The 72089-nt window shown below is 43.3% G+C and overlaps 1 protein-coding gene and 1 pseudogene across 3 annotated transcripts; both read left to right on the top strand.

The window, feature by feature from the left end:
• Positions 1-6089: 6089 nt before the first annotated feature.
• Positions 6090-13061, top strand: LOC101399620 (dehydrogenase/reductase SDR family member 2, mitochondrial-like). 3 transcript variants are annotated; one of them, XM_087429095.1, is made up of 8 exons: positions 6090-6287; positions 8169-8373; positions 9262-9363; positions 10561-10631; positions 11461-11512; positions 12094-12251; positions 12602-12625; positions 12950-13061. In XM_087429095.1, exons 1-8 carry the CDS (start codon positions 6148-6150, stop codon positions 13059-13061), a joined length of 864 nt encoding a protein of 287 aa, XP_087285221.1. In that variant the 5' UTR covers positions 6090-6147. The 3 variants fall into 3 exon arrangements, with proteins under 3 accessions (XP_087285221.1, XP_004421980.2, XP_087285222.1); XM_004421923.2 differs by having other exon boundaries at positions 6145-6287; positions 12094-12228; positions 12570-12625; XM_087429096.1 differs by lacking the exon at positions 12602-12625 and having other exon boundaries at positions 6145-6287; positions 12094-12308.
• Positions 13062-40962: 27901 nt separating this feature from the next.
• On the top strand, positions 40963-48970 carry LOC147917455 (dehydrogenase/reductase SDR family member 2, mitochondrial-like; annotated as a pseudogene).
• The last annotated feature ends 23119 nt before the right edge of the window (positions 48971-72089 follow it).

The following is a 72089-nucleotide window of genomic DNA, read 5'->3' as shown; positions in this document are numbered from 1 at the left end:
CCTTTTATTGTATTAAACCAAATTTCTTCTGGCCTTCTTGTGGTTACCTTCCCAGGGGCTGATGCTTTTTCTCAGGAGGTGCTTGGCAAAACAGCAGTGATTTGGAGATGAGATCTAATGGCCTGGCTTCTCCAAATGCAAGTACCTCCATTCTGACAACAGCCCAGGCCCCTCCTACTATTTCTGTCTGCTACCTTTGAGCTTAGAGCACCTACAGCTGCTCCTGTCTTTTACTATTATCCTCCCCTGAAGGCATTTTGGACTGTCATTTTCCCTTGCAGGGTGATCTTATCTATCTTTCAAGAATTCCTAATAATTTTTATAAAGTTTTTTTTTTTTACTGTATTGCTTTGGGTTTGTTTTCTTTCTCTCTTTTTTTAAAATATCTTTTTCATCTAGTGATTTGTGGTGAAGGAGAAGGCTGAAGGACATATTTAATCTGTGACTTTTATTCCATCACAGCTTGTTTGCTTTCAAGAATTTTTCTATGTAGACATTTATGTTAACATAATTTCAGTCATTCTGTATATAAAAATTTGTTCATGATTTTTCAGTTGAGCATTTTAATTGAAGCATTTCCATATTATTATGAATTATTTATAAACACCATTTTTAATGGCTGCATATATCCCATCAAGTAGTATACTATACTCAATATCTAAGTTTTATCTTTTTTTACCTATTGCAAATAAGGTGATAAGGGTCCTTGTTCATAAATCTATTTTTATACATAAAATATTTTAGGTGGATGTCAAGATTTTTGTAGATTCCCAGCAAACAGATTGGGTCATTCCAGATCTACTAACATATTACACACAAACACATATCATATATAACACATATGTGTATATTTATGTATATATAATGTACACAGCATGCATAAAACATATACACATATTCTCAGAACATACAAGTCTCTACATGTTATCATGTTTTTTTTGGATTTTATGTCTTTGAAAACTAAGATGGTAAATCAACACCATAACAGGCATAGTCCAAGACTGGGAATGTGAAGTATCATATCACATGGATGCCTGTGGGTGCAGGCCAGCTGCTCCTTGTTGCATCATTGTCTTTGGAAGGGGGATGTTTAGCAATGGTGACCACATTTTCTGGACCAAAAATGAGGACACATATTTTGTTCTACGATCAGTCGCAGAAGTTCAGGGATGGAGTATGGAACCCTAGATACAGCTGTTTTTTACCTCCTCTTGCCGTATAACTTTGACTTTCTGATGCTATTCCATCCCATAGAAGCACAATGTATTTCACCGCATCATCAGAGGCAACTTTGCTCTCTTCAAATTTGTGAATCTGAGGCTCGTGGTTTCCTTTCTCTTCTCTATTCCTGGGGTTCGCTTTTGTTGGTCAGAAACCCTTAGTGTAGGGCCGGCCCCGTGGCTTGGTGGTTAAGTGCGCGCGCTCCGATGCTGGTGGCCCGGGTTCGGATCCCGGGCGCGCACCGAGGCACCACTTCTCCGTCCATCCTGAGGCTGAGTCCCACATACAGCAACTAGAAGGATGTGCAGCTATGACATACAACTATCTACTGGGGCTTTGGGGGGAAAAATAAATAAAATCTTTAAAAAAAAAGAAACCCTTAGTGCATCTTTTCTATTGAGAGGAAGGTTAAGGGAGATTAAAGGTAATAATGTAAGGTGATAAGGATGTATTAGTTTGCTAAGACTGCCATAACAAATACCACAGACTGGGTGGCTTAAACAACATAAATTTATTTCTCACAGGGAGGCTGAAGTCCAAGATCAAGGGGTCACAGATTTGGTTTCTCCTGAGGCCTCTCTCCTTGGCTTGTAGGTGACCATCATTCACTGTGTCCTCACATGGCCTTCTCTTTGTGCCTCTTTTGTGTGTCCAAATTTCCTCTTCTTTTAAGGACAGCAGTCAGAATGGATTAAGGCCTATCACAATGGCCTTATTTTAACTCAATCACCTCTTTAAAGGCCCCTTCTCCAAACACAGTCAAACTTTGAGGTAGTGGAGGTTAGGGCCTCAACATATGAATTTGGTGGCGCGGAGGACCCAATTCAGTCCATAACACTCCTTGAGATCAGCAGGATTGAACTTGCTTTGAAATCCAGAGATTTAGGTAGAAAGTGCATGGTTGTTTAAAGCTTTTGAGTACAGACGTGAACTTGTCTATTTTCCCTGTGATTTTATTCCCTAGGTGAGGTTAGCTTTCTGTATTAATTCTCTAACTGTGCAGGGGCTTAATAGTGGTAGAAAGACTAGGATAGACCACTCATGAAGTGGAAAAGAATTAAGACAAAAAATGAGCACTAGAAAACAATGATTAGCTATTTTAATCATTAGATTGAATGATTGACGAATAGACAAAATGATGTTTATGCCTCCCTAAGTGTGATCATTATTTATCTATGTAAAAATTATCAATTGGTAAAAACCTCCAAGAGTTTTTTTTTGTCCCTGAAAGTACAAAATTCCATGGTCTTACCACACTATCCCACCTTACCTAGGCCCTCTGCTTTATCTCTGCCAATCTTCTGTTCCACCCCAGGCCCAGTCTTCCTAGGCTCTGTGCCTGGAGCATCTCAGCCCTAGTTACCAAAACAGAGACTCTTCTAGCTTTAAGCTCCACCTCACTTCTTTCACAGGTGCTTCTCACCTCCTCTAGCCCTGGGCAATCACTATCAGTCCTTACAATGAGTTGACGTCTGATTTCCTACATCATTTCCTAGGGATGGGGCACTTGTTTTTGTTGTGATAAACGTCTCAACAACCAAGATTATGCCTTACTTCTAAGCTCCGTCAAATTGCAAATAATTGCAAATAATGATTAAGGATGTACCATACTTATTAAGAGGCAGGAGTAAATACTACAGAGTAGATGTCTGCTTTAATAAACATTTGCTTTAAAGTGATTCTAGAAATATAATATTGATAAATTTGTGTTTTATTCTTTTATAGATGTTAGTCCAATTGTGTTCTACAAGTCAAAGCTAAGTGAATTTCTTTAAAAACTTTTAGTTTGAAATAATTTTAGGTTCAGAGGAAGTACAGAGAGGTCCTGTGTACCCTTCATCTAATATTTCATATTTTCAATGTGAAAGAAGGGCACAACTTCCATAATGATAGTACAATATCAAAACCAGAAAATTGACATTGATACAATCCGCCGACCTCACTCAGATTTTATCAGTTTCATTTGTGTGTGTCTGGACACTTTGTCACATGTACATTTGTGTAGCCACCACCACAACTGACATACAGAATTCTCCCATCGCCACAAAGATCTCTCATGCTACCCCTTTATAGTCACACCCATCCCTAACCCTTGGCAACCACAAATCTCTTCTCTGTATGTATGATTTTGTCATTTTGAAAATGCTAAATTAATGGAATCATACTGTATGTAGCCATTTGGAATTGCCTTTTTTCACTCAGCATAATTCCCTTGAAATCCATCCAAATTGTTGCCCATATCAGTAGTTTGTTCCTTTTTATTTCTCTGGAGTGTTTTCTCGCACCAACCAATTCTCCAACATTAGCTGGGTGTCTAACAATTCAGTTCAGTTGTGACATTAACTAGTTAGTGTCAGACACCACAGGTTTAAGGGTTCAGTCCTATAAGACTGCCCCCACTTCAGACACCAGTTTTAAGTCCCAGGCCACTCATGTTTCTGACGAACTGGCTATAAATTGCATATTCCCACAACCTCTTCCTCAGGTTTGATAATTTGCTAGAATGACTCACAGAATTCAAGAAAATACTTGACTTACATTTACTGGTTTATTATAAAGGACACAACTCAGGAACAGCCAAATGGAACTGATGTATAGGGCAGGGTATCAGGATGTGTGTGTGTGTGTGTGTGTGTGTGTGTGTGTGTGTGTGGAGTTTCCATGCCCCTTTGGAGTCTGAAAGCTCTCTGAACCTCATTATTCAAGAGCTTTTATGGAGCTCAGTCTCCAGCCCCCCTCTCCCCCTCCTGAGGTTGGTGGGTGGAGCTGAAAGTTCCCACTCTCTAATCACTTGGTCTCTCTGGTGACCAGCCCCATCTTGAGGCTTTCTAGGATCCCCACCTTAAGTCACCTCATTAGCATAAACTCAGGTGTGATTGAAAGGGGCTCATTATAAACAATAAAAGACATTCCTATCACTCAGGACATTCCTATCACTCTGGGCCAGTTACCTAGGACAAAGATCAAATATATTTTTGTATTATACTACAGGATGGATGTACCACAGTTTGCTTAACCACTCACCCATTGAAGGGCATTGGAGTCATTTCCAGTTTTGGCTAATACAACCAAAGCTCCTATAAACGTTCATGTACATGATTTTGTGAGGACGAATGTTTTCATTTCTCTGGGATAAACACCCAGTAGCACAATTACTGGGTTATATGGTGAGTGTATGTTTATTTTTAAAGTTTGAGGCTTGCTAAGACAAATATATAAGTTCTGCGGCCTCAGAGCAAGTAGCCTCTCCCTAAGGAGTCAGAGAAGCCAGTATAATTTAGATACTAAAATTGCAGACCTTATATTCAGTAGACTTGAGTTTGAACCTGAGCTTCTCTTTTACTGGTTGTGAGAGATTAAACAATTTATCTCTCTGTGCTTCTGTTTACAGTTCTGCAAAATGTGGGTAGTAATTGTCACTACCTCAAAAGGCTATAATTACTATTAAATGAAAAAAAATCATGAAAGTGCATAACACTATGCTTAGGACATAATGATCCATAAAGGTGAACTACGTAACAGATGCTATTGGTCCTGCCTATGTCCCCTCAGCACTCACCTTTCTGTACATATCAGCCCAACTTCCAACAGCAATCATCTATGACTTTTCCTGAAGGCTTCTTTGGCTCCTGGAGCCTGCTTTGTGCATAGGTGGGGCGGCCTGGAAGTGCTAAGGAATTAATGCCACACAGGAGCAGTCCTTAACCAATGATTGACAGGAGTTGGAAATAGACCCTGTTAGAGTAACCAACTGTTCTGCTTTGCCCAGGACTGAGCGGTTTACTGGAATGTGGGTCTTTCACTGCTAAAACCTGCAGTCCTGGGAAACTGGGATGAGGGGTCGCCCTAAGTCCCCAGTGCCCTTGCCCTTTGAGTGGGATAACTCTGAAACTCAAAACTATTGCTCAGTGTTCCTTAGCAGGATTGATCTAAGGATCTAAGGATCAGGATTATCAGTTCCCATAGAGGTAACTCACTTGATAATGCACCTTCTACAGACTATCTTCCCTTCTGTCTCACTCCCTCCACTCCCCTAATGTTACTTCCCAGGGCCATCTCCAAAACAACTACTTGCTAACCGAAGACAATTATTGATCCTTATCTCCCCATAAAAAGGTGAGGAGGTTTGAGATGAAAGATGTAGGTTGAGAAAAAGTTGTTGCAGATATGAGGTGTTGCTGATGCAGTTACAGCTACACAAGGTGCCACAGGATCTTTGGGCAGGTAGGCTGGACAGTAGAGCCTGGGGGTCAGGAGGGGTGAGGGTAGAGGCCCTATGAAAATGTTTGGAACCAGAGAGGAGTGGCTAGACTTCTTTCTACAGTTGGACGAGAGTCATTTGTGATGAGGCAAAGCAACTTGTTTGCCAGAAATGGGGACAAGTTTAGTATCTCTAATGAGGGGACAATTGGTATCACTTCAGGTGGGGAGCTGAGGGAAAAGGAGGTTGCAGCAGATTGGGGGGGCCACAAGGGCTTGGAGCAGGGTGGTTGCAGCAGACTGGGAAAGTTGAGAAGAAAGTTCAATACTATTTCTTTGTGGAAGAGTGGATGTGTGGAGGGAAATGCGAAGGTGATTCTAAGAGGAATGCAGTGATATTTCTTGTTTGGAGTGTGGAGGTGAGTTAGGAAGTATCACTCAGGCATCTACCAGGGGCCCAGCACCATGGCTGGCCACGGCTGCTGGGATGGTGTGGTTCACTACGATGGGGAAGCCCATCTTGGGAATGGGTTGTGGAAAGGACATGAGCAGCTTTGTATTTTCCTGATAAGTTTGAAGGATAGTGGGACATCCATCAGAGACTTCAGACCCTTCTATGGAGGATGCATGGAGACGCAGAGCCTAACATAGCTCATGATGTGATTATCTTCCCAGGTTCTTCTCTAGCTTCCAGTCCAGGAGGAGGGAGGCCAGACAGTGACTGCCATGCTCAGGGCTGCGTCATGGACCTTTAGGGGTCTTCACTGCACCTCAGTCCCTTTCTCAGGAAGAATAAACAGCAAAAGGGCAGATAGGAGCTGTCCCCTGGCTGAGAAGGTGGCTGTGATCACTGGGTCCACAAAAGGGTGAGTGAATGAGAGTCCCTGACTGGCGTGTGTCCAGGAGATGGTAGTGTTCCCATCTCAGAGCAGGCTCTGCAGTCAATGCCCTTATCGCACATCCCTACCTGAGGACCCCCACCTCACTACACAGCTCTGGCACTAACAATTAAGTCCAAATCTCGGCATCTCTCCCTAAACCATCTGGCTTCTAAGTTCCAAGAAAGATGTAGTTGGAAATCCAGCTGCTTCTGAGTCAATCAGAGAGGAGTGTTTGAATCTAGTCTCTGCCACTTACTGGCTGGGTAACTCTAAGATATTTAACTTATTGTCATCAGAACTGCTCTCTCTCCCCATCCTTCACAGGCCATGGTCTTTTAGGATCCTAGTCTAACAGGGAGAAGCAGGAGACCTATTTGTCTCCCAGACTCAGGGATTTCGTTGACTGCAGAATGTCCACCAGCATTAGGGCAATGGTTAGGGCGACATCTTAAGACCAGCTCAGAGAGTCTTTATAGATGAACCTCTCCTCACTGTCACATTTCTTCCGACATACTTCCAATTCCACTCATTCTCTAACTGCCATAATGAACCCTGATCTGTAATGAGTCATTACCGCAGCAGGAGGAGAGGAGTTTTCTGGTACCGAGTGCTTCAGGGGCACCATCTTCCCTTTCACCTGTTGTGGTCTATAACATCACCAGTTTAGGCCATTATATTGAGAACTGTTTAATTGTTCTAGACTTCCCAGATCCCCAAGATGTTTTAAATCTTTCTGTGTGTTCCCAAGTCTTCATAACAAATGAATACATTCTGTGGGAGATCAAGATTTGGCCACCCTGAAATATGTCTCTTTACCTTGATTGTTTTTTCTGAGGGACATTTGACCTCCCCCACTAACTGCCTAAAGAATTTGACATGGTGGCTCCTTCCTGGAACAGATCTTCTATCATGATGGCTGTAATGATAATGTAAAATAGATGTTACAATGGGAGGGGCACCAAGCCCCTTTTATCAAAAAACTCTATCTCTCCCTGACCACATTATCTATAGATGACCCTGAAAAGAATTGTCTTCTTGCCCTCTGATGTCCCAGACCACTACCCACCCCCAACACCTTCCTCGCCTTTAGCTACAATACTTAAGTGAGCAGCTTAGACAGAGGGACGAGTTGCTCATTTCTGAGTTTCTCCCACGTATACATGTTATTAAACTTGGTATTATTTTCTCCTGCTAACGTGTCTTGTTAATTATTTGGCCAGCCATAAGAACCGTAAGGGAAAGGGCAGAGGGGGATTGTCCCTCTTCCCCCATAATTTAAAACTCCAAGCTGCCCAGATAGTTTATACAAAATAGGGGAAATACGCCTTCTGCCCTTCCTTTATCACAGGGGTTCAACCAGCCCCAATCAAGAGTGCTTCAGACCTCCTTAAAGTCAGGAGATGAAGAGGGGGGCAGGGCATGGTCTTCAGCATTAAAGGTTTTAAAGTGTACAGCAGAGGAGAGCTATTAGGCTTAGAGATAGTGCAATTTATAGCAGAGGCCTCTGGCTATAATGAAGAGAGAAAAGGCTGGGGAGGTCAAGATTCTCTACAATTTAGGTTGAGTGCCCAGCAAATTTACAACTGTGCTGGTGGAACATTACTTTTTAAAAACACCCTTTAACAAAATTGGTATGAAAATTTTCTCACCTATAAAATATGATTATTATACATATAGTTGTAAGAATTAAATGGGGTAGCCTTGGTGAAGGCCAGATAGTAAGATTCAATTGTTCCTCTTCCCTGCTTGGAAGGATTTGGAGGCAGCCCTTGGGCCACACTATGGAATTCAATTTGTGTCTCATAATCAGGCTGGCAGGAGGAGGGTGGGGAAGGCTGAAGCCATCACAATCATCTCTGCTCACAGGATCGGTTTTGCCAACGCGCAGCGTCTGGCCCAGGATGGGTCCCACGTGGTGGTCAGCAGCTGGAAGCAGCAGAACATGGACCGAGCGGTGGCAGTGCTGCAGGGGGAGGGGCTGAGTGTGACGGGCACCGTGTGCCATGTGGGGAAGGCCGAGGACCAGGAGTGGCTGTTGGCCACGATGAGGGAACAGGGAGGGTGGGAAGAGGTACAGATGGGGACATGCAGATTAAGCCCTGGCAGGAGGAGGTTGGGGTCTCTAGCATTGGTATCTAGGCCAACCACACATGTAGCCCAGGATAGGGCCCTGCTCAGGGGATAAAACAAATGGACAGCCAGATGTGGCTGGGAAGAGATGTTCCGGGCAGGAGGGAACTCACATGGTCTAGACCAGAGCCTTGCTAATCTAAGGGTGGTCTGATGACCAGCAGCTGGGGGTGATCTGGGAGCTTGCTGGAGACCCAGAATCTCAGATCTCACCAGAGCTGCTGAATGGGAATCTGCATTTAACAAGATCCCAAGTGTCTTGTGTACCTGTTAAAGTGGGAGCAGCACAGCTCTAGTGCACCCCAGCTGTTGGGTTGGGGAGCCCACTAGAGTTGCGGTCTGGATTAAGAGCTGTTTACCCGTGACAATCCTGGAAGGAGTGAGCTGTGAGGCAAAATCTGAAGGTGCATGAAATGGGCAGATGCTTGTTGTAGAGAATGGCCCTTGGTATGTGACACCAAAGGAGGGAGGTTTCCAGAGTCAAGGGAGAACTGGGAAGGCATTATTCAGAAATGCAAGAGGTGAAAGAAGGGTCAGAGCAGAAGCAGTGACATCTAGTGAGTGAAGATCTGGACTGGTGGGCTCCCAGCTGCCAACCAGGCATCTTGAAGGAGCAGAAACTAGATGTTTCCAAGGAGATGAGAAACAAATATTTCACTCAACCTCAGCAGTCTGACTGCTCCAGGATGGCCTGCACAGGAATGGGTTAGTTACTTTGCTCTGGATCCTCAGCCCCCAATGTTCCCAGCCTGGCTGGGGGGGGATGGAGGTTTCTGGGCACCCTTTACTCCATTCCTTCACCCCATATGCTCTGCCATTGTCTCCGCAGGCCCTGGAGCACTATGGAGGCGTCGACTTCCTGGTGTGTGTGGCAGGGGTCAACCCCTTGGTGGGGAGCACTCTGGGGGCCAGTGAGCAGGTGTGGGACAAGGTGAGGCCCGGGGTAGGATCTTACACACCCTGTGTGGCTCTCTGTCTACCATTTTTACAAGCATGCGTGTGCACACACACACAGTACCTAAGCTCCCACGTCCCCCTGTTACTGCTGACTCTGATGGGTGGGAGTTGGAGCTCATCTGGGTCAAACTGCCCATCAGTAAGCTCAAGAGGCACTGGCCACGCCCAGCGTATGCCAGGTGCCAGCATCCTCCTCTATGTTGACTCTCCTTGTGCTGGTCGCGGCTACAAAGTCCTGAGATGCCAGAAAAGATTTCCTGGTCTGTCCATGGCAAAAGGTTCTAAATATGTCATAGTCTGGGCTCACTTGTACCCACTCTGATCCCTTCAGTCTGGCTCTGGCTGTCCCACGGAGCCCCCTCTGGGCTGTCATGGGGACACCTCACCTGACCACAGACACAGCTGAGAGAAGGGACCTCCAGCCAGTCTCGCCATCCCAGGCAGAATCCATCAAGCATCACAGGGGCTTCTGCTGCCTCTGCAGAACCCCTGCCCTTGCTGTCCTGTGGGCCCCCCTGAGAGCGGTCGGCACAGTCCTGTGGCCTCCTGCACCCTGTCAGCAGAGATGGGTCCTGTGGTCAGGGTGAGCCAGCCATTCCCTCCTCATGGAGTTTTCTTCCACTGACCACCCCTCCCTTCTCTCTTTACAGACCCTGCCCCATGTCCTTTTCCTAGTTCCCAGATTCCATGGTTTTCCTGACCCAATTCCCAATTCCCCCTCCTCACCCCTCAGCCACACTCAGGGTTTTCTTGGAAAAAAAAATCCTGGTTGTGAACATTTCCCTGACGTGGACTAAGCGGTCAGCGTGGATTCCCTTTCCCTTACCCGCACCTCCCTTAAGGCAGTCACTACCAAACAAGTCATCCTGACTTCCTGCCCTGCTCTGTTTCCCCGACCTCCTCCCTGGAGGGCCATGTTGGCTAGGCACTGACGGTGGGAGGGTCTCCTAAACCACAGCTTATTGGTGGTTCCCCCATGACCTGGGCAGCACAGGGACCTTAGAATCCTACACATGTTCCTCACACATAGAAAAGGAGCACAGTGTCCCAGCCACTGGCCACAGTCACAGGGCTGGGCTCCTGCTCTGGCCACAGGTCTCCAAGTGACCAGTGAGAGTGGGCGTTGGACAGGCTGCATCTCTCCCCGCCTCTATGTTTGCTCTGATTTCAGATCCTGAACGTGAATGTGAAGGCCCCAGCCCTGCTGCTGAGCCAGCTGCTGCCCTACATGGAGAAGAGTGGGTGAGGGCATGAGGGGTGCTTGTGGCCATTGGGGTTTCCATGCCCTGGTCTTTTCTGCCCCTCAGGACACTTGGACAGGCACCCAGGAAGTGGAGTATGGCGGGAGAGATGGGAGGTGTGTCCTATGGAAAATGTTCTCCATTTCTATACTTACCATTGTCCCCAGTGGGTGTGACAATTGTATGAAGAGAAACATTTGCCAAGGGCAAGAAGGACCTGCCTTCCAGGTCCTCGAAGGACCTTTCACTGGCCCTCGTTTCTTCAACATCAGAGGATGCAGGGACTTTGCCCCTGGAGTGGCGGCTGCTGGGAAATAGGTTCCAGAATATAGTCACCTGGAGCCCGCTCCGGCCCCTTAATTCTCGCCCTCGTCTCTGGGCCATCTCACCTTTCCGTTCTGGTCAGAGGCTCTGTGACATTTGCTCTTTCTCACCTTCCCCTGCAGAGCCTGGCTCCTCTGTGCCTGGGGCCACCAAGGGGCAGGCCAGGCTGGGCCTGCTGGGCAGAGCGCCGACCTCACAGGGGTCTCTATGACACACAAGCATTACTTGGGTCCTGCTCTCCTGGAGCGCTGCCTCTCAGCCTGGTGTCCCTGCCCAGGGAATCCCACTCTGGCTGTGTTTATAGAGTGGCATTGACCCTGTCAGTGACCTTAGTGTCTATTAATTTGCAGGTCCAGTTTCTCCCCAGTGTTCCAGATATTCCCCAACCTTATCATCATGTATCTTGAGCTGTTTTCCTCTTAGCTTGAAAGTACAATTTCCCTGCTCATCTGGACCCTTAGTTCAACTGGCCTTTCATCTCATCCCATCTGCCTTTCTCCTTGCAGGGGAAGCTCTGTGGTTCTGGTCTCATCTATGGTGGCATATGTGCCAGTACCAGTGATTGTAAAATCCTCTGGATGGGGGCTGGGTGAGGGGCAGCTGAGTCTGGTTTCTTGTGGGTCCCTACTGTGGGGTGTGGGAGAACAGGCTGTTGATCACAGCTATGGAATTAAGGTGTGTAACGCCAGCACAGCACCCTGACCGCTACAGATCTGGCATTATAAGCTCACTTTGCCGTAACATCTCTGAAACTCGAGGATGTTAAGCCGTTTGCCCAGGGTAAGCACAGTCAGTTTGTGGGAGAGCAAGATCCGAGTCCTGGATTTTCCTAAATCTGGTTTCCTGACTGAATGTTTAAAAGCACAGTGCAGCTTTCTCTGTGTCAAGCTTGGATGCACATGGCGGTGACTTCTCAACATTTCTCTAAGCTTAGAGGAGGCCCTCCATCTCAGAACTTCACTCCTTGAAAATTATTGTGGGGTGGGGAGAGTGGTGGGGTGGGGTAAGGAATTTTAGTTTGGGGCTAAAGTCAGGCATAGTTTCTTAGTCTGAGACCCAGAGTCACAGCTCTGGCTGTTTGGGTAACGTTCCCTCCTCCCAATTCCAGTCCATTTTGTCTACTTCTTTCTCCTTTTCAGAAGCTGGGAGTCTACAATACCAGCAAAACAGCGCTGTTGGGCCTCTGTAAGTCTCTGGCTGTGGAGTTGGCCCCAAAAGGCATCCGAGTGAACTGCCTGGTGCCAGGAATAATCAAGACTGACTTTATCCAAGTGGTAAGGATCACAGACAGCTCCTGCTCCCCATCCTCTGCCCCGTGGTCCCCACTGGTGCCTTCCCTGGTCAGACTCCCAAGGCCCACAGAGACAGCACACTCAAGTTGGAGACCCAGCCCAGGCCCATCATTCAGAGGCTCTGCCCTGCAGCCTTTGGGACCAGCAGCCTCTCACTTCCCTGCAGAAGAATGGAGTCTCTTCTGCCCCACCTCTCTCTCCTGAACAGGGTCATCCTCCCACAGAGGCATCCGTCTGCCATGATGCTCTTCCCATCCACCCTTCTTCCCCTACCCCCACCAACAGACCTTCTGCCTAACATTGACTCTGAAATCTTTTCTCAGGAGAAAACTTTGCCATACTTGCTACCTGACTTGAATGAAATCTATGGATTGCAGCGGTAGGTGGGGTTTGGAGTTTTAATGGTTTCTACTTTGAAGGAAAGTTCAATTTCAAGAAGAGACAGAGCCCTAATCTTTTCCCAGTCTACTGGCTGTTCCCTTGCTGAAATCTGAGGACAGCACAGTCCTGGGCCTGGGGGCTAGAGGGTGGGAGTGGTCCTGCTGAGCCCACAGTGGCCCTCCCTGGAGCCTGATTTGACTGGAATCCTGTGAGGTATTGAACTATGGAGGTCATGCTCCACCCACCTCTGGGCCAGCAGAACCTGAGGTTGGAGCTCGGCACTGCGTGGGCTGCGACCTCAGCTCTGCTCTCTTCCCTTCAGGTTTGGGGAGCCTGAAGAATGTGCGGGGATTGTGTCCTTCCTCTGCTCTTCAGATGCCAGCTGCATCACAGGGGAGAACATTGTGGTGGCCGGCTACTCCCCTAAGCTGTGAAGCAGACTGGTTAAAACAGTGGGGCCATGGTCCTTGGTGGAAAACTGGGGAGTGGGGTGGGGAATATGGGGGGGGGGAGCCTTAGGGTGTCTTTACAGTCCTGGGCCATATAGGGAAACTTACTCAGAAAATGAGAAGGAAGGCAAGATGGTTGAAACTTTTCATTTGGAAATAAACACATGGAAACTTTTAATCTGGGCTCACCCCTGTTTGGCTAGTGATGTCTGAGCAGTTCCCTTGAGCTAGAAGCCTCATCCCTGGATTAGTCCCTTCGCTTATCACAGTCTCTCATCCCTAAGACTTTCACCTCTCCCTCCTTCCTTCAGTCTTTTCCCATGAAATTGGAAATTGATGCTGGATGCTTTCCATCTGCCTGTCCAGATCCACTATCCATAATTCTCTATTCTTCTCTGTATTCTGGGAGGCAGAGCTGTTGGGACTGCTTTGATAGGCTCCCTTGACATCTGGCTTCCAGTTGGGCTTGGTCAACAGGAGGCACTAGCAGGAGACTGGAGGGTGGGACGAGTATAATGTCAGGGAATTTATTTCTCAGGCTCCCTTCTCATCTGGTCGCCACATTGGGCTGTTCTCTCCACCAAAGGCTGTAGCCCTTGCCAGGCAACAGCCTGACAAGCAGCTTGGTTTCCATAAGTACTCTCTCCTCTTGTCCCTTCAGGCCTATGAGTGGTAATGGTTCCCTGCTGCTGCTGGCTCTGGTGTACTACACTATACCTTGTTGGATGTTCCGAACCCTGTCCATTCTTTTATAAATACTTTTTTATTAAAATCTCCTCAATTATCCAGTTTGAGAATATCAACATTATCATCATATCTTTTCTTTAAAAAAATCTATTTAGCTTATTATTTATTGTTATTTAGCTTATATACAATAAAACAGACCCATTTCAAGTAAACTTTTCATTGTGTTAATAAATTTTTACATACATGTAAATTAAATTTTTTTAAATCATAACAATTAAAATATTGAACATTTCTATTGCCCCCCAAAGTTTTCTTGTACCCCAGCCCATCTGACACCCCTACCCCCAGCCCAAGGCAACCATTGATTAGTTTTTTTCCTAGAGTTTTATATAAATAGAATCATATGCATATACACTTTATGTCTGGCTTCTTTTGCTCAGTATAATGATTTGAGATTCATCTTTGTTGTTGGATATATCAGTAGTTCATTCCATTATATTGCTAAGTGGTATTTCATTGTATGAATATAGCACAATGGAATAATAGTCTATTGACTGATGGTACTACAGTTTATTTATCCATTCACCTACTGGAGGACATCTTGCTTGCTTGCAAGTTTTGGCAATTATGGTAAAGCTGCTGTAAACATCTGTGTTCTCTCCTCTCGTTATGGGAGATACTCCAATTACATGTGTGTTATACCATGTCATGTTATCCCACAGGTTACTGAAGCTCTGTTAACTTTTTCCAGCCTTTTTTCTCTCTGCTTCATTTTGGGTGGATTCTGTTGCTATGCCTTCAATTTCACTGATCTTTTCTTCTTTGGTGCCTAATTTGCTATAAATATTTACATTTAAGATACTATATTTTTCATCTGTGGAAATTTCAAGCTATATTTAACTTTAAGGAGGGCTGGGAAATATGTGCTATCTGTGTGCCCAGGAAGAAAAGGAAAACAGATTTTAGTGAAGCTACAAATTCTTTCATCTCTCAAGTCTTAGATAGTCTTGTCTCTGCTTTCCTTTCTGATTTCGTCTCCCACCACACTCCCTCTCAGTCACCGTGCTCCAGTCACATTGACCTTCTTATAGTTCCTCAAACAACATCTTTTCACATGCCTTTCCCTTTGCCTGGAACACTCCTTTGCCATATCTGTTTGAGGGTTGTTTTGTTTTTATCTTTCAGGTCTCAGATCAAATAGCTCCTCCTCCAAAATACTTTCCTTTGACCATCTTATGTAACGTTGCTCTCACCCCAGTCACTTTCTATGACATCATCCTGTTTTGTTTTCTTTACAACACCTTTACTCTTTGAACTTATCATTTTTATTTGAGTGTTTGCTTGTTTATTATACTTCTTATTCACTCAAATGTAGGTTCCTTAAGACCAGACACCTTGTCAGTCTTGTTCATAGCCATGAATATTTTGCATATAAGAGGTGCTCAATAAATATGAATTAACCGCCATCTTTCATTCTGGCTCAGTGATTCTTCTGCTCACATTTCAGACTGAGGAAATCTTGTTCTAGGCTCATTAACCTAATAGAGGTCATTTTAGGGAGTATCACAAATAGATGAAACACTTTCAGTTCTGGATTGGAGGTGATTTTTCTTTCTCTGATGCCCCACCTTCCCCTTGACTTCATTTACTCATTCATCCATCATTTAACAAATATTCTGCACTCCTATTATGTGTCTGGCATTTTCTATGTAGAACTGAGAATAGAGTGGTGAATGAGAAAGATATTATCTCTAGGTGCCATGATGGGGCTTATATCCTCGTGGATTCAGGAGCACCATGTTCTCCTAGTTCCCCAATGCCACGTCCAATCCAGTCTTCCTTTGCTGTGATTTATAAATGTCTGCTCATAGGTTCGTGCTTTCATCCTTCAACCCCTCCTTGTTAGCGTGCTCCATTTCCTCACCAGAGTGTGAGTACCTCCACTGGAAGGCCACCAGGATCACAAGGATCATTTATCTTAATTTTTGCTCTATCCCTGGAATCCAGATCATGGTAAGTGCTCCATTAACACTTGCTAAATGACCAGCCTGCTTCCGTTCCCCTCATTCCTGGAAAACCGGCTCACAAGATTCCTTTTTGCTCCAAGTCCCACCCTCAATCTGGGTGACTTCATTGTTCACCTAATTCAATATCTACCCTTTCAATTCTTTGACATCCTCGGTTCCAGTGACCTTCAGCCCAACTTCACCTCAGACACTCTTAAATATAGTGGTAACTTAGACTGGTTATCACCCAGGTTTCTTCCATCTTGATATATTAAATGTGCACATCCTACTCTCTAGCCATAAATTCCTGTTCTTCCACCGCTTTTTGCTCTATTTCCTCTTACATCAGCTTGTCAATGTTATGGAGAATTCCTGTTCTCTGACCCCTCCATTTTGTTCTAATATGTCACTCCCCTCCCTCTTTATTTCCTTTTTTGTATAGTCTAGATTGCACAATATCTCACTTCCATCACTGTCTTGTAAGTGCCCTCAGTTATTTTTCTCACTGCTTTTCCACTGTATCCCTTTGGGAGAACACTTGTGCTTGATCAATCCAAATGTCTTTTCTTCTACAGCTAGGTTATCGTGGAAAACTGGAGAAATACACTAAAAATCATGGTTTCCTATATAATTTTGACTTTTAATATCAACTGGCAATCTTTCTACATGGTCTTACTCACTACAGTCTCCTTTTCCCCTCAACATGTATTTAAACCTCCGCCAATTGTATTAGTGTGCTGGGGCTACTATGACAAAGTACCACAGAGTGGGTGGCTTAAACAACAGATATTTGTTTCCTTACAGTTCCAGAGGTTAAAAGTCTGAGGCTTGTAGCTGGCTGCCACATAGTCTTTCCTCTGTGCACGTCTGTGTCCTAATCTCCTTTCTTTATAAGGACGCCAATCTTATCGGATCAGGGCCCACCTCAATGACCTCATTTAACCTTAATTACCTCTTTAAAGACCATCTCTTCAAATATAGTCACATTCTGAGGTACTAGGGGTTAGAACTTTATTGTATGAATTTGGCAGATGGGACACAGTTCAGCCCATAACATCAATCTTCTCAAGCCCACTTCCTCACCACCTCACCCTCCATTTTCATAGAGGAGGCAGGAACAATGACCTGGGAATCCTAACTTGTCCCTCCCACTACCTTGTGAATCTGTCTGTGAGAGGTTCTCTCCTTTCCTCACTCCCTACCATCAGTGAAGGGTGTCCTCCTCCATTCCACCATAATCCAAGGCAGCTCCCACCTCTGCTCTAGCTGAACTTCCCTTCCCACCTCCTTGGAGTCCTTGAGCTGTCAGTTATTCTCTTATTTGTTTCTTCAATTCTTCCAGTAGCAAAATGAAGCTAGAGCAAGTGGTCTACCACATCTGGCCCCATAGATCTCAGAGAGCCTGTGAAGCCATGGGAGGTCTTTTTCATGCATTTTGTGTTTGGGACTCTGCTATTGGCTGTGGGCTCTTTGCCTGGAGCAGGTGTTCCGTGCAATTATTTCCTCCAGTGTCAGGGAGAAGGAAGCTCACCTGATGGCTTCTTCCTCTTTGTGCCTTTATTACTCTGCTTCCTTTGGGGACAGGGACTGGCAGAAAGGCCAAGTGGGGCAGTTCAGTAGGTACTAGCTCACTCCTGGTTTGGGAGGCTGTTGACAGAGTCATTCCTCTTCCTGAATCAGGAGGAATAGTTTGTGGGTTCCCAGAGCCCTTTTCTGACTTTTTGGCTTCCTCATTTCCAGGGCCACTGTAACTCCTCTATCCCTTACAAAACTGCTTTCACTCTATGTCAGAAGACTCATTTGAAACTTGGAAAGAGGCAGAAGAACTGGCAGAATATTTTCAACGCATTGTTGGTCTTGACATTTTATCATCTCTGAGCAAAGGTTAATGTGTATATTACTGTCTGTTAGAGATGCAAATACTTTCTATCTATTAGAACAGATGATCCCAAAGGTTATTGTTTATTGTCTTGTTGGACATTAATCAGTTTTGTATCTAACCCCCAAATCTTATGCTAACATTTCCTATAAATACCTAGCTTCTCAAATGTTCCTTGAATTGGTCATAACATTTTATTGATTCTATCATTAATTAATGAGTTGAATAAAATTTTGACATTCGTTCATTTTGTATTTGTATGAGAGTCATGATATTATTTTTTTTTGAAAATTATACTTTACCTCTGATTTATTGCATGCAGGGGTAAACGAAAAGGAGAGGCTGTTAGACTTTGCAGTAGAACCCTTTTTATTAATTATGCTGCAGAACTTCTCCCTTTCTATGATTTGTTTACCTTTCTTTTTTTTTTTTTAATTTTATTTATTTATTTTATTTTTTCCCCCCAAAGCCCCAGTAGATAGTTGTGTGTCATAGCTGCACATCCTTTTAGTTGCTGTATGTGGGACACCGCCTCAGCATGGCCAGAGAAGCGGTGCGTTGGTGCGCGCCCGGGATCCGAACCCCGGGCTGCCAGCAGCGGAGCTCGCGCACTTAACTGCTAAGCCACGGGGCCGGCCCTGTTTACCTTTCACATGAAAAAAAAAGGCTTAAATTCTCTGTCACTTATAGAGAAAGCTTTTCAGTAATCCTTTGCATTCTGTAGCTGCCATATAATACATTCTTTTTCTTTGACAAAGTGGTTTTAAAAAGTTGTCCACGTTGTCTCAGACTAAATGTCTAAGGCGATACATGAAAAATATCATTGCATATGTAAAGTTAATTTAGATGGGTGTGAAAAGTTTCATGCCTATACCAGGCAATTACAATGACAAGAAAGGAGTTCTTCATGCTTTCCTACTGACCCTTAACTTTGCTGCAAAATTTTGGCCTCTGTGGGGCACGTTCAGGGTCTCCACTGACCCTTTACTTCAATCAGCTTTAACTGGCTCTCAAAGCAAGTGAAGGCTTCCAGTCGCAACACCTCTGCACAGGCTCGCTCTTACGTCACCATAGAAACAAGACCCTCACTGTGGAAAAAAAATCACGTTATAACGAGATAGACTGCTGTAAAACATCGATTAATGATTTGAACAGCCAACAGAGTGGAACCTGTATAGGAAGGAGCTGAGTTACAGCAAGTGAGTTGGAGGAAGGAGACAGGATGTTTTGCTGGCCTCAGGAGGGAAAGACAAAACGTAGCGGCTAGTTCTTGTTCTACGAGCCTGAATTCTTACACACCACAGTGCCTGGCTGGAGGCTCCCACTACGGTGATGGAGCAGGGATGACAAGCAGAATATTCATGATCTTGACTTGCTTCTGTGTATTATTTTGGGAGATCCAGCAAAAACAACACATGAGATTTCATAAGTGTTATGGACTGAATGTTTGTGTTCCCCCAAAATTCATATGTTGAAATCTAATCCCCAATATGATGGTGTTTGGAGGTAGAGCTTTGGGAGATAATTAGGTCATGAGGATAGAGCCCCCATGATGGGATTGGTGTGCTATAGGAAGAGGCCAGAAAGCTAGCTTGCTCTCTTTCTGCCCTGTGAGGATACAACGAGCAGTCAGCAGTCTGTAACCCTGAAGAAAGTTCTCACCCAAACCTGACCATGCTGGCACCCTGATCTCAGATTTGCAGCTTCTGGAACCATGAGAAATAAATTTCTATTGCTTATAAGCCACCCAGTCTATGGTACTTTGTTATGGCAGCCCAAAGTGACTAAGACCATAGGCTTACCAAAGAGATTGTTGGAATTGATAAGAAAAATACTAATGCCGAAGTAGATAAATGTGTAAAATTTATGAAAAACAGTGCATAACAAGGATTCTAGCTGGTCAATAAACATATGAAAAAGTTCAACTTAATTAGTAATCAAGGAACTATAAATGAAAACTACAATGCATTACCATTTTTGCCCATCGAAGACAAAGGTTTAATTTAACCTCTTAATCTCAGGTTCATGTGCCTGATGCCCAGCAAGCCAAACACTGAGTCATCGGTGCTTGGACATGGGGAAAGATTTATTCGAATTGGCCAAAATGAGTAGGTGGGAGCCTGGGTTCACTCATATCCAGCTCACCAAGGACAGAAAGCAGGGGGTTTTTATGGAGCTAAGGGGCTTGGCAGGAGGAGCTTCAGGGAAACAAAGAGGTCATTCTTGATAAGCCACTGGGCAATCTGACTTCTGGGCTTCAGTGGCTGCTGAGGGCCGGCCATTTTGTGATGGCAACCTCCCCAAAGGCTTTCTCTTTCTTCTGCAAAACAAGCTCACAAATCCTTGAGACCTCTGAGTCACCCCTCAAGTTAAAGAGGAAAAACAGCAAATTGGTTTAATATCTACAATACCCCTCAGGTACCCAGCTTCACAATGAAGGATGAGATGAGTACATTCACACATTTTTGGTAGAAGTGGAAACTCTACAATTTTTCAGGAAACCAATTTGGCATTATGGGAATCAAGAACTTCAATCCATTTAATCCCGGATTACCAATTATAGGAGTCTATACTAAAGAAATAATTTACGAAATGTTGAGTGCAAAATCATTTATAAAATCAAAATATTGGAAATAGCCTGAATGCCCCCAAATAAGGAAATTGTTAAGTAAATTATGTGTATCCTGCCAGTCTCCACTTACTCGCTTAGCTTCAATCATGTTGTCCTTTTTGCTGCTCCTCAAGCAGCCCAGGCTTGCTCCAGCATGAGGACAATTGCACTTGGCTCTTCTCTCTCCTGGGAATATTCTTCCCCCAGATACCTGTGTGGTTTGCAACCTTACCTCATCCAGGTCTTTATTCAAATGTCACCTTCATAGTGACACCCTTTTTAAGACTTCACCCCTCTACCGTACTCCTCTTCCTGGCTTCATTTTTCTTCCCAGCCCTTATCGCCATCCTACATTCTCTGTAGGACCTTGATTACAAGTCAATCTGTCTGCGAAGTTCATCACTGTCTAGTAGCCTTGAAAAAGGTTTTAAATTTTAAAGCCCAATTAAATTCTACATTTCATTGCACTGCAAATTATTGCATGTTTCTAAAAATAAGAGAGAAAGAAGGACTTTTGAGTCAAATCAAGATTTAAAAGGGTAGACACTCCAAAATGTGAAATTGGCTGAGTGAGAAGCCCTCTTTCCTTGTTATGTGATAGTGACATAGCTGGTTAAACTCTCTTACTGCAGCTTAGCTGTCTCAGACCAAATGTCTGTTGAAGCTGGAGCTTTAGGAAATGTGGTAGAAAAATATCAGGATGCTGGAAAATATTGGCTGTTTCTTGCAGCTTTTAATAAGGTCTTACAAAACAGAGACAAGCTTTGATCTGAGCTGACCTGGCTGAAAGGAGAAAGGGGACAATATACAACTTTGTTAATAGAGACCCCTCTGCCTGTGGCAAGATTGCTGAGGCTCAGTTAGTCATGCTTCTTGCAGAATTGCAAAACCCAGAATGTCCACCCTGTTCTAACATTAGCATGAAAAGCAAGGAGATGGGAAACACAACAGTGAATAAAACTAGGACACCTGAGAGTCCAGAGAAACAAAGGACGCCAGATTCACTGGTTCCTTCCCACATACCTCCTTCTTTGAACTCTCTGATTTAGGTAATCTTTCTTCTATTGTCAGGGCCAGCCAACGGCTGCAGCCTACGAGGCAGATTATTCTGCCTTATCAATTGTCTCACAAAGCCAAGAGGGAAACGATCGGATTTAGGCCTGGGACTAAGGGCAAAGTTCCAAGGTTTATAGTTAAGAGATAGAACAGCCAGGATGGGGTCCAGACCTGTGAACCATAAGGTCCTCATGCCTGTAGATTTTGCGGGGAGTTGATTATCAGGGAAACCTCAGGCCTGGAGAAAATGCGAGCCTATGTTTCCTCAGCCTCAAAGGTGACCTGAGGCCGCCACCTCTCACAGACTAGGCCAGCAGGAAGTGGGCTACTAAAGAAGTTCAGTCTTTAATAGGGATTCCTATTTTATGACTGTCTTCTATACCTGTCTCAGGCATGGCTGTGGAGGACAGTGGACAAAAGATTTCTCCAAGTGAGCAGGACTGTGGGCAGCCATATCGGCTGACTAATAAACTCCCTCCTCTGCCAAGACAAGAAGTTCATCCTATCCCTGACCAGAAATATATACGTTGCATTGGTGACTGCTGTTTGTTTCCCTTTCTTTTCCAGATAATAGCTTTTTTTAAACTAAATTTTTTTTATTTCCCTCTTATTTTCTATGTGTCAGGAATGGTTAAATCTATCAGTTAGTCATAGGTTGCATAGTCATAGGAGTCAGATTCGAAGCTAAGAGGAATGCACATATTTCAAGGATGTGGACTTGGAGTGGATGTAATAACTGGGCCCAATGATTGGTTGTTTCTCTTTAAGAATTGGTGCATTTTCATTTGTAAAGGGGATAGTTGCATCATATCAAGTGGGGACATTGTAGATACTGTACATATGGGAAGATGTAATGCTAAACGGCTAAGGTGTAGAATATAGTAAACATATATTGTTTCTCTATCCAGAATCCCTTCTTTTGGGGGAAACATCAGTCTCCTGTATATAGGCTATGCTATTAGAATACTCTACTTAGCTGGCCACAGGGTTTGGTTCAGAGATGGGCATAAGACTTAAGATGGACCAAACAGATTTCTTGCAGGACTTGTGCTAGAACTAAGATTTTCTCATTCTGATTTCATGATTCTGAGAGTATTTGAAACTGGGTAGCTATCTACAGTGCCTCTTGGAAGAAGTCCATCTGAAGAAGGAGCTAATGAGGCCAACACACAGATTTAAACAGAGCTGAGAGATGGAGAGAAGAGGAAGAAAAAGGAGATATAGAGATAGATAGAGATCTTGACCATCTTCGAAAGAAATTTCTGAGTCCCTGGAACTATTAATAACTGTGATAGAAGCCAACTTTACCCTGTATTTTTCCATTTACGTGATACAACAAATCCATTTCTTGTTAAGTGAGTTTGAGTTGGATTTCCGACGCTTGAACCAGAAAGAGCCCTGACTCATATAGGAGCTAACTGTTCAGTCTTCCACATAGGGCAACCTGGCTGCGTTCCATGACTCCTCTGTAACTGCTCTTGTCATTCACCATTGACTTTCTGGTTTCTAAATCTGATGAACCCTTTTCAATCTTTACCTTCCTGGATCTCTTTAACGAATTTTATGCTGTTTATAATGTTCTTTTCTTGAAATTCTCCTCCATTGACTTTTAAGAGACACTATTCTTTTTGTTTTTGTTCTTCCTACTTTTTTTGTTTTTCAATTTATTTTCCAGACTAGTGCTTATCTCTAAAATGACCTGCTGCTCAGTGTTATGCTCTCTACCCTCTTATTGTCTCATTATACAATTTCTCCCTGGGTGATCCATTCACTTCTAGAGCTTCTGTTACTAGTTACACACTGATTACTTCAAGATTTTTATCTTTAGACTAGAGTCTCTAGATCTCCAGACTCATATCGTCCGTGGCGTATGGGATATCTTCTCTCAGATGTGCTTCAGACACCTCAAAAGCAACATCTCTCAAATCTAATCTCATTGTTTGTCTACCCAAACATGCCCTTCTTTTAGTGTTCCAATCACAGTGACTGGTACCACATCTAAGCATTTGCCTTTGTTAGAAGTCTGAGTATCATTGCCGACTCTTCCTCTTCTTTATCCTCTCATTAAATTCTGTCAATCATGTTTCACGAATATTTCTCAAATCTGTAGCTGCATATCTTACTGCTCTTGCCTTAGTTTGGTCCAGGACTCTGTAGGTTGTCCATTGCATGACTCCAGGAGCCTCAATCCCTGGACCTCACTGTGAATGGAGTCATGGTGGTACTGGCCTCAATTTAGGCCCACATAATTTCTCACTGAGGTTACCGCTGCAACTTTCTAATATTCTCCTCACCTCTAGATTAATTTCTCTTCAGTCCTTTCTCCAAATGTGGCAAAAGACTTCTTCTAAATACAAATGGGAGTATATCACTTTTCTGCTACAAATCTCATTGCTTGCCCTTCTTTTCCACCTTAATTTTTTACCACTTCAGCTTTCTTTCTATGCTTTTGCATAACTAAATATTTGAACTTCCCCAAATGTGCCATGCTTTCTCCTCCCCCATGAATTTTCATATATGCCCCTGTACTTTTTTTTTTAATTTTATTTATTTATTTTTTTCCCCCAAAGCCCCAGTAGATAGTTGTATGTCATAGCTGCATTTCCTTCCAGGTGCTGTATGTGGGACACGACATCAGCATGGCCGGAGAAGCAATGTGTCAGTGCGCACCCGGGATCCAAACCTGGGCCGCCAGCAGCGGAGCGCATGCACTTAACTGCTAAGCCACAGGGCCGGCCCAGTGCCCCTGTACTTTTAAAATGCCTCCTTCTTTATCTTGCTAACTTATTTATCCTTCCAGATGCAGTATAGGATTAGTCTTTCAGACCACCCAGTTTGGGTTGGCAACCTTGCCAATGTCTTATAATCACACCTTACATTTATGTCTATCACAGTGCATACCACACTGTGCTGAAATATGTATTTACTTATCAGTCATGCCCTTAGATGTGAATTCCTCGAGGGAAGAGACCTTGAGTTATTTATCTGTGTATTCTCAGGGCTTGGCATGTCACTTGGTGCATATTAAATGCTCAATAATTTTAAGAAAATGGTAACGAGAAAAACAACTTTTGGCATCTGTCAACTGCCTACCAGCCACTCAGTCACATCTGTCAGGAAGATGGAAGTGAAGGGAAAATATTACTTATTGATTGCCATTCACTCACTCAACATTTGTCAAGCATCTTTTATTGTCAGTCACTATCTAGGCACTTTCACATGATTAGATCACTTAGTCAATTCAGTCACACTGTCAGGAAAGCATTATTTTTATTTTAGACATAGAGAAATTTTATACAGAAGTATGGCTTTTGAAGTTAGGCTACCTGCATTTTAAGCTCAACAACCTGGCTATTCAGCAAATGGTGAATTAAAACTCCAGTGACCTAATTTCAAAAACCATGGTACTGTCAATGCTTCATGGTTTCCCAACTCTGCTTTAAAGACCTTTCTAAAAAATGAAGCTTTCTGTTCAAGATGGCAGACTAAGTACACATTGTCTCCACTAACTCTTGAGACATCTCTGAAATAATATTATATAAGTACCAAAAACATCCACATAACAGTGAATTGAATAGAATGAGATGGAGGTCATTAGCTGATTGTGTCAGTTATAACTCTATTGCCTTTCTGCTCCAAATCTACACATTGTTGCCCCACTCATGGTACTGAATCATTGCCCCCTTGTCAGCTGGAATGATGTTAAGCTTCATCAGTATAGGGCACTGGAGTGACACTGGAGGAGCAGGCGTATTTCTTCCTGTTCCAGCAGACTCTAGCAGCACAGCACCTCCCTCCACACAGCTTCTCCTGGCACTCCAAAAAACAGTTTCCCAGTGAGTTCCAACAGCATGGCACCTCCGTGTGTTTGGCTTCCACCAGCACCTCCTCCCTGGCTTTGCAGTGAGTTCTGAGACACAGAACCTTCCTGAGATGGCTCCCCCTGGCACCCGAGGAGGGGACTTTCCAGTAATTCTTCCTGACATGGTACCTCAGCAAACTTCTCCACCATGCAGTGAGCCATAGCCATGCTCTCTCCAACCATATCTGGATCAAAGTCCTGGGAGGAAGGGACCCTCTTTCAGATTTCTTCCTTCCTTGGGGGCTCTGTTTCAGCCCTCGGGTAGTGACTGGTCCCTATGTCTTCTGTTCCTGTATAACCTCCAAGGACAAGGTAAGTGTATCCATCATGAAGAGCAATAGGGACATACCAGTAATCAGAATGTCTTGGTTCTCAGAGATCTTTGGCAGGAGCTAATCGATCACAATGTTCATAGAAACAAAAGAGATGGACATCCTATTTTTTTGTTTGTTTCTTCTACATAATTGGAAAAACTCTAGGTTTAGTAGTCAAAAGCCTGACTTGAGTTACCACAGTGGAAAGTCACGACCTCTTACCCAGTTTCCAGATCTAAGTCGATTCATAGATACAGAGCTTCTTGATTGAAGGGGAGGCTGGATCCCCTTGAAGAATAGCTCTGCATAGTTTCCACAAGTGTGTACCATAAATTCTCTTCCTCCAAAGTACTTGTGATCATTTTTTAGGTGAATGTTGGTTAGAGAAGGAAACATTTTAGGAATTACTAGACACTAGCTCTGAATTGATGCTAATTCCTAGGGACCTAAAACACCACTGTGCCTCCTAGGTAAAGTAGGGGCTTATGATGGTCAGGTGATCAATAAGGTCTGAGCTCAAATGTGACTCACAGTGGGTCTAGTTGGTCCATAGACTCACTCTGTTGTTATTTCTCCAGTTCCTAAATGCATAATTGCAATAGATATAATCAGCAACTTGCAGAATCTTCACAGTGGCTCTCTGACCCATATGTTGAGGGCCATTAGAATACATATACGTGATAAGACCCATAAAATTTAAAGATTTAAAGACAAAATTAAAATTTAGAATAATATTTAGGTGTAACCTTAAAGTCGATGAGATATTCTTATATATGGCATGAAACCCAGAGCTCATAAATGAGAAAGATAAATGAAAAAAATAATATATTTAGCTATACAACAATTTAACATTTTTGCACGGCAGAAGACACCATAAACAAAGTCAAAGATAAATGATGGACTTGGAGCAAATACATGAAACATATATAACTGACAATATACAAAGAGCTCCTATAAATTGGTTCCCAAAAAACCCCAAACAGCCTAATAGAATAATGGGAAAAATATGAATAGAAGATTTATAGAAGAATATAATCAAATGATCAATAAACATGAAAAGATAGCTAACCTCTAGTAGTAAAGAAAATTCAAATTTAAACAAACATGGAATAACATTATTAATGTACCCCACAATCTTTACCTTCTCTCCTAAATAAAAAGGAATCTAAAACTGATAGCTTGGTTTCAACATTTTTGCTCCTTTTTCTATGCTCAAAAATATATGTAAAATATGATTACAGATATATACAGTTTTGTTGTTGATGTTTGTTTTTATAAAAATGGTATACATTTTTCTGCAACTTGGTTGACTCACTTGATAATATATAAGGAACATCCATTCAGGTAAATAATATATACATGATTTATTCTTTTGAAAAGCTGCATAGTAATCTATTGAATGGATATGCTGTAATTTATCCAACTTTTCATCCATTTATTGCACAGAGAGAAAAGTAGGTAATATAAAAAAGAATAAGAAATAGATAGGCATCAGTTTTCTTGTCAGCAATAACGGACGCTAGAAGACAATGAGTTTAAAGAGGGATGTTTAAAGAGGGATGATAAAATTTTACAATTCCTGAAGAAGATACAGCAGTCATGAACTTTTATGCCCCAAACACAATGGCAGACTGATGACTTTTGCCAGGCCACATAACCCAGACGTGGCCTTACTGGGCTTGCATACTCTCTTTGAATTTCTATACACATCAATACCCAAATAAGCAAAACTTAAATAGCCAGTGATACCAATAGTGAAGGATATGGGCCTTTACATGCTGTTATTAGGAGCGTAAAATGGTACAGACTTTCCGAAAAGCAGTTTGACAGCTGCATTAAGACTTTAAAATATTCATACCTGTCTCCCAACAATTCTACTTATCTGCCTTTAGCTAAAGATTTAATCAGGTGGGGAAGCAAAACTTGTCAATAAGGACGAACAGAGCATTGTATATAATAAGGAAAAACTGAAAATCACATAAATAATTCAACAACACAGAAATTGTTAAATTAATTGTAGACCATTTATGAGGTGGCATATATATCTTTTAAAAATCATATTTTTAAAGACTGTATAGTGCCATGAAGACTGCTCAGGATGTAATAGTAGGGATAAAAACGAAACAAAATAAAAAACATGGGTTTCAAAACACTTCAAGTGCTACATGGTAAAATACTTTGTAGCCTGGAAGTTTGTTACTGTAATATCTACTTCGACTTTCAGTTATAAAACTAAACAAACCATCACAGAGCATTAGGATCAACCGCAAAATTGTAAAAACTAGATATTCAAGGAGAAAGTGTTGTAAAATTCTTTGCGTATGAAGGGACATTGGTGCTTCTGCGGAGAACAAGAATTCTTTCACTGAATGTACAATTTGTTCTGTTAGTCTGTCAGTCAGCTAGAATTGCATAACAATATTCTGGGTGTGGTGGTATACCACTCAGAATATACAGTCACCACCCTGAAGGAATTTAATGTGCAATGTCAGAAATGCAGCTAAGTATGTTACTAAGTGAAACAGGTAAATACAGTCATTACAAAAGTGCATTGAGTGAAATGGAGAATCATGATTGTGTTGGTGGCTTCAACATCAAACGACGCTCCTGATGTGGGACACACACAACTCCTAAAATCTTCTCATGGATGACCCATTATCCTCCCCTATCTTTGCACCCATTCCCACTGAGGGCTTTCCACAATGATATGGCCTAGTACACCACCACCCCCTGTTTCAGCTTCTCTTCCTATTTCTACCCCAAGACAAGGGTTCTGTGCATGATGGAGCCAGTTGTAGACAGGTCGGAGGGTTGGCCTTTACTGGGGTCTGGGATATGTCCATGTGTGTGCACTTGTGCAAACCCAAGGTCTGTTCTGACGCTCTAATGACCTGACAAGAAGGCTAGGAGGTAGCGTAGGGAGGGGAGGCTGAGCTCAAGGGGAGTATTCTGGAGGAGGAGGAAGAGGGAGGAGAGAAGAAGGGATGGGGGTTGAACCTAACTTTTAAATGTCTGAGCCCATGGGAGACAGTGTCTTAGAATCTACAGAGAGGAGCTGCTGCTGTTGCAAAGCCCCCCTTCCATAAATCAGAAAAAAGTCGTTAGGACCCACATCTCAGAGAAGGTTCTGTGCTCTCCAGAAAGGCATCTTATCTCCTAGGAAATCTGGGTGGGATCCCCCCAGGTCTGGGACTCTGTAGACAGGAATTTTCCTCTGCCTAGCTTGCTCCCTGCCCTGCAAGATGCCAGGATTGGGGTGGCAGAACCTGCTTATCTACATTTCTGACTTGCACTGATCAACACCATGAGCACCAGAGTGTTGCCGGGGAGGGGATCCTCATAGCCCAGCCCAGGCTGCAGTAGGTGCGTGTATGTGTATGTGCACGTGCTTGCACTTTCTAAGGACTCAGTTCTGACCCTGCCTGGATACCCTTTGGGTACTAAGTCCTTATTGAAGGGAATGCTAACTTCCTCCTCCTCCTTTTTTTTTTTTTTTTAAATCCCTGAGAATAAAAGGTCAAATCTCCAGTCCAGGCTGCTGAAGCCAGTGGCCACTGCCTGAGGCACTACTGGGCCAGTGTCTCTGCATTTTCAGAGCCCCAGGCCTTCCTCTCCTCAGAACACAAGGTCAGGCTGGGCCAGGGCTCCATAGGATTCTTCTGTGAGGAAGAGAAAGCCTGAGCTTACCTCTTAAATGCCTCCTTCTAAAGTTCTCCTACTGATCCTTATGTCTAGGAAGTGATACCAACCCTAGAGTCTTAGGCTGTCTGTGTAACAGAAATTGACAAGTTGCCAAACCAAAGTCTCAGACAAGGTTTTATTGGGGCTTATGCTCGAGCACAAGGGAGACAGCACAGGAGAAGAGGCTCTCTGGCTAGCTCTCCGAAGGGAGCCATCCTGAGTATTTTATGGGGTGAGGGGAGGGGACTGGTGTCACGATTCTCCGCCTCCAGAGGTATTCTACTTCCTCTTCCTGGTGGTGTGGCTGCACGTGCCCCCTTGGGGTTGTGGTCCCTGCGCCTGCCCAATGGGTCCAACATGGTGGTGTTGCTCGCTACTGCTGGCCAGGAAGGTCGTATAGTGGTCACCTCCAGGCTTTGTGCACACGTGGGAATGGGGGTCCACTGCTTGAGTGGCAGTTTGCTGTTGGAAGGTTGCTTATGTTTGATACTGGTGTTGGGGGAAGAGGGAGAATCTCTGTCTGCCCTTTTCCTTAAGGTTCTTATGGCTCGCCAAATAATTAACAAGACAAGTTAACAGGAGAAAATAATACCAAGTTTAATAACATGTATACATGGGAGAAAGCAGGGACACTGCGTTTCTCAACACGATAGCAGAAATTCTCATCTTAAATACCATGTCCAACCAAAGACAAGGAGGATGTTGGGGGTGGGGGTGTCAGTTACAGGAGATTATCACTAAAGCACTGTAAACAAGAGTAAGGTTTATTATGCAGTTTTAAGGCCTCACCTTCCACATTGATAAGTCTCTAGAAATGAGGTCATCCCCCCTCTTCCCAATACAGAGAGGGAGATACCTTTACAAATGGAGACTTCCCTTGTAAATGATTGTCTGGTAACTCCTCGCAGGGCCATCCAGAGCGTGTGGCCAGAGAGACAGAACTTCCGATAACATGGGCTTGTTGGTGCCTTTTCTATTGTAACCTCTATCCTACATTATCTTTATAGCAGTCATGATAATAACTCCTTCCTGAAACAGACCTTTTGTTTTAAATTCTTTAGGCAGTATGGGAGGGGAAACTCAAATATTCTTCCTGAGTTCTCTGAGTCCTTATTGTCTTCAGCTCGAACTAATCTGCATACCAGAGTGGTGCTTCCTGGAGTAGCTTGCCCTGAGCACCATCACTGGCCTGAAGCAAGGCTGACATGAGGGAAGCCATGTTGTAACTTAGAATAACCTCTGACTAGCTCACCCAAGCTGTATGTGTTTACCTTGCATGTAGCCTAGAAGACAAATAGCTACCCTCTGGGAAATAATCCTGGCTGACACATATACCTCCCAACAGTGATAGATGATAACTTTGTTGAGTTCCTTAGGAACATGGCAACCTCCTCAGAGAAGAACATCTAGGCTGGCATCCATCATCATGACAACTGAAAAACCTGGTGTGGCACCTCCGGTCACCAAGGCCAGACCATCAACATTCCTGAGCCCCTCCTTCATAGCCCACTAGTCCCTATATAACTGCCTCAAGACTATGTGTGTGTTTAAGATGGTCTTTGGGACGTGAGTCCTCTATCTTCCGATTTTGCTGGCTAGTTGAATAAATCCCTTTCTCAACTACCGACACATTTGCAATTGATTTGCTTCAGTGTTGCCAAGAGCAGAACGAGCCCTTGCTCTGTTACATCTTGACTTCAAAAATAGCTGGGCTGGGATTTGCCAGACCGATGGTTAAGGGTGAGGGGCAGAGTCCAGTCCCTATTCTGTCTCAGAAGTGTGACTGGAGGCTCCACAGCTGGTTAGGACCATAATAATCTTTCAACAAATCTAAGAACAGGCCAGTTTTCATACAATTTGCCCAGTGTCTTTGTGTGCAACTTATCCAAAGTCATCAAATTTTAGAAGCAGATTTTACAGTTGGAACTTCAATGTGTTGCCATTTGTAGATAGTCTTTCAAAATCCTCTGTGGTTAAATGTTACAGGACTTTTTTTAAAAAAAGAGGATTTTTTTAATTATATAAGCAATACTATTCTTAGAAAACTTAGTAAGGGAAGTAAAATAGAAAGTCAAGGGAAAACAAACACCTGAAGCTCCATCACCCAAAGAAAATTACTTTTAATGTTTTGGTAAATTTCATTTCAACCCTACTGTTGATTTGCTTTCTAATTTCAATAAGTTCTGCCTTTGTCTTTTTTATGTCCTTCTTTCTACTTTGAATTTATTTGCTGTTCTTTTAGTAGTTTCTTGTATTGAAAATATGCTTTTATAATTTTCAATCTTTCTTAAATGACTTCTAATTACTGCATCTAAAATTATATATCTATGCGTTTTTTCTGAGTATTGTTTTGACCATATCCAACACACTTAAAAAAAATTGGCATGTTCTCATTGTTCATTTCTAAATATTTATAATTTATGTTTTAATTTCCTCTTTGAAATGTTGAGACACAATAACCGATAACCACTCTATAGATAAGAGAAATAGGGTGAGTTTACTTGAGCCAGAGTGAGGATTATAACCCAGGAAGGCCTTAGAAAGCATTCTGGAGAAGCCTGGTTTTCAGTACAGTCTTATCTTTTTAGAACAAAGAATGTACATTAAACACACCCAGGATACGTTTTCATCAAAATTTCAAAGATGTATTCAGTTGCAAATTAGCAGGTCAACGTGACCCTGATGTCAGGAAAGGGACTAATCTGGGCATTACCAATAGGGCGTAGGAGGGGAAGCATGCATTCTTATATTAAGAGAGTACATTCTTTAATGGTTAAAGCAGATGTACAATGTATGTTTGATAAGCCATAAGTCAGGCTTTTTAGTTCAAGCCAAATCAGTTTTGACCCCGAATAGTTATCCCATATACCTCAAGATGTGAAAATCTCTTGAAGAATTTTTAATAAGGGCAGTTTGACAAAAATTGTGTGATTTAATTATGTATAGTTTTGTTGTCTAATACAGTAGCCACTAGCCACATGTAGCTAATGAGCACTTGAAATATGGTTAGTCCAAACTGAGATAGACTTTAAGTGTAAAATATACACTAGTTTTGAAGACTTACGATGAAAAATTAATTATTTTTACATTGATTTCATATTCAAATGGTAACATTTTGGATAAATTTGGTTATATAAAATATATTATTAAAAGTAATTTCACCTATTTCTTTTGTTTTTTTAATGTAGCTACCTGAAAAATTCAAATTACATATAAGGCTTGCATTTGTGGCCTACATTATATTTCTATTCAATTGCATTCATCTGTAGCCTTATTTTTTTTTTTAATTTGAACTGTTAATTTCAGAGACAGGTGAGTTAAATTCATCTACTAAGATTGAGATTTGACAATTTTTAAGTTACATCATCAGGTGCCAAAAGATTCAAAACATACTATCTTGGTGGAGTGTACCATTTATCAATATAAAAAACTGTATCCTTATTTGCCTTTTTTGGCCCTTTTTGCTTTGAATTCTGTCATTTTCTGATTCTAAAATCTCCACATTTGCTTTCTTTTGGTTAGCATTTTACATGGTATCTTTCTCTATTCCTTTATTTCCAAATGCCCTGCATCACTTTGTTTTACGTGTATCTTTTGTAAACTGTATACAACTATTTTTTAAAATACAATTTGAAAGACTTATTTTTAATATATTAATTCAGTTCATTCACTTTTATTATGATTACTAATATATTACAACTAGTTCCTGAAAATTCTTTTGTGTTTCTAACTATGGAGGCATTGTTATCTCTTCCCCGACTTCTGATGTATTGGCTCAGTGGCCTTCTGCTCTCATCCTTACATTGGGGGTTGACGCCTTTGCTCATGGCTGCCTGGCAGAAGGGTAGAGACTGGGGAAGAGACATCCTTTCAGTGCATCATTGGCAAAGTGTCACCCCGCTCACTGTCCCCTCCTGCTGCCTCCTTGTGTCTGCTGCCTCCTGGCTCAGAGCACCATATCCATTCCCACCTTTTGACAGTCCTCTCTTCCAAGATTTCAGGTTTTGGTTTCATCTTTCAAGATGACTTCATTCCTCATACATTCTAGTCCATTAAGAACACCACTTCATATTTCCAGGCACTGCTATTGACTTTTTTTCTTTTCCTTTTTTTTCTTCTCCTAACCTTTTTCACAATATCTAATGATATAGTGTGGAGAGAAAGGCAGAAGTATGGCTTAAAGTATTATCTTTATTTCATTATGGTATATCTACTTTCTGCCTTTTTTCTCTATGTATTTTTATTTATTTAAATTAATTAATTCATTTTCTTGTGTGTGAGGAAGATCAGCTCTGTGTTAACATCTGCCAATCCTCTTCTGTGTTTTGCTGAGGAAGACGGGCCCTGGGATAACATCCGTGCCCACTTTATGTGGGATGCTGCCACAGTATGGCTTGCCAAGCGGTGCGGTAGTGCACGCCCAGGATCCGAACAAGCAAACCCCGGGCCACTGCAGTGGAGCACACGCACTTAACCGCTTGTGCCACTGGGCCAGCCCCTGTATTTTTTATTTTAATATAATTTTTTTTTGAGGAAGATTGGCCCTGAGCTAACATCTGTTGCCAATCTCCCCCCTCCCCTTTTTTTCCCTTTTTTTCTCCCCTAAGCCCCAGAACATAGTTGTATATCTTAGTTGTACGTCCTTCTAGTTCTTCTGTATGGGATGCCACCTCAGCATGGCTTGATAAGCAGTGCATATGTCCGTGCCCAGTATCTGAACTGGCGATCCCCAGGCTGCCAAAGCAGACCGTGTGAACTTAACGGCTATGCCACCAGGCTGGCCCCTATTTTAATAGAATTTTGGTCCAAATTTGGTCCAATAGTTGCCTACACAATTTTGTGCCTTGATTTTCCACTTAGCATTTTCACTTAAGCATTTCCCCCACACTGTTATAAACTACTTTAAAACTTCATTTTCAATGTCTATGTAATATCACATTAAGGAAAAATGTCTATTTCCCTGTTATTAGGAACTTAGGTTATTTCCATTTTTATCTATTATAAAAAGATGATAAAGTTACTTGTACACATAGCTATGTTTTATATTTTGAATTGGAGTCTTGGGAGGGGTGCTGATGTTCTTACAGATTGCTAGCAAAGAGCCTGTCATTCCAGATTTACTCTAATTTTAGTAAAACAATATATGTGCTTAGAACATACACGTTTCTTTGTGCTACTGTAGTTCTTTTAGATCATATGTCATTGGAAACCAGGAGACTAGGACAACTCTTCAATGGGCATAGATCTGGATTTAGGATATAGTATTCTAGCTATGCGGATGCCCATGGATGCCAGTAGAATGCTCTTTGTTGCCATCACTCTCAGAAGGATGAGTTATAGCAAAATCGACCACATTTTCTGGACCACAATGGAAACACATTCATATATTGTCCAGATCTGACAAGTGTTCTATGTCTGTACTGTTCAATACGATAGTCGTTAACCACATGTGGCTACTGAGCACTTGAAATGTAGCTGGTCTGAATTGAGAACTACTGTAAGTATAAAATACACATTGAATTTCAAAGATGTGGTATGAAAAAAAGTAAAATATATCATTAATAACTTTTTACACTGATTACATGTTGAAATGATAATATATGGCTCACATTATATTTCTATTGGACAGCACTGTTCTATTTCATGCCATCTTAGAAGATCAGGGATGTATGAGACCATGGATATAGCTGTTTCTTACCTCTTCTTGCTATAACACTTTATTATTAATTTCCTGAGACTCGCAGTCCACGCTGCAAAGGCACAATCTATTTCACCTGCCAGCAGCAGCTCCTTTGCTATCCTTTAATTTGAGCGTTTGAGAATTTGAGAATCTAAGGGTCGTGATTTCCCTCCTACTCTCTACTTCCTAGTGCTCCTGCTTGCTGAAGGTCAGTGCAGGAGATTAGCGGGTACCGTTAGGTGCTGAAGAACATTCTTAAGTCTTTCTCCAGGGAGGTAAACAAGTTTGAAATAACTTTGAAATGGAGAGCTTTAGATTAAAAGTGCACAGTTGCATAAAGTTCTTACAGAGGAACATATAGATTTGTCCAGTTATTCGTTCATTCAACAAATATTTATTGAGTGCTTACCATGTGTCGGTCACTGTTGTAGGCACTTGAGATACATCCGTGAACAAAACAGAGATCAGTGTTCTCCTGGAGCTTATGTTCTAGCAGGGGGTATGGACAAGAAACAAGAGACACTATAAATAGGTAAATTACAGAGTATGTTGGAAGGTGATAAGTATGGTGGGAAAGAAAAAGGAAAGCAGTTTAAGAGGGATCCAGCGTGCTGGAGGGAGAGGGAGAGGAGAGTGGCCGGGTTGGGCTTCATTGAGAAGTGACATTTAAGCAAAGACTTGAAGAAGGGGAAGGCGATGGATGTGCTGATATCTGAGGGAAAAGCATTTCAGCAGAGGGAACAGCCAGCACAGAAGCCTTAAGACACAGTGTGCTCGGCATGTTTGAGGAGCATAAGGAGGCCAGTGTGGCTGGGAGGAGAGTAGTAGTGAGGTCAGAGATGTAAGGGGGCAGCACCGACCATTTAGAGCCTCATAGGACGTGGTAAGGATTTGGGCTTTGCTATGGTCTGAATGTTTGTGTCCTCCCAATTTATACGTTGAAATCCCCAAGTTGATTATATTAGGAGGTGGGGCCTTTGGGGGATGCTTGGTGGAGCATGATGGTGGAGCCTTCATGAATGGGATTAGTGCCCTTATGAAAGAGACCCCAGAGACATCCCTTACCCTTTCCACCATCTGAGGATATAGCATGAAGGAGCTGTCTCTGAACCAGAAAGTGGACCCTCAACAGACACCAAATTTACCAGTGCCTTGATCTTGGACTTCCCAGTGTTCAGAACTGTGAGAAATAAATTTCTGTTGTCTATAAGCCACTAATCGATGGTATTTTTGTTATAGCAGCCTGATCAGACTAAGATAGGCTTTGATTCTGAAGGCTATGGGGAGCCACCGCAAGTTTTTAAGTAAAGGAGTCACCTGTTCTGGCCCACATGTTTAAAGGATCACTCAGACTCCTGTGCTGAGGTGAGGCTTCAGGCAGGCAAGGATGGAAGCAGGGCAAGAGATGGTTATGCTCCCATTAGAATGTAGCAGTACAGGTGGTGACAATGTTACATTTTGATATATAGTGAGATAGAATCAGCAGGATTTTCTGACAGGTTGGATGTGAGGTGTGAGACAAAGAGAAGAACCAAGGATGACTCTAAAGTCTTAAGCCTGGGCAATTAGAAGGATGGAGTTGCCATCATCTGAGATTGGGAAGCCTCCAGAGAGAGCAGGTTTGGGGGAAATATGAGGAGTTCAGTTTGGATATTATATTAGTTATCTAATGTTACATAACAAAATACCCCAATATTTAGAGGCTTAAGACAACCATTATCTCTCAGTTTATGTGGGTCAGGCATTCAGGAGTGGCTTAGCTGGGTGGTTCTGGCTCAGGATTTCTCATAAGGTTCCAGTCAGAATGTCAACAGGGACCTTAGGCCTCTGAGGACTCAACTGAGGCTGGAAGATCCACTTCCAGATGGCTCACTCACGTGGCTGTTGGTGGGCGGCCTCAGTTCCTCGCTACATGGGTCTCTGCATAGGCTGCCTGAGTGTCCTCATAACTTGCTACCTTGCTTTCCCCAGAGCAAGGGATCCAAGAAAGAGAGAGAGAGTAACCCAGATGGAAGCCACAGTGCCTTTTTATAACCTAGTCTGCAGAACTGCACACCATCACTTTCCCTTTATTCTACTAATTAGACAGGAGTCGCTAAGACCAGACTACACTGAAGGGCAGAGGAGTCAGGCTCCACTTCTTGAAGGAAAGAGTATCAGAGTTTGTGGACATGTTTTAAAATGATCACAGGTATATTAAGTTTGAGATATCTACTAGAGATCTCAGTGGAGATGTCAAGTAGGCATTTAAATATGCTACCCTGGGGTTCAAGAGAGGGGTCTGAGCTGGAGACACAAATGTGCAAGTCCTGGGCATACAGATGGCATACATATTGGGATCACCAGGGGAATGTATATAGGTAGAGAAGAGAATCCAGAGAACTTGTGGATTCGATTCCCTGGAAAGCTTATGAATCCTTTACGGTCATGGAAGGTAAGTTCCTACGTGGTCACCATATCACAGTGAAGAGGTTCAGAAACAGGCTTTATTGGGGGAAGCTTTCAAAATTGAGTCAGTAAGAAAAGTGGCACACCATCTTCTCAGCATCTCATGGAGAAGTGAGCCTGAGCGATCTACTGTTGTTAAGTAGGTTTGGTTTCCAGTGGAGGGTCTTCTCCCCGTCTTGCTCTGCTTCTCATAGTGCAGCTTGAGGAAGTTGCCTGTCAGCCAGTCAGACTACTGGGGCCTAGGCAGACAGAGCTTAGGTACCAGGTGTTTACAGGCACTGCCTGGGGAAGCCAGTTCCCCTGCTCCTGGGGCCCTTGGGGCCCATGGGAGGTTGCAGAAAGCCATTGGCCCTGCAGGAAGCTGAGCTTGGGTGCAGCCCCTCTGTGGTATAATAAAAAAGATTCATTTGATCTTTGTCCCTGGTTCGTGGCACAGAGTTCCTAAAACCCTTGTAATTTCCCTGAGTGATAGCAGCATCTTTTGTTATTCATAATGAACTCCTTTCAACCATTCCTGAGTTTATGGTAATGAGGTGACTGTTAGTGGGCTCTTAGAAAGCTTCAGGACAGAGGCTGGTTGACAGAGGAACTAACCATGTGATTAGAAGGTTGAAAATTTCAGCCCACCTTCTGACCTTTGGGGAGAGTGAGAGGGGCTGGAGATTGAGTTTAATTACCAAGGGCCAATGATGTAGTCTGTCATGCCTGCATAACGAAACTGCATAAAAACTCTTAAACAATGGTTTTCAGGGAGCTTCCTGTTGGTGAACACATGGATGGGCTGGGAGGGTGGCACACCTAGAAAGGGCAAGGAAGCTCTGCACCCCCACCTCCACCCTATACTTAGCCCTCTGTATCTCTTCCATTTGGCTCTTCCTGAGTTGCATCCTTTATAATAAATCTATAATAGTAAGTATAGTACTTTTCTGAGTTCTGTGAGTCATTCTAGCAAATTATGGAACCTTAGGGGCAGGTCGTGGGAACCCCTAAATTTGTAATTGGCATAGCAGAAGTGTGGGTAGCCTGGGCACCCCACTTGCAGCTGTTATGCGAAGTGGGAGTAATCTCGTGGGGCTGAGGCCTTAACCTGTGGGGTCTGTCCTAACTCCAGATAGTTAGTGTCAAAACTGGATTGAATTGTAGGGTGCCCAGTTGGTGTCAGAGAGCTGGAGGGTTGGTGTGGAAAAATGACAAGTATTTGGTGTTGGAAAAAAACACATTTGGTGTCAGAAGTGATGCCAGAAAACACCACACACCTCCCACTTGGAGGAGAGGGAGTCCCTGGTCCCAGCTGGCTCTTTATCCCGGCAACCAAGAGTGAAGCCCAGGATAATTTTCAGACAATACACTGGTAACACCACAAGTATAACTGCCTACTTGGGCAGGGTTCTCAAGCGTGTTTAAACCCACTGATACAGACCACTCAGAAAGTGGAAGGAAATTAAACTACATAAAAGATGGACAAGAGAAGAAGAATGATTAGCTACTTCTGTTCATTAGAACCTAGAATAAAGTTTGATTGTGATAATTTGTCACTTATCACACAGAAGATTTGTGCCTCTCTGAGAAGGATCATGTCTGAGTCTGTTTGGACTGCTATAACAAAATACTGGGTGGCTTATAAACAACAAGAATTTATTTCTCATAGTTCTGGGGCTAGAAGTCCAAGATCAGGCTGCCAGTATGGTTGGGTTCTGGTGAGGGCTCACTTCTGAGTTGCAGACTTGTATCCTCACACGGCAGACAGCAGAGAGGGGAGGCAAGCTCTCTTGTGACTTTTATAAGGGCACTGATTCCATTCATGAGGGGATCTAATCTGATGATTATGACTTCATCTAATCCTAATTACCTCCAAAAGCCCTACCTGCCGATACCAACACATTGGGGGTAGAGTTTCAACATGAATTTTAGGGGGTCACTAACATTCAGTCCATAGCACCCATCCCTCTGTTCTAGCTGGTGAACATTCCTCACCTCATCCTTCCATGGGTGAACAGTCTCTGGCGTGTCCACAGGCCTCTCCACCAAAACATATCCTCCTCTTGTCTCAAGACCATGCCACCTCCTGCACAGGGCTTTCCAGCCCGTCCATCATTGGGGGATCGACTTCAGTCCTTACATTAGACATTTGGACTCCTGACTACGTATGGTCACGTTGTCATTAATCACTTCCAGTGGGATCATTTTCCAAAATGAGACCATACATGTCACAGGGCAGAGAGGAGCCTTATATATCCTCTGTCCCCAGGCATTACCTGTTCAATTGCACAGACTGAAGGCTGCACACAAGCCTGGCTTAGGCAAGAGTAAAAGATAGAAAAGAGTACATGCTCCTTCAAACAAACAAATGGTTTAAATAGATTTTAGAAATATCAATCAACCTGTTAATAAATTTTTATAATTGTTTTATTTCATAGATTTTTACCCACAAGTGCTCTACAGGTTAAAAGCAAGTGACTTCTCAGGGTAACAAGTAGAGAAAGATCATTTGCAGGGCTTCAGAAAGGTCGACCCAAGGATTCCATGTCAGGAGTGAGAGGAAGGCTGAGATGAAGAGGACAGATGCTGGACTCTGATTAGTCTCTGTTCAGGCCAGTGCTCCTCCCCTTATGAATCGTGAGACCTTGAGCCTCAGCATCCTCATCTTTAAAATGAGCATGATAATGATAGTATCTACCTCACAGGGTTAAGGAGAAGATAACAGAAGAAAATGCATGTGGAGTGCTTAGCATGGCTCCTACTCCAGAAATGCTCAATAGAAGGGAACTATTAGTATCATTATTACTATTCTTCAGTCTTCTGAAAGAGGCAGGGGATGCTGGAACAGAAGGAGGTAGAGCCAGGCTGTGTTAGGAGGGAGAGTTGTTTTGAGATGATGCTGATGGGAAACGCAACAAATTGCCAGTGGGATCTTTGAGCAGGAGGACCTAAGATGAACCAACAGCATGGCCTGGGGTCAGGAGGAGGAGAGGGCTGAGGGCTGCCCAGAGCACCTCGGTGAAAGTCTTCAAAGCCAGAGGGGAGTGGCTGGGCTTTGTCTATGGTTGGATGAGAACTATCCAAGAGGAGGGGATAACACGGTCAGTCAGACCCATAGAGAAGACACGTCTGGGGTCTGGGGTGAGGAAGGAGCTGGGGGAAGAGGAGGTTGCTATAAACTAAGCAGAAAATGAAGACTGGGGCTAAGGTGGTGGCTGTGAAATATCCAGGGAAGGACAGAAACTACAGATATTAGGTAGAAACAAGTGGCATGATCAGGCAATGGATGAAGGAGGGAAGGAGTGAATGAGTCTAAGAAGACAGTGAGTTCTGCTCCTTGCATGGGATTTTGTGGTCCCCCGGGCAAGAACCACTTAGGTGTGTGCCGTGTGCCTGGCCATGTTTACTCTGATGATGGAGTGGCCATTGTGACGGGGTGGCTGGTCTGCGGAATGGGTTGAGAAAAGCTCTGTATATTCCCCATGAGGTTGAAGTGATGTTAGGACACCCACCAGAGATGTCATAGAGACACCACCGTGAAGGAACCGTGGAGATGCACCTTTCACTTCTTCTCGGGGTTGGGTCCAGCAGGAGGGAGGCTTGACAATTGGCCACCATGCTTGGGGGCTGTGTCTTGGACTTGTGCGGTTCTTCTTCGCTCCTTGGCCCCTCTCTCACTGAGAATGCACAGCAGTAGGGCAGACAAGAGCTGTGCACTGGACAATACAGTGGCTGTGATCACTGGCTCCACAGACAGGTGAGTAAATGGGAGTCGCGGATGGTGTGGGCCCTTGCAAGGGGTGTAGTGTCCCCATCGCAAGTGGGATCTGCTGTCAATTCCCTTCTCTCACATCCCTGCCCATTACCCAGCTCTGGAAATTGTCATCTTTCTAAGGGCAAGCTTCTGTCATTAAACTCACCTGTTTCCCGAGAAGCACAGTGGGAAGGTGGAAAGAGCAAGTGCTTTGGATTCAGACCTGGATTTGAATCCAGGCTCCAAGGTTAATACCTGAGCAGTTTGTGACTTTACTTAACCACCTCTGTAAAACATAACTGGATAACAGTGCCTTGATGACAGAGTGGATGATAGGATAATGCAAATGCCTGCTACATAGGAGGTGCTCAGTAAAAGTTAGTTCCTCATTTCTGGTCAGAAGATTTGGGGGCTGGGACACTGTGGTATTTTATGTCTTAAGATCAGGCTCCCAGGAGGAGGGTGGGGAGGGGCTGAAGCCATCTCAGCCATCTCTGCCTGCAGGATTGGCTCTGCCATCGCCCGGCGTCTGGCCCAGGACGGGGCCCACATGGTGGTCAGCAGCCAGAAGCCGCAGAATGTGGACCGGGCAGTGGCAGTGCTGCAGGGGGAGGGGCTGAGTGTGACAGGCACCGTGTGCCATGTGGGGAAGGCCAAGGACCGGGAGGCGCTGGTGGCCACGGTGAGGGGGCGGAGGTGAGAACATACACCCAGTCCAGGGCAGGAAGGGCTCTAAGTCAAGATGCTCCTTCCCTTAACATATTCTTGGATATTCACTGTGTGTCAGACACACACTAACACCCCATCACATTAGTATGTGAGGTGCTAGATGTTGTTATAACAGCTTTACTGTGGGAAACAGACCTAGCAAGGTTAAGTGGCAGGGATGATTTTGAACTGAGGTCTGCCTGACTCCAAAACCCACATTCCTTTTTTTTTTTTTTTTTTTTGCTGAGGAAGATTGCCCTGAGCTAACATCTGTGCCAATCTTCCTCTATTTTGTATGTGGGTTGTCACCACAGCATGGCTGCCGACGGGTGGTGTAGGTCCACACCCAGGAACAAACCCATGAACTCGGGTCACCGAAGTGGAACATGCCAAACTTAACCACTAGGCCACAGGGCTGACCCCCAAAACCCACATTGTTAACCTTAATTCTGTGCCTGGCAGGACCTTGCAGGGAACACAGGGAACAAATGGCTGAAGCCCTGTGAAGCTGGGACGATGCCCACCGCAGGGGCAGCTCTGTGGACTGGAGCAGGGGAGATGCCAGGCTGGAGAGCCCATCACAGTCACCATGGGAGTGGGCCCTGTTCAGGGGGCTCGCCGGGAAAAGGTCATTTTTGAAAGAGAGTCTTGAAGGGGAGTGGGAATGGACCAGATATGTTTTCCAGAGAAGAGACTCCAGGTATACGAGACTTCAAGAGTGAAGATTCCCAGAAATGAGGGAGTGCTAAGGAATTACAAAGAGGGGAAGGAGAGAGCCCAGCAGGGCTCAGATGAAGCGCAGGTGACTTAGGCACTGTCCAGTGTTCTCCCAGAGTGAGTCTGAGGGTGAAAAATCCAGGAGAAGGCCCCACTGAGGCCGGCTGGAAATGTGGCTCAGGCTTCTAGGACCCACCGCAGGGCTTTCTGATTGGCCAGGCCCTCCCAGATGACTGTGGAGGCAGGGAGGAGGCTTCTGGTCCACAATTTCATCTCTTCCTCACCCTCTGTGCTGCCTCCGTTTCCCCCCAGGCCCTAGAACTGTAGGGGCATCAACTTCCTGGTGGGGAGCACCCTGGGGACCGGTGAGCAGGTGTGGGACAAGGTGAGGCCGGGGGAGCACGGAGCTGCGAGATTCTCTAGGTCTCCCATCGCTACTCACACACCTTTGTGTGTTCCCAGATGCCACCCGTTTACCTTCCAGCCACAGCCCCGGTTCCATTGGGTAGAGCACACCTGAGTCGTCTGCCAGGTGGCCAATGATACTGCAGACCTTCTCTACTTCAGCCCTCCTCCGAGGCCCAGATGTGAGGGGACATGCCCAGCTCTGGGCCAGATCCTGTCTCCTGGCTCAGAAACCTGAGGCTGTCACCCTCTGGACTCACTGGCACCCACTCTGATCCCTTCAGTCTGGCTGTCCCAGAGCCCCCCCTTGGGACACTTCACTTGTCCACAGACACAGCTGAGAGAAGGGACCACCATCCCTGCCAGACTCCACCGAGCATCACAGGGGCTCCTGCTGCCCTGCCCCTGCCCCTGCTGTCCTGAGGGGCCCCTGAGAGGGGCTGGCACAGTCCTGACCCTCCCCCTCCATGTGTCTGCAGAGAGGGGTCCTGTGAGCAGGGTTAGCCATTCCTTCCTCGTGGAGTGTTCCTCTGCTGACCCCTCTCTTCTCTCCTTCCAGACCCTGCCCCACTTTCTCTCTTGGTTCTCACGTTCCTGGTCTTCTTGGCCCTGCTCTGCCCCGTCCCTCCCCAGCCCAGCCTCCAGCTTTTACGGGAAACTCAAATTTCAGCACCTGCCCCTGAGCAGGGCCCCACACAGAGCTGGTGTTTGCAGCCTGCCGGCTGGCGTGTGACTTCTCCCCTCTGCTCATTAAAGCAAACACTGATACACCAGCTTTCCTGACGTCCTTCCCCGTACTGTTTTCACTGGTCTGCTTCTCTGGAGGGGGATGTGCCTGCAGAGTCTGCGTAGCGAGTGACAGTGAAGAGGTTCTTAAGCCGAGTTTTCCTGGTGGGCAGGCAGACCCCTCAGACTCCTCCTTCTCCTCAACTCTGGGACCACAAGGAGAAGAGCAGCGCTGACCCCCAGCTCCTCCCCGCGGGACCCCAGACAATCAGAGGGGCCCAACCTTACAGCTCCCCTTTAGCCCCCTGCTTGGATTTCAGGTCTGGGATGTGAATGTGAAGGCCCTGTCCCTGCTGCTGAGCCAGCTGTTGCCCCACATGGAGAAGAGGGGGTGAGGGCAGGGGGGCCATGATGTTGGGGCGACTCTCCCCTGCTTTCCTCTGTGCTAGGGGACACTTGGGGGAGATGGCCCGAAGTGGGGCATCCCAAGGAAAGCAGGTAGAAGGACTGTCCTCTAGATGCGGGATCTGTCTCCCGTCACCTCCAAAACCACATCTTCAGGCCACTTGGTCCCCAGAGGGGTGCGGCCGAACTGTGAAAGGAACATTTGGAGGGAACGTGGTCGACAGATTCCAAACCCACAGAGGAGCCTGGACTGCTTCTGACATGCTCTGTCCTCGAGAATGGCGGGGCAGCTGCAAGGGACAGGGGCCTTGGGGTGTAACCCAGAGCACCTAACCCCTCCAAAGAGGCCAGAGGAAGCCCCCTCAGAGCACCCCTGTTTGCCTCTGGGGTCTCTCGGGCCGAGATTCTCCTCCCTTTGGCTCCTCATCTCTTCTTGTCTGAGTCAGCACCCAGTTCCTGCTCCTGCTCCAGAGTTAGATTTGGAACTTAGGTGACTCTAAATGCATTTCCCTCCTAGGGGAGTGGCCCTCCCTGGAGCTGGGGACCACTGCTCTGACCTCACACTGATGGCTCCATGCTCCCCGGTCTGTTCTCTAGAGACCCAGCTGCTGGTTGATCCCTGCCTGTGTCACTGGAGTCCTGGGGTTTCCCGGTGGGGGAGGCTGTGTCAGCACCCTCTGGGTCCAACCTCCTCAAAGCGTTCACTTCTTCCCAGACTCCCTGGCACGGTCCCCACTTCCCTTCTTCTCCTTGTACCTTGGTTCTGTCTCCTCTTCACTTGGAAGCCCATTTTCTGGAAGCATCTGGCTTCTCAGTTGTGCTCACCTTCTATCCTGTCACACCTGTCTGTCTCCTCACAGAGGAGGCTCTGTGGTGCTGATTGCCACTGCTGCTGTCTGTGCACCTCAAAGAGTGAGTGGGGAGCTTTGGAATGGGGCAGTGGAGTGGATGCTAGGGTCAGGAGGGAGTGAATATTGATCACGTGTGATGATAAAATCCAAACGCACAACATTGTACACTTGTCCTATCCACACTTAAAATCACACTCACTGCTATTATCTCATTCAGTCCCCACAACCCCAAGGCTGCCATGTATGGTTGTACAGGTTGTTCACTGCACAAGGGCACCCAGTCCAGGGACAAGTGGGAGCTGAAATCCACTCCACGCTCTGCTTGCCAAGCCATGCACCCTAGCTATATTCTCCTGAAAGAAGGGGGTGGCATTAACATTTGCATTTACCAAGTCAGGCATCAGTGGGGCTGTATCAGCTCAGAGGAGAGTTCTTTTTAAAATTCACACCAGGGGGCAGTACAGGCTATCAATGTCCCTACATGATGTTCCTGTGACTATCACCAGGCAGAGCTTATAAACTCCATCGGGTGAAATTGAGACCAAGAGATCTTACACGACTTGCCCAAGGTTGACCAGTTCGTGGTAGAGCAGGGATCTGGCCTCCATCTCTTCTGTCCAGTTCCCTGACTTTGCATGCAAGCTCTTCCCTCTGGGTTGAGCATAGGCGAACATAGCCTCTGCCTTCCTGACTTTTCCTTAAGCCCAGGCTTCTTTCTGTTCCTGCCCAGATTTTGTTCCTTGGTAATTCCCAGGGGTGAGTGGGAGAAATGTCTGAGTTGGGCCTAAGAGCATATCCATCCCTAGAGGTCCAGCAAGAGTCCGTCCTCTCACCTGCAGGGAACTTTGTTTCTTTTCCCTTCTTAGATGTTGGGGACCTACACTACCAGCAAAACTTCCCTGTGGGACTTACCCAGGCCTTGGCTGTTGAGCTGGCACCAAAGGGCATCCAGCCGAACTGCCTGTCACCAGGATTCGTCAAGACTGACTTCAGCCCGGTGGTGAGGATACAGCTGCTCCCACACCAACCACCCTGGGCTTTCCCCAGCCCACCAAGCCCCTCTGAGACCTACACACTCATGCCCCTCACTCTGTGGCCCTGGCCTGCAGCCTCTGAGACCAGCAGCCTCTCACTCCTCTGTAGCAGAATCAGGCCTGCCTCTTCTGTGGGAACAGTCCAGAGGAACCCCCAGCCCCAGCTCCAAGCAGGGTCATCTTCCCACAAAGGCACTTGTCTGCCAAGGGCAGCCTCTCTTTGCCCCTTCACAGTTGTATCTAGCACTGACCATCTGAATTTTTTCAGGTTGAAAATAATCTGGCTCTGCAAAATTCTTTTAAAAATCTCTGTGGATGGCAGCAGTAGAGTGTCTCCCAGAGGAGACAGGACTTTCTAACTGCGTCTTCACAAATCGGCCCTTCCTCTCATCAAGTCTGGGTTGCACAGCCTGGGAGCTGGGATCTGGAGGGCAGGTGGGGCCCCACCATATCCCTTGGGGAGCCTGGGTGGTGGGATCCAGAGGTGGAGCTATGCTGGGCCCTCTGACTAGGTCAGTAGGGCCAGAGGTCAGAGTTCATTAGTGCATGGGCTGAGACCTCAGTTCTGTCCTCCTTCCATGCAGAGCAGGGCAGCCAGAGGACTATGAGGGACTCACGTCCTTCCTGTGCTCTCCAGAAGCCAGTTACATCACTTGGAGAATGTTGTGATGGCTGGCTTCTCCTTGAGGCTCTTATGTCCACCACTAGGACTGGAGGCTGTCACTCTGAGTGTAGACACTGCATTTTACCCTGGGAACCAGATGGTGATTGGATAGGAGAACGAAGGCCAGGGCCCGAGGAGGTGTCATAGGGAATTCCTTTTTTTTTTTTTTTTTGCATTTTTATTTTTTATTTTTTCTTATTTTTATTTATTTATTTAATTTTTTGTTTATTGCAGTAACATTGGTTTATAACATTGTATAAATTTCAGGTGTACATCATTATACTTCTATTTCTGCATAGATTACATCATGTTCACCACCCAAATACTAATTACAACCCATCACCACACACATGTGCTGAATTATCTCTTTCGCCCTCCTCCCTCCCCCCTTCCCCTCTGGTAACCACCAATCCAATCTCTGTCTCTATGTGTTTGTTTATTGTTGTTATTATCTACTACTTAATGAAGGAAATCATACGGTATTTGACCTTCTCCCTCTGACTTATTTCACTTTGCATAATACCCTCAGTGTCCATCCATGTTGTCACAAATGGCTGGATTTCATCATTTCTTATGGCTGAGTAGTATTCCATTGTGTATATATACCACATCTTCTTTATCCATTCGTCCCTTGATGGGCACTTAGGTTGCTTCCAAGTCTTGGCTATTGTGAATAACGCTGCAATGAACACAGGGGTGCATGTATCTTTATGCATTGATGTTTTCAAGTTCTTTGGATAAATACCCAGCAGTGGAACAGCTGGATCATATGGTAGTTCTATCCTTGATTTTTTGAGGAATCTCCACACTGTTTTCCATAGTGGCTGCACCAGTTTGCACTCCCACCAGCAGTGTATGAGAGTTCCCTTCTCTCCACATCCTCTCCAACACATGTTGTTTCCTGTCTTGTTAATTATAGCCATTCTGACGGGCGTGAGGTGATATCTCATTGTAGTTTTGATTTGCATTTCCCTGATAGTTAATGATTTTGAACATCTTTTCATGTGCCTGTTGGCCATCTGTATATCTTCTTTGGAGAAATGTCTGTTTAGGTCTTTTGCCCATTTTTTAATTGGGTTGTTAGTTTTTTTGTTGTTGAGATGCATCAGTTCTTTATATATTTTGGAGATTAAGCCCTTATCAGACGTATGGTTTGCAAATATCTTCTCCCAATTGTTAGGTTGTCTTTTCGTTTTGTTGATGGTTTCCTTTGCTGTGCAGAAGCTTTTCAGTTTGATGTAGTCCCATTTGTTTATTTTTTCTATTGTTTCCCTTGCCCGGTCAGACATGGTGCTTGAAAATATGTTGCTAAGACCGATGTCGAAGAGCGTACTGCCTATGTTTTCTTCTAGAAGTTTCATAGTTTCAGGTCTTACATTCAAGTCTTTAATCCATTTGGAGTTAATTTTTGTGTATGGTGTAAGGTAAGGGTCTACTTTCATTTTTTTGCATGTGGCTGTCCAGTTTTCCCAACACCATTTGTTGAAGAGACTTTCTTTTCTCCATTGTATGTTCTTGGCTCCTTTGTCAAAGATTAGCTGTCCATAGATGTGTGGGTTTATTTCTGGGCTTTCGATTCTATTCCATTGATCTGTGTGTCTGTTTTTGTGCCAGTACCATGCTGTTTTGGTTACTATAGCTTTGTAGTATATTTTGAAATCAGGGAGTGTGATACCTCCAGCTTAGTTCTTTTTTCTCAGGATTCCTTTACTTATTTGGGGTCTTTTGTTGTTCCATCATAGGGAATTCTAAGACAGATCTAGTGTAGGGCCTCACAGGTGATGGGTCAGAGTTGCTGCTGAGCAGCTACTGAACCAAAATCTGTGTTTGATCTTTTTTTACTGGCAATAAACTTGTTTTGAAACTCCTAACCTCGGCTTCCTTGCGAGGCTGGCAAATATGAGCAGCTGCTTTGCCTACAAACGCCACCCCTGCATCAGCGGTCCATTTCCTCACCACTGACCCCATCCTCAGGAGAGCTTTCCTCCGTGTTGGTCACCAGCACTTGAGCATCCTGGGGCCCCAAGAAAAAAAGAGAGTCTTTGCCTGGGGAGTTAGGGAGGTGGTAATTAAATGTCATACCAAATCACCCAGGGGCACGGACAAGAGCCTGTCCCTCGGACGGCCAGTGGCTCTAAGAGGAGATTCGTCCAGTTGTCTTCCTCCCCACTCCTCACCTGGGAACCGTGGGAATAACCTGGACTAGGAATGGACGATCTCCTAAGTCTCTCCTCTGCCGCTGTCCTTACCTTTCCGGACCTCAGTTTCCTTAGCTATTAATTAAGCGATTGGATTAATAATCCCCCCGCCCCCCACCTGCTTTCTGCCAGACTCACTCAGTGTTTCCTTACCCTTAACCTCCAGATCACAATGGTCTCCCTGGTTCCAGCTCCCCTTGGCATGTGCCCTGTCACCATCGCAAGGTGATGGCCTGTCTCTTAACCATGTTCCTCTCAGGGAGTAAAGAGAGCTGGTGAGATCTGGGGCCCTCGAGGAGCGGCGGCTCAGACCCTCAGCTCCAGCCCACATAGGATATGCCCTTTAGTCTAGCCACTGTTACACTCCAGTTCCCCCACCTCCTCCTCTGAGCTCGCATCACCAGCTCCGCCATCTTCATTGATGCCACCGTGACTCTTCCCTCACACCCCTCCCTTGGCCGACCCAGTCCCCCGGGTCCCTCATCGCCTTTCTCTAATGGCTTTTTAAAACTACCACCACTCTTCCCCCACAGTTTCACTTCTGTTCACTCTAAGCAGTGACCTTGCGGCGTGCTTCACAGAGGGACCAATGGCGATGAGATGGTACTTGTCAGCTTTCCCCATGCTGTGTAAAACTTGCTTCATCTGCTTCTCTTCCTACCTGAAAGCTCATGCATCAGAGAAAGAGGTGTGCCTTCCCTCTCCAGGGAAACTCTTCCACGACCACTTGGGATCTTATCCTCTCCCACCCCTCAGGGCACCTCAGTCCATGAACCATCTTCTCTCTTATTTGCAGCTCCAACCTCTCAGAGCTCTTTAAAGACAAAACGAAACCACGCAACAAGCAAAACTCAAGCTCTCATCTCTCCGGTTATCCTAGAGCTGTCATATTATTTCACTCCTTCCATAATAGTTCCTCTCTCCTGTGCCCTCTGCACGTTTTTTCATTATCAATGCACTTGCTGAAGTTTTATTTTCCTGCCTTTTGGGCTGTTTAGGAATTTAACATGCAGATCCCTGCTGCTCTCCCCAGACTCAAATACTCAGTAGGGTCAAGGATTCTTCCCAAGACACAGAGGTAAGCCCCTGAGCCTGTGGCTATCTTATTGTTTGGTTTTTTTTTTTTCCCATTCCAGAAATTGGCCGTTTCTGCACTATGTCAACAATGTGGCTGCTATTGTGGGCTTCACTGTCTGCCCAGTCACCTATTCTATTACTTCAATCCTGCTCCAGGGAAATTTTTCCTAGGTCCCTGGGGAGTGGGGGAAGGCATATCTGTCATGGATTTCCTTTCCAATTCTGGAAACAAGTTAGTGTCTATAAGTATCACCTTCCAGACGAGCTTCCAGGACACATTTCTGACCTTTCTCAAAAGAGTTTAAAGTGTGCTACCCCTTGGAGAGCTCACAGTAGGACTGGGTAGGCTTTCTCTGCCTCATTTTTTGGGGCCTCAGTGATCCATCCCAGGGATCCAGCCAGGCAAGGTGGTTTCCCCAACTCTCCCCTGGTTGGTATCTCAAGGCTCATGAAGGGGCAATCTGTATCCCACGGCCCCAGCCATGAAGCATTCGGCCGTGTGGTAAGGAGTCATGCCTGGATCTGAGAAGTGGGAAAGTCTCACAGCCACCCAGGGAGCATGGGAATAGACAATATTGGGATCCCATCAGTAGGGCTTCCAAAATATGGATTGTGATTTCCAAGCTATCTGTATGTCTACATGTAGAAGAAGAGTCATAACTAGAGTCACAAATCATTATTTCTGTGGTTCCACCCCATCTACTCCTTAGGAGCTCCATGCGCTTCACAGACTTTTGCAGGAAGGACCTTTCTCATCCTCTCTACACATTCCTCCTTCTGCTCATAAAAGAGGGCACTTTGTACAATAGCTCAGTCCTTTCAGAAGTACTGGTGATGAAACTTCCATCTATTCCTTCACTCCGTTGCCTTATTTACTTCTTGTAGTCTGAGGAGTAGATAAACTGATTGATCCACATTACCAATGGTGGCTTACAAAAGCAAGACCATGTCCCCTGTCTCTTCCCCTTGGACCACCTGCACTTAGGCCTGACAGGCTTAAGTCACATTTCTAGTTTCTGGCAAGCCAAACTTGCTTCTGCTTTACCCAGCCAGGTCTCTGCTTTGGGTTAAAGGCATGTTACCTGAAACTTGCCGGGTACCTCATGTCAGCTCTACTCTGCCAATTACCTTCAGTTTAGAGAGGAGGTGGTGGAAAGCCTCGTTCTCCAATTCAGCCCTAACAGTATGAAGGCGAGCTTGGCTTTGATTCCGTCTGTCTCCTTCCATATAATTCTCAACTGCTTAGAAGCCACTAGGGAAGGAGATGAGTGATTAGCTCCATCCATGACTATCCCGTGGTAGGAAACATTTCCTTCCTCTCTGCCCCAGTTTGGCATGGTGAGCACTCCTGGCTCTGCCAAGGCTGTCCAAAGGATGAAACTCCCACTGGTGCCACCATTGCTTGTGACCACAGATGTTGGCACAGATGTGGGTATGCATGTCTGTGCTCAGTGTGCTGCATCTCGTTTGCTGCCAAAACCTCTCATGCCTCCCCTTATTTCTGCGAAAGCCAAAGGCCTTGATTTCCATTGCCATGGGAACAGCAGATATTAGTTCTTGAGCAGGCTTACGTTCTCAAAGACACAGCGCTTCAATTTATTTATTTGTTTCTTTATTTATCATCACATTACTTAAAAATTTTTATAACTTTTCTAATCCCCTCTTAAGTTCTTAGGAGTCCTTGGGGTTGGACAGGAGGAAAGCTGACAGTGCCATGCAGGATCACTGGGAAGTCAAGATTCTTCTAAGACTGCTTGTTCACTTGGGCATAATCATTGCTTTTTAGACAATAATGGGTAAGTCTACCCCTTTCAGGCTAGCCTCCTTGCTTTTCCAGAATTATTCAGAAATTTCTGAATGTATCACTGTGTTAAAAACAATAAGATATCCCAGCTCCATCTTGATTTTTATGCCCTTATAAGGCAGCACTTAGAGATGCTGTGGTTCCTGTGGTAAAATACAGTGAAATGCAAAGAGCCATAGAGATGTACGCACAACTACACATAATACATGGTGCTGAGTAAAGTAAGAAGCCGAGTGAAATCTACCTTTCAATACCACTTATGTAAATAAAAAAGCATGCACACAATATGACAATGCATATATATTTTGTGTGTGTGTGTGTGTGTGAGGAAGATCAGCCCTGAGCTAACATCCATGCCAATCCTCCTCTTTCTGCTGAGGAAGACTGGCCCTGGGCTAACATCTGTGCCCATCTTCCTCCACTTTATATGGGAGGCTGCCACAGCATGGCCTGACAAGCAGTGCATCAGTGCGCACCCAGGATCCGAATGCAGGCCGCCAGCGGCAGAGCACGCGCACTTAACCACTAAGACACAGGGCTGGCCCCATGAATTTACCCTTCTATTCCCATGATTTAAAATGTCTAGAGTGATAGAATGAACCTTGGGTCCTGGGGTTGGATGTTATAGCCAAGTCAGTTCCCAAACGGAGGAACTTATAACTTGTAGAACTTATAACTCTTTCCCTCCCTCTCTCAAGAGACAAGGATCTTATTGCTTGGCTATGGGGACACTGCTGTACCGTGAGCGTAAAGTGTGGAGATGTAGAACTGATGAAGCAAGAGAAGGAGACAGATGCTCCACATGAGGGAGCGGGAGCTGCTGGAGGAATGAAAGCAAATACCTTGGAGTCAGGAAAAGTCGCCATAGATTGTGTGTGTGTGAGAAAGTGCTGATATGTGGAACTTGGAGCCTAGGAGCATTCTGAGAAGAGAGCAATAAGACCCGCATCCCTTCTTGATGGATTTAAAATCAAGGTTACCTGGGGCAACTTGACCAAGGCCCAATAAACTTCTAGCATATAATATAGGCAAATATGTTCATGATCTCCTGGTAGGGAAAGATTTCTTTAACAGGATGCAAGAATACCAGCCATAAAGAAAAGATTAATACATTTGACTACGTTAAAATTAAGGACTTCTTTTTATCAAAAGACACTATTGAGACAAAATACAACCGACAAACAACTCAAAAGAAAATGGGCAGGAGACTCGAACACTTTACAAAACAAGATTTCCATAAACAAATGAAAAGGTGCTGAGTCCCTTTAGTAATCAGGGAAATGCAAATAAAAAACACAATTAGATGCACCAGAAAGTTAGAAAAAACCTGACACTATCAAGTGTTGGTGAAGATGTGGAGCAACAGGAGTGCAAATACACTTCCGGGGAAGTTTAAATTGCTGCCACCACTGTGGAAAACAGTACAGCATTGTCCACTAAAACTGAACGTACTTTATGCAACAGCAATTCTACTTCTCGGTATATAAAAAACAGAAATGTGTGCACTTGTGTAGCTTCACTGGTAATAGACCTAAACTGAAACAACCCAATGTCCATCAACACTCGAATGCATAAATAAATTGTGGTCTTGTCACATAACGGCATACTCTACAGATACAAAAAGGAATGAACTGAAAATATGTACAATAATATGCACTATATATATACTCAAATGTAATATTGGGTGAAATTAGCCAGTCACAAAAGAGCACATGTTGTATGATTCCATTTATGTGACATTAAAGGAAAAGACACAAAACTAAACCATACACATAGGGATACACTGAGTGCTTAGGTGGTAGAAATATAAGAAGCAACAAGGCAGTGATTGCCATAACAGTCGGGATATTGAGGGAGGGGCAGTGGAGAGAAGGGGTGCACAGTGATGGGCGGAGAATGAAAGGGCTTTGGGGTGCTGGCAATGTCTGCTTATTGGCCTGGGTGGTGGTAATATGGGTATTTATCTTGAAATGATCATTGTACTTGATCTACAGTTTTGTTTTGGGTGCTCCTTTGTATGTGTGCTCTAGTTCACAATTTAAAAGTTAAAAAAAATGACTTCACTTTCAAAACAAAGGAAAAACAGATGTTTGGAGTGGACCTGCTTTCAAGTCCAGTGGTACAGTCATGCATTGCTTAATGACGGGGACATGTTCTAAGAAATGCATCATTAGGTGATTTAGTCATTATTTGAACATCACAGAGTGTACTTACACAAATCTAGATGGTATAGCCTACTACACACATAGGCTGTATGGTACCAATCTTATGGGACCACTGTCATATGTGCCGTCCATCATTAACCGAAAAGTCATCATGCGGTGCGTGACTGTAGTTGTAGGGTTTTTTTTTCCCTTGTGGATTGGTGGGAGAAAGTGATGGCACTTTATTCTCTGATATTGCAGCTGGAGCCATTTTTCCCTCCTTTGTTTTTCTGTTGAGACTTTTTAGCACCCATTTGGCAGCTGATGCTGGGAAATCTGGCTCTGAGAGAGAATTCAAGGACCTGGTTATCCATCTAAGAAAAATCATCAAGTCTAATCAAGTTCAGAGTATGCATCAAAGATTCAAGGTCTCTAGATGGGGCATTATCACCTATAAAGCTGCTCCAAAGAGTCTGTAAAGAAACCAGAGCTTCCTCCCAGGGCCCAAGATCAGCAGCGTGCGGACGTGGAAGTTTGTTGTAATATAGCGTGGCTGCAAATGTTGATTCACTTGGTATAGACTGGATCTCAGGTCCAGTGCTCTGAGACACTCGACTTTGGAATCAAAACTGCTAAAGATGAAGATAGTAAACCATTTTTAAAGGTTGTGTGGTCTAGGATTCTTGGAAGTATGGGCTATCTTTCATGTTTTTCCTGCGTGATAAATTGTAGAAACTAGATATGGAAAGAGAGTGAATTGATTGGGCATAATACTTACCATACATCATCAGGAACCACTGACCACAAAGAAATTCCTTTGTGTTTTTATTCCGGTCATATTACGTTTATATAGTGTTTAGGGGAAACTCTTTAAGGGAGGATTGTGATCGATTGTTTATACATTTTAACTAATGGTCCAGGATACACATAGTTCAGTTTGGGAGAAAGTGATAAATAAAAACTGTGAGTCCACAGGGGCAGATTAGCTCGAGCAAGTTTATAAACCATAGTTTATGAGCTATTTTACAAAACCCTAAGATGTACTTATGGATTATTTTAAAGCAAAATATCCCATTTGTACCTAAGAGGTATATACAATTTTGTACAGTTCAATTTCTGACAGTTCCGTTCTGTCAGGAACTTCACTATGAATGTTGAAGTGAAAGCAGGTTAGGAATGGGGCTTTTGGCATGGGTTGGCTGTCACCAGTGCTGTTATTGCTCCCATGGATTTCTGCTCATCTGGTTCCTTTGTCCTTGACGTCCCTCAGACCATTCTTTCCTACTAGAAAGAGGCACACATGTGTCTCAAACAGCTGATGTATTGTTAAAATAAAAATTGTAATTGATCTGTACATACCTAACTCGCCCTCTCTATCTGTTTTTATAGCTACCTAGCCGTACATATTTTTATCCATCAATCATATCTATCTTTCTATCTATCTATCTAGATAACTGGCAGTTTCATATGGTTCAACTAAATCTCTATCCCTTCACCTATCTTGCTATCTGTTCAGAGAAGGACCTGTTCTCCTTAGGACCCATGTGTTCCAGTTATCTCAAGCCCTCCTAAAGGGGTTGTAGAGAGTGGATGGTGATGGCCCGTCTGAGCTGGAGCTCCAGGGCTGCTCCACCTGCCCGTCTTACACCTCACCCTGCCAAATGTGTGTTTGGCACTGAGTGACAAGTCCTCTACCAGGAGTGCCCAGAACAAGCAGGGAGGGGTTCACAGGCTGGATGGCTCTGGGAAGAGGAAGAGAGGGTGTGTATGAAAGGAAAAAGGGTGGGTGGAAGTGTCTCCAAACTTCAATTCTGTCCCTGAATGGCTTATCCTCTGGGCTCTAGGCCCTTGTCAGAGGCTCCTTTTCCTTCCTTCTTCTCTGCTGTTGGCTCTTCCTGCGGGCAAGCAGTCACATCCCCCACAGCAGCCAGCTAAACAAACAGGAGCCACTGTCTCTTCTTCCCAGAATAGCCCTGGTCTTCCTACCTCCTGGAGACAAGTCAGGCTGACCTGGGACTCCCACCAGATTAGTGCTGGAAATGCTGCAGTTACGTTTGGGGGTGGGGGTACCTCAGTCTTCAGGCTTCCTCCCATTCCTTGCTAAAAGTGAGGTCAAAGTTTCCATTATGATTTTGGGTCAGAGCCAAAAAAGGCAATTTGACCCAACTGGTGCCAAATTGGCCAAAATGTGTAGCTGGTTCAAAAGCCCCAAATTTAAGGAATGTGTTTTACTCATCTTTACCAGTGTAACTTTTAACAATTAGCCAAATCTTATATGCAGTCAAATGGAGATATAGACTAAAAAATTTTAGGTGCTGTGACACTTCTAAATTTTTTCAATAGGGGTAAATTTTAAAAATATTTTTAGATCAGATGCTTGGTTAAATATGAAGCTGGTTACCACGAACTCAACACACCATTTAGGGCTGGAATTGGACATTTAACAACAATCAAATTTTCTTAAACAAAGTAGAGACATGTGGTTCGAAAATGTATGCTTATTTGTTGGGGAAATGGAACAAACACTTGAAAGTGGGACTTTCCTGGAAAATCTGGGTCATATAGTTGTGTATTTTTTAGAGGATACATGTGCCATCAGCAGAACCCAAATTGTTTAAGAATTGAGGCTTCTCACTTTGCTATAAGTGCCTCTACTGCTCTGGGATCAGGTGGAACTGAGGGTAGTTTGGCTTCAGAGGCAAAAGGAAGGGACCAGCTACTGAAATGTAAATTCAATATAAGTTATTATGTTATACATGATATATCATTTTTAGTTTAGTGTTTTTGAATCAAATATCTGTAAATGCCAAGAGTAAAAAATCTCTTCAACATACATAGTTGTTGCTGTATTTACTAGGGCTGGGATTCATATTAATTCACTAATTCGTTCACCAGGTTCTGTTGAGAACCAAATGAGTGCCAAGTACTGCCACAGGGCTTGGGGATGTGGAAAACAGGCTGGTCCCTGACCTTAGTGTGCACCCAATGTAGTAGGTAAGCAGATATATTGACACATCAGAGCATCATAAGTGCTGTAACTGAGGAATGAGCTGGGTTTGTGGCCATGTGGAGGATAAGTACATAGGAGGAGTACCATCTCCTACTCCGGATGGGACTACAAGAGTTGGAAGCTAAGATGCACAGGAGTTAAGGCAGGAGAACAAGAAGGAGAATGGCATTCCTGATGGAGGAAACAGCATGTGTGAAATTGTGAAGCATTTAGGGAACCTGGTTTGGTATATCTGGCTCAGACACAAAGAAGAAAGAGCAGTGGAAAATGAGAATAGAGATATGAGCAGAAGCCATGGCAAGAAATCTCTTAATGTTAAGTCAAGGATGTTGGCCCCAGTCTTGAGGACACGGAGAGTCAACAGAGGGAGTTTTTCTTATCCTTGTTTTATGAATGAGATGACACTTTGTGCCTCCCAGCTTTAGGCAAGAAGCTCAGATTGAGTTCCTGAGTTCCATGTTCAGGCTGGAGGCATGATCTTCTGTCCCATACTGTTGTTAAAACTTCAGCCTTTATATTTCAAGGCTCTCTATTCATTCATCACTGAAAATCTACTCTGTGCTTGCCATCACACTGGGTAATGTTGATACAAGATTGAACAAGAAAGGTGAATTGATTAGTGTAGTATTCTGCCATAACAGATAAAATCCAAAATTGTGGTTTAATACAGAGGTCAGAAAACTACCACTCACTGGCCAAAGTCAGCCAGCTGCCTGTTTTTGTAAATAAAGTTTTATTGGAACATAGCCATACTCATTCATTTATGTATTGTCTATGGCTGCTGTCACACTACAATGGCAGAGGAGTAGTTGTGACAAAGACCATATAACCTGCAAAACCAAAATATTTTCTATCTGGCCCTTTACAGAAAAAGTTTGCTGACCCTTGACTTAATATGATAGAAGTTTATTTCTCTTCTCTATAAAGTCCAATTGGAGGCAGAGAGTTCTGCTTCACAGAATCACTCAGAAACTCAGGCTAATGGAGGCTCTGCCATCTTTAACATGTGACTTCCGAGCTAACCCTGACACCAACATCTGGGAAGCCAAGAGGGGAGAGAGGACATGGAGGATGATGTGAGAAGGTTTTAGGCACCAAACCTGGAAGTGTCGAACGACACTTCTATTTATACTTCATTGGCCAGAACTCAGTCATATGGTCCCATCTAGACACAGGGAGTGTAAGAAATGTTGATCCTGGCTGGACAGCAGCCCTCCAGTGATAACTCTACACTACAGAAGGGGAATCTGAGTCTTTGGTGAAAAGCCACCCACAGCACACTCCCTACTTAGGAAGCTTGTACTTCCAGTAGGATGGCCACGTGTGCACAAATAATCAAAGCGAGGTCTTTTAAGAGACTTACACCTTGATGACTTCATCAGTAGCCCAGAAGTTACTGAGCTCGACAGGGTACATCATAATAAAATATGTGACAATAGTACAAAGACGAGGTATAGTCCCTGTTTTCATTACTGTCTAACAGAGAGGAAGCATCAAATCTACACCTAATGAAAATAAGTACAAATATTTATTGAGTGTCTGCCGTATGTTGTACTAAACATGTGCCATGGCCAGAGGAAACCAACATCAGATTCATCTGTGCTGGCCACATGTCTTCCCACCGCTGCCTCTCCTCCCTCCTGCCCACTGCAATCCTGGGGGAGCAGAGGCAGCCTGGTAAAAGGCAAAGGAGGAGCCCCAGCTGGAGAAACAGAGAGAAGAGGACCACTCCCCCCTCCTGATAAATGCTTCCAGGGTGAAGCCCACTAAAGACGGAGAGGGACGAAGCTTTCACTTAGAATAGATTCCAGAATTTTTATTATAATTTTTGTTATTATATTGGACTAGACCAGTTAATTACTAAAGTAAGACTATTCTTGTGACTGAAAGGGACCAGAGGGCTTTTATTATCTAAGAGGGATTTCATCCAGGGGAAGGGCAGAGGGTAGGAACAGGGTTTGGGATGAGGGAACAACAAAGCTGTTTTTCTGTTCACCTTGCCAGTAACATTTGCAAACACCAGCTTCCACAGCGTTAGCTTAAGCAGAAAATGAATTTATTAAAAGGTTATTAGGGAGTTCGTAGAACCTTGGGAGGCTGGAGAACCGGGCTGCAGGCTGAACTTCCAGGTATGTTGCCCACACCAAACCACAGCACTGGCTTGATAGGGAAGCCGTTGTCACCATAGAACCCAAATATTCCAGTTTGCTCTGAACTGAATGCCAGGGACTTGACGTCACTGCAGTTGCCACCACTGCCAGCATCAGTGCTGTGCTTCTGTCAGGAACCCAACCTTGAGACCACCACAGCCTCTGAAAGCTGGTGGGCTTGCAGCCACGGCAAAATGAGGAACTTGTGCAGTGCCCATTTCATTTACTTGAGAACGGAAGTCTTGCATGAGCTCCTCTGACAGGTGAAGCCAATGCCCGTGTCCTATTGTGGAGGAGGCAGGGGAAGTCCAGAGAGACCGAGGGTGGGGAACTCATTAGTGAGAAATTCTCCAAATCTTAGAAGAGTCTTCAAAAGGTGCCATGCAGCCAGAAAACATTCAGTGGTCCAAGCTTTCACACGAGTTTAAAAAATAAGTGTCTTTCTGGGATGCGTGGGAGGCAGTTTTATAGAACAAAGATCTGTGGTTCTAAAAGCAACAAGTAGTGACCTGGGCAGATTATTGAACTTCTTTGTACCTCATTCCTTCAATGTATCAAATGAGAGACTGGACTAAGTAATGTCTAAGGTCTTGTCTTCAGAAGGAAACACAGCTCTATTTGCATTTGTTGAATACTTTCAAGCCAATCAGAACTTGAGGGCAAGCTTGTGCCCTTCCACAAGTTTTGAGCATGGGAAAGTGACATGGGGGCAGATGTGGAAATGGAAATGGGGACAATTGCATTAAAGAGCAGTCTAATCTGAGACTCTGTCATAGGACATTGGATTATATAAGGACTCACTGAATTCCAATTTGCACTTTGGGCTGGCCTGTGGTTTGTATTTGGGCACGCCTTTGTTGCACTGTCTCTTCCAGTCACTGCTGGTGAAGACAGTGGTAGCTGGGACTCTGAAAACAGAAGCAAACTGAGGCTTGCTGAGCTTGGTCTGCTCCCGATTCATCCCCGCCCCACCGCCCAGTTTCCCTCACCCTCTTGAACTCCCCAGAAGACCTTGTTCCCTCAGGTAATTTTAGCATTTGATTGCTAGAAACTCAGACTTATATGACACAGTCACCTTCAAAGATTATCTTAAAGTACTACAGCAGAATTCCTCAAAAGTGAGGGGCAAGTGCTTCCATAAATATCAGTGATAGCCCAGAAAGGGTTAAGTTTTGCTTTTGTCTTTAAAATAAAATCATTCGCACTATCCTGGATCTAGAACAGTTCCCTTAGGTCAACATTGGTGACACTCAATGGTCTCTGAGTCTCCGGACAGGTGGGAGCAAGCCCATGTTTCCCAGACTTATATAGTAAATGAGTTTCTAATATGTGGTCCTCATCTTCTCTCCTGTCCCTTGGGTCTAGAGAAGAAAGTGCAATAAGTGTACGAGGGGAAGACACAAAAGACTGAGACCCACTTTTTATGGTTAGGAGGAAATTTAATGTTCTGATTAAGGATAAAATGTCAAAATAATTTTTCCTGTCAAATTAGTTACCTAGCAGTCATGGAAAGCAGCAGAAAAGTAATGGCAGGATATGTAAAAGCCTCTTAGGAAGGTGGAAATCCATTTAAAAATGAATGAATATGAATAACTTAGTGGCAAGTGAAGACCTTAGAATTATAAGCACATGGAGATGAACTGAGCAAACCATTTTCCTTGATGAAAATAATGGTAGTTACTTATGTTCAAAGTATTTTGAAGGGGTAGAAATGTGGCAATACCATGTAAGGTCATGTCCATGGGAAAGTTGAGGGAACTAGAAACCTAAAGCTACATAATTAACTGATCCCAAATTATTTCTACTTTTTCTGGGCTTCAAGTGAGAGGATCTTATTTAAGAAAGAGGAGCTTAGTGGATTTGGGGTTTTCCAAGATTGAACAAATTTATATCTTGGGAGCACCAGTAAAGGCAAGGTAAATTGGACCATAAGAGGCTGGTACTTCCTCTGAAGTCATACTTTTCTTTGAAAGAATTTGTCATATGACTCTAACAAATGAAAAGAGATATATCATTGACAATGTCTTCAAGAAAATCCCTACAACTAATATAGTATCTGGTTTCATAACGTCTAGTCTGCTGATTGATCACAGAAGAAAGGCCAGATCTGAAGCCTAGACATAGAAAAGACATACGATTACTAAAGACATTTGTCAATCAACTCTGATAGAGAGACAGAATAGGGAAAAAGTAGGTTAGGTCCTTCCACACTCATAAAAATGGCCATTGTGCTCGCAAATACTTCTATCACCCAGCTCCTAGTGGCGGGGGCTGCTGACAGCCTGTCTATCTTAGTCCCACCCTTGTTTCCGTGTCATTGCCGTGGAGGCAAGTACTGCGTGAATGATCTCAGTCCTAGTTCGTCTTCCTGGGCCCAGCCTTGACCACTCCCGTTTTACTTCCCACATCTCCACCCCTGCTGGTCCACAGAAGCATGTGGCCAGCCCCCCTGCCGTGCTTCACCCCCTCCCTGTTGGCTCAGCCCATCAGCCAGGGCCTCTGTTGGTTCCCAGGCTAGACTCTGAACAGATCACTGGTCTAGGATCTAGGTCTAGGGTTTGCCCTGAACCTCAAATAGGCAGATGAGATTCTCCTGCCCATGGATGGATATCTGAGGTCACAATCATCTGCCCCAGGGAATCTCTGGTCCTGAAAACAACCAGGATAATCCCCAACTGATGAATCTCCTTCTCCCCAAAAATAAGCCACAGCCTGACTCACACGTTCGTTTGCCCTGTTCTTCACATTCTTTACTTCACACACTGAGCTGAAATTCCAGAGTCCTCTGGGTGGTCTCTTCATGTCAAGAACTTACCCACTGTAGTCTTCTAATCACATCTGACATATTCTACAGGTTACCTGAAGAATTCCTCCAAGACTGTAGAGAAGTGAGATCTACAACAGATTCTACCTACTCTGCATTCAGCTACAGTTACTCACCACCTTCCCCAAAGGAGGAACCTGTAAACCCTCTGCTCTGTTTGAAAAATGGACAAAATAGTCCAGCTGCCCATGTCATTCCTGATTCAGCCAAACAGGTGTCAACTTAAAATAAGATCTCCCTCTTTGACAATTGTCATTCTGTGTGGTTTCTTTACATTAAAAAATCTGTTCACTTCCTCTCCTCTTATCCGTAATTACAGTGTTTAGAATTGAAAAAGAATGAAAAAAGTAAGAAAGTAATTCAAGAGAAGTTGTTAAATATGGAGATCCAATTTCCAAATAAAAGGAGTTTCCAAAGGTGAAAAAAAAACAGACAAAAGGATCAAAATCAATACTTAAGGAAAACATATTATATTTGAAAAAAATTACAGAGAGTACATCCAAAATCTCAGGCAAAATCAATAACGAAAGCAACACCATGACATAGTTTCATAAAAATTTGAAACTATAAGGGGAAAAAGAAAAGAATTCTGCAAGTCCCCAAGCAGAAAAAGTAGGTCATTTTCAAAGAGCAAAGTATCAGACTAGCCTCGGCTTTCTCTGCTGCAATGAGCAATGCCAGGTGACAATGCGATGACATCTTTTAAGGAAAAAATAAGCTGCAACTCAAGAATAATGGACCATATCAAGCCATTTGTATAGGGAGGCAACAGAGAGACATTCTCAGACATGCCCAATCTCAAAAAATGTGGCAGCCAGGGGCCTCTTTTGAAAAGATTACTCAAAGCTGCAATATATAGTATGCAAGGCTAAAATTAGAGACAGAAATTTGAGTGGATAATAAGTAAAAAATGAACCCATGATAATTATTAATACCAACTACTGTTAAAGAAGTAAGGATAACTGTGGAAGGGTTATTTCTGATAACAATTTCTGTAATCATTTAAAGAAAAGTAAGACACAGAAAGTATAAAAGAAACGTGAAAGAGTAAAAAGTGAGAAATATCAAATTTAATTATGAATGGGAAATTAGAGCGGGGAATGAGAACTTCAGACAGAAAGAGTATCTTCGTTTGTCTTCCATAAAGGGGAGTTGAGCATGCTTTTGATTAGGGAGAGAGAACTAGAATGCTTATAGAATGTTTTAAGATATTCACGTGTGGCTTTAAAATAGGTTTTTTTGTCTTCCAAAAATTTTAAAAGGTAAAGAGATAAATATAGTTCACATAACCAGAGAGACAATAAAGTTGCCTGTACTACATTGAAAGGATTAAGACCAAATGTACCAAATGCCAGATTTAATATAAATAATCTAAAAGGCTGTTTCTGCCAAAATCAATTAGGAAATTAATATTCCAAAAGGTGTAGTAAGAAAGGTTGGTCCAAGTGAGGTCATTTAAAAACAGTAAAAAAAAAAAAGTAAAAACAGAAAAAAGGAAGTTAAAGTTGATAAAAATTAATATTAGATAATAGAGTTGGACACAAAATTGATTGTGTGATATAGTTTCAATAATAAAAACTACCAATATTCAATTAAATGGAACTGTAAAACAATAGACCTTAGAAATACAAGAAATTATCCATTACTATATTCTCTTTCATCTTACAGAGAACTGAACCAAACACAACAAAAGATTACGTTTTACTCTCACTGATCTGTCATAGACCTTTTTTGGGATTCTGTGGATAGAAACTAATCATATAACAAGATGTATATTCTTGGCTATTAATATTTCTGCAAACTTGCATGCTAGTAATGCTATTGTGAGGGTCAGGAGGCAGAAAGACCTAAAGACTACAATTGAGTAACACTGACTAGAGATGGTTAATCTTGATATAAACTATTAAAATATCATTGGAAAATGTTCACTAGGCCCTTGGTGAACTTGATAAGTATTTCCAGGAACTCTGGCTTAGTTTAGTGTAATGGCGAAAGTGAATATTAAGGCTGGAAATAGATCTTTCTTTGCATCATTATATAGGTTTAATTTTCCAATTTGGATTAATATTAAGGTAACTGGAAAAATGATATCACTCATTCATAGTATTTATTTGTTTTCGGACAGGAGAATTCTATATCCTCACAGGAACAACCCTATTCCATTTACAGAGATTACTGGAGAATAGAGATTCTGCAAAAGAATTTCACTCTACTTCTCAAATAAAGAAAAGCTTTAATTTGAAAGGGTGGATGGCCCTGAAACCCACAATTTATCAAGCCCTGAGGCAAGCTCTGAAAGAAGGAGTGTGAACAAAGAGGACTGTCCAGGGCTGTGGAACAAAGGGCCAGGTCTGGCCAGGGAAGGGGCTGAGGAGCTGCTGCTATCAGGAAAATGTTTCTGCTTGTGAATATTAATTTAGGCTCTAAAGTCTCTGAGAATGTCTGAACCTAGGAGGTGTGTGTGTGTGTGTTTGATCAATAGTTACCCGTCGGATGATTAGGATTAATGAGAAGACCTGTAGGCCTCGCAATGGCAGGAGCCTCCAGGAGGACAGGACTTGCATGGGAATGCTTACCCTGATATTTCTACTAGACTTCCTGCTGAAGTCCTTGTGAGTGTTCAGAGGAATAACCTAGCCTTTGGAAAGTGGGCTGTGGGGTTATTCCTGTGTCTCCCTCACATGGGGAGAAAGGCAGTTAGACCCTAGAGACAGCTTTCTAACTAAGATTCAAAATCCAATGGTAGTAAAAGAAACCAATAAAGCAAACAAACCGGGAGTCCTAGGAGAAATGGTTGATTCTAGGACCGGGGCAGAGATAATATAAAATGAGCCTGGAATATCTTGTGGGAACAGAAAGTAAGAAAGTGCTCAAAAAAAAAAAAAGTTGGGAGTATGTTGAAATGACACAGAATCCCACCATAGTGGCCAAAGCTAGAATAATTTGAGCAAGAACATAAAATGATGATAGTATTGGATTATGATCCATAGAATAAAATAAATGTCCATGAGTCCATACTGACATAAATAAATGATTGAGTAAATGAATGGGGGAGGAGAAACAGAAAAATGCAATTAAGAAACGTAGGAGGGAGAGAAGTAGAAAATTACCATTAGGTAAACACCGCAGTAATAATTGTTGCAGGCAAGACCCACTGATAGATGCTAAAATTAGTGAGCAATAGTTTGAAGAGAAGTAGGATATTTGCATAGTCTCAAAGTATCTGTACAAGATATTTATAAATTACAAAGGGAAAAGTATTTCCCATTACTGTAGAGAAATGTAGCAGACACCATCTTAACCAAGTGATCAGGTTAACATCACCAGTAACAAGATAGATTGACAGCATATACATCATATACCCCCTGCTAAGGTGCACTAAAGGCACACTACTTCTATGATATTCTTGCTAAAATGCATAACCTCATGAGAAAGCATCAGACAAACCCAAATTGATAGGCATTCTACAAAATCATTGAACAGCACTCTTCAAAAGTATCAAGGTCATGAAAGACCAAGAAAGACAGGAACTATTACAGATTGGAGGACACCAATGAGACAGATCAACTAAATGCAGTGGGATCCTGGATTGGATCCTGGGCCAGAAAAATCTGGTGAAATTTGAATAAGCTATGTAGTTTAGTTAATAATATCATATCAATGTCAATTTCTTTTTCTTGATAATTGTACTATGGTTATGTAAGATGTTAACATCCGCAAATGCTAGGTGTAAGGCATCTGTAACCTGTACTATTTTTGCAATGTTTCTGAAAATTTAAAATAATTTTAAAATAAAAAGTTAAAAGAAATCTAAAGGAATGAACTTCTCTTCTAATTGGCTTTTAAAGATAATATTAATATATTAAGCACTTATAAATGGGAAGAACAAGAAACTCAAAGATTTCTAGGAATATTTTTCTACTTATGCTTTAAATATTTAGTTCTTTAAGAAAATTTTTCTTGATAAAGTTATAACCAAAAGAAAGGATTTTAACAGTGGGTTTAATTAAGTCTTGATTACTATGTTATAAGAAGTAAATATCTTGTAAATAGCTTTAAAGGTTTAATATCTGCAAAACAATTGCATGAGAAAAGAGAGCATATAATAATCCTAATTAAGATGTCTCTTTGGACAAATTAAACTGATTTAATAATTTTGATTTAAAAACTGCTTTATATCTTCTCCCTGACTTCCCCTATGTAAAAATGTTAACACAACGTTCTAGATTATGAAAATCTTGAGTTTATTTTCTCATGAAAAGCTTAATTAACTTGAATTTTCCTAAATTTCTTCTACCAGTTTTGCTGGTCAAATAAACGAACATCACTTTAAGTTTATAAAATTGCAAAATTATGTATTCAACTCAATTACTATGTAATACGTAATACGTATTTATAAGAACAGATTAATTTTTGTGATTATACAAATGATTTAATATGTCAACTCAAATTGTAGTTTCTAGATTCTTAGTTAATTTTCAATATTTAAACCAATATAAATTTAACTAATAAGTAATCTTTGGACAATATAATTTTAATATACCTGTGTTCTTATTAAGTTCTGTACATGATAGCATCAATTACCAGTTTTAAAAGGATGTACAAATGCCTTTGGGTTAAGAATAAATATTTATTTTCGTAATGGGCATTCTTGGTCACCCCCAGCTAGTGCTTGAGAGTAGATGTTCCCCTACATCTTGCGTTTATATTCCTATCTGGATCTTAAAACAGTCTCTGTAACTTGAGATTTTTGATGTGTGGAGGCCAGGCTTTGGGAAGATATACAAGTATTTAAAATACTACATGATGTCAGAAAGACTATAATAATTGACTGGAGATATTCAGGAACAAAATTAATTTTGTCTATTTTACTTCATTAGAGCATCAAAGAAGAGAGAAGCCTCCTGGTATGTGAACATCAAAAGACTTCCTGAAAACCGGTTCTGCTCCTTGGTGGGCAGGGAGGAAGTTGGTACAGCATTCATGGGGAGCCGTTTCGCGATATTTATTCTAACTGGTTTATTGAATGTGCTTGTCTTAGTGGGGTACAAACTGCACGGAAAACACAATATTTATTCATAACACTACCTTTCTTCCATACTATGTTGAATCTCCATGTTCTACACTCTAATAAAATCTCGAGTAGATCCGATAGCTTTTCTGGTCACTTTCGGTTATGAGTAAATAGTTTCATTTCCCAGGTATTAACAAGTTTGGTCTAGTTTCAAGCAAAGCTTTAATCTCATCCAGTTTAAACTTTCTCCCCAAACCCTGGCTCAGTCCTGACTCAGGCTCAGAAACCTGAAGCCCAGAAAAGGGGTCCTGGTTGTCTTTTTACCATTTGACCTACTTCATTTCCTCTATTTCTCCTTAACTCATTCAGTGACCTCCCACCCTGAGGGTTGGCACAGGAGGAGGACAGACTCAGACTAGAAAAGGTCTTCGGTGACTGGGACAGTTGTAATCCGGCTTTGGTGCCCTCTGGGTGCGGCCAGTGAACAAAAGCTTGTCTTTTTATGGGATGATTTTGGGGTTCGTTGGAGACCTTCACCAGAACGTTCTTGATCCCGACACACTCTCCTGATGACCATTTGTGACTCCCACACTCAGACCTTGTCATCCTTCCTCCCTCCCCACCCCAGCACCTCCAGCCTGTGCTTGGTGGGATCCTTTTCAATTCCAGCTCCCTTCCACAGGATCCACATCAGATCATAGGAAACACACACCTTTGCCCCATCGTCGGGGAAGGTGCAGCTGTTCTCATGGCAGCCTCTTCTCACTCTGCTCACAGAGGCAGCTTTCCCACAGATTGTGGCCCTTAGACCCTTTCCCCAGCAGTGACTCAGGTACTAGTCCCTACATCCCCCAAATTCCATGGGAAACAGGACAAGCTGTCTGAGTGGCTTTTGTGAACCACCTCACTTGGCTTAAACTCCGAGGGAAACAAGCTCTGGAAAGGAGAAAGAACACACCCTCCAACCACTCTCCAGTTTCTCACTCTCTAAAGAAACCCTCTCTTCTAGCGTTCCACCTCTCAATGAACACCTAGCCTTCTCTTATATAACCAGAGGTGAGGTTAAAGGTGGCAAGAAAGCAAGTATTGCCATCTCTTCACATGTCCATTACTTAGTTTGGTCTTTGGGGCTTTTGCTGAAAATCTAAGATAACAGGAAAAATCACATCTAATATCCTGTTACTCCTTGGGCATTTCCTCGGGCACAGCAATTCTACTTCTATGCATTTATCCTGTAAATACAAATGTACATGTAGAGAAAGACGTATGTATAAAGATATTCACTGTCACTCTATTTGTAAAGGCAAGAGTCTGGAATCAATATGAATGTCTATTGATAGAGGATGTATGATGGTGCATCCATTCAGTAGAATACTATGTAGGCCTTAAAAAGAAAGAGGACGCTTCAATTTACCGATAAGGTATGATCTCTAAGATATATCTGTAAGTGGAAAAAGCAAGACACTAACATGCAAAAATTTGTGCAATAAATAGCCTGAGTGTATGAGTGTATGTTAGTAAACGCACAGAATATCATTGGAAAGATAAACAAGAATTTGGTGACACTTTGTTTCTGAAAGGGGAAACTAGAGAGTGGGTGGAAAGGTGATTTATTTTTCACCATACATAGTTTTCGATGTTTTGAAGTTTTTACCACGTACATCTGCTACTTTCCAATATATAAATCAATAGCTTCCCTGCGTGTACCTTGCTAAGGTATCCCTTATAAGGTTCTGCACTCTATTTAGGAAGAAAGCTTTTTGCTCGTGATCCTTATCTATTTTCCGACCCTCTTGACCTGGGCCGAGTAATGTAGAAAGAAGCCCCAAAGTCCACTTTCCCCTTCTGCCCATGTGAAGTGCTTCTAGTTCCTCCTCCCCCAATCTTCTCTGTGAATTTTTCTCATTCCCCAGGTAGAATTATGTGCTCCTTCCTCCACGACACATGGCACCTCTGCATTCTGCCAGGAGGACCCCAGAGACCATTCCTTACATCATAGTGAATGCTAACTGTTTGTCTGTGTCTTCATCAGATTATGAGATAGTTGAGCGCAGACACAGGTCGTGTTTATCATTCTGTCACCAGCAAATTAGCACAGAGCCTGACACACAGCACAGCCTCAAAAGATGTGTTAGGGTTTTAAGCAGCATAAAAACTCAGTAATATGTGTGTTTTAGAAGGATCATTCTGGCAACAACATGGAGGGTAAAATGAGAGGAGTGAGGTGGGGACAAGAAGAGTTAAAGGCCATAACTCAGGCCCCAGCTGCCTGGGAGCTGATCAGGGCGGTGAAAACAAGGACGAGGAACAGAGGGTAGATACAAGAGACTGGGAAAATTGACGACTCTTGGAACTAATTTGACACCGAGGGTGAGGGTGGTGGAGCTTTCTATATTAGCCTTGTGGTCCCTGGTTTGGGCGTTGGATGTATGTTGTTGCCGTAGATTATAAGAAAAAGTAAATTTACAGTAAAATATCAAATTAGGTTTTTAATCAGGTTGATTTTGAGATAAACTTTTCAGTAGAAAATTAGCTATTTGGATTTAAAACATAAAAGACAGATTTGGGTGAATGATATATTTGAAAGGCACCAGTATCTGCAAAAATAATTATATCAGTAAGAAATTCAAGCCAGAAGAAAATAAAGTCATGAAGAATTGAGAAATGACAATATTGGATGAAAAAAATGTAGGCCTTTAGGAAGAAGAGTTTTCTTTGTTTATTGGACAGTCTACCATTTCTACAAGGCTGCAGCATATACCATCTAAAAACTGTTGAAACTAGGCCTCCCATGTGAAACAGTTTTTCAAGGACCTCCGTGGCAATTCGCTTAGCTGGACAAGGGATGCCAGACAGTAACCAGAGCTCCAGCGAACAAGGCACTTGTTACCGGAGACTCAAAGAATCTCCCTCACAAAAGGAAGGAAGCTAGATTCTCATAAACTGAGTAAGCTATAACACTGAAAGGATTTTTCTGCCTACGAATGTGAGGAAAAAGAAACGATATTTTGAATAAATCCTGGCAGGCAGTGTGGTTCCTTTGTGACAATAACACAATACAGCAGCCAACGGGTTGTCCTAGACACTTTGTGTACCCTGGACTGCTGCAAACTTTATAAGTTACTCCAATAACTTAAATTCCAGTCTTAGCAAATCTGCCTAAATTCAGGTCCGTCATTCAGAAGTTGCTGGAATGGACGTTTCCATCAGCGAGCGTTATCTCGGTTCTGGTGCAGAAAAGGTTCAGAGAGTATTTGCCTTTGGCCAGAATGAACCAGCATGTGAGGCCAGAACACCCGCATTTCCAGAATCTGAAGATAAGGGAGTAGAATAACTATGGAAAAACATCAACGCACATAATCATTTGCATCTCTACGTTAATACCTATTTATCTCTCCATCCTCAACAAATGGAAGCCATTTGTTAAGAGGAAAAGGATTCTGACTAGCTAAGAAAACAGGTAAAATGGTAGAATTTTGAAGAACAAAGAAATGATGACATTATGGACTCACTTTGCCTTGAATCATGGGTGAATGACTAAAAATCAAATCATCTCTTAGAATTGTTTGTAAAATGTTGGGAACAGAGACTAATGAAGGAGAATTTATTTATAAACTTTAAACAGTTAGCCAACATGCATGACTTCAATTTTATTACTAGAGTGTCAGTAGACAAAGCAGCAACACTTGGTAAAAGGAGAATCTGATGTGCCAACAGATGATGATTTTGGTGGAATGCAAAATGTCACAACAAATGGATATTGTTAAATTGTTGTGAAAAGAAATTTCAGAAGCAGATCATTTCACTAGAGGTTCAGAACAGAATAAGCAACAACGCCTGGAAAGAAATGGCAAATATTGCCAACCGGACAAATGCTAAAATTGCACTCCAAGGAATAGAGGCTCCAGGAGAACTTTCACTTCTTTTAAATTACAAGTTTCTCTTAAGGTCTCACGCATTAGTTCAGTTAGTTCATTAGTGCAAGTAGTCTTTGTGCCAGCTGACGTCCATGCCACACAGGGCACACCAGCTTGAGCGGCTGATATTTTACTACAAAAAAGTCTCTTTCTCTAAAAGACTAAAATGGCCTCCATTTTGTTACATTCCGTTTTTGCAGGAAATGCTTTTTGGTATGTTTGCTTAGTTTTACCGAAAAAAAGGGGTAAAACTAAACATATTGTTTTGCAACTCAATTATGTAGTATTTGGTTCTATGGATACCATAAGTTACTAAACTTTTCATTTGTTGTTATATTTTCAGGCTATTTCTTTTCTTTTTTTTTGTTTTAAAGATTTTATTTATTTATTTATTTTTCCCCCCCAAAGCCCCAGTAGATAGTTGTATGTCATAGTTAAACATCCTTCTAGTTGCTGTATTTGGGACACGGCCTCAGCATGGCCGGAGAAGCGGTGCATCGGTGCGCGCCCAGGATCCGAACCCAGGCCGCCAGCAGTGGAGCACGCGCACTTAACCGCTAAGCCACGGGGCCGGCCCCAGGCTATTTGTATATTCTGCTATTGCAGCAACGCTACAATGAACACCCTTGTATTTACATCTTTCCACATTATCGTAGGATATATTCTGAGAAGAGAGATTGCTGAGTCATATGTTAGTCGTATAAATTTTGACACAAAATAATTGAGTAATATTTGCTTTAAATCCTTTAACTGAAGATTTTGCATTTGGAATATTATTTGTCTACATAAGAGTTATGCTGCTGTAAATACAAATGGTTTTATTTTACTCCCATACCCTGATTTTGATTAATAAAGAATTATACAAACTTCCTAAGGGTATGCTCAGAAATATATAAAATGTAAATTTTGATTTCATTTTTCTTTAAGAAGTATTTAAAAAACAAGACTATTAAAATAATGACAGAGATATGATCTGTCATTTGGTATTAAGTTTTTAGTCTGTTAGGTTTTATGTTTAAATGTGAGCAAGGGAAATAGCTTTAGTTATAGATGCATTAATTAAATAATTCTCCAATGAGGAGTTATAATAAACTCTAATAATACATCTGGATTGAGGATATGAAACATTTTTATCTAACTTTATTTTGCCAAAGCTGTACACAGGTGATTTAAAAATAAGTAAATAAACTCAGGGGAGATACAGGTCCAGAATTACTGGCATTTAGTGTTTAAACAAAAGCTACCACTATGCAAATATTATTGACTGTCCTCATCAATAATAATGAAATTAATTTCAGTAATTAAAGTATATTATCCTGTAGTAAATTTGAAAAATACCACTATTCATATTTACAAGAAGATGACTTTTCTAATAGTACCCTTGAAAGGAGATTCTGAAGAAATCATG

The sequence above is a fragment of the Ceratotherium simum genome, chromosome 3 (assembly GCF_057802395.1).
Source record: "Ceratotherium simum simum isolate JZ-2026a chromosome 3, ASM5780239v1, whole genome shotgun sequence".
NCBI classification, from domain to species: Eukaryota; Metazoa; Chordata; class Mammalia; order Perissodactyla; family Rhinocerotidae; genus Ceratotherium; species Ceratotherium simum.
This window is presented reverse-complemented; position numbering and strand designations above follow the sequence as displayed.

Excerpts from the sequence above, each read along its gene's own strand:
- LOC101399620 (XM_087429096.1), top strand. The coding sequence starts at position 6,148 with ATGCTCAGGGCTGCGTCATGGACCTTTAGGGGTCTTCACTGCACCTCA. Across the intron at positions 9,364-10,560 it reads GTGAGCAGGTGTGGGACAAG|ATCCTGAACGTGAATGTGAA; the intron begins GTGAGGCCCGGG and ends CTCTGATTTCAG. Across the intron at positions 10,632-11,460 it reads CCCTACATGGAGAAGAGTGG|GGGAAGCTCTGTGGTTCTGG; the intron begins GTGAGGGCATGA and ends TTCTCCTTGCAG.